Source organism: Castor canadensis, chromosome 12 (genome assembly GCF_047511655.1).
Source record: "Castor canadensis chromosome 12, mCasCan1.hap1v2, whole genome shotgun sequence".
NCBI classification, from domain to species: Eukaryota; Metazoa; Chordata; class Mammalia; order Rodentia; family Castoridae; genus Castor; species Castor canadensis.
In genome coordinates this window covers 112,520,291-112,589,899 of record NC_133397.1, presented here as the reverse complement: position 1 = coordinate 112,589,899, position 69,609 = coordinate 112,520,291, and the positions used below count along the sequence as shown (strand labels likewise).

The 69,609-nt window shown below is 42.1% G+C and overlaps 6 protein-coding genes across 11 annotated transcripts in view; 2 read left to right on the top strand and 4 right to left on the bottom strand.

Moving 5' to 3' along the window:
• Positions 1-5,274, bottom strand: part of Ovgp1 (oviductal glycoprotein 1) — a 17,115-nt gene extending 11,841 nt beyond the window's left edge. Inside the window, 3 exon segments of the mRNA XM_074049050.1 lie at positions 644-848; positions 1,254-1,283; positions 5,127-5,274. Coding sequence (XP_073905151.1) covers positions 644-848; positions 1,254-1,283; positions 5,127-5,274 — 383 coding nt within the window.
• A 3,665-nt stretch (positions 5,275-8,939) lies between these two features.
• Positions 8,940-17,957, bottom strand: Wdr77 (WD repeat domain 77). 2 transcript variants are annotated; one of them, XM_074050772.1, is made up of 11 exons: positions 17,355-17,957; positions 16,601-16,747; positions 16,169-16,354; positions 14,812-14,953; positions 14,470-14,519; positions 12,624-12,694; positions 12,443-12,497; positions 11,952-12,023; positions 11,320-11,428; positions 10,787-10,855; positions 8,940-10,061 (listed from the first exon to the last, which is right to left on the bottom strand). In XM_074050772.1, the coding sequence occupies exons 2-11, from the start codon at positions 16,713-16,715 to the stop codon at positions 9,902-9,904; spliced, it is 1,029 nt and encodes a 342-aa protein (XP_073906873.1). In that variant the 5' UTR covers positions 16,716-16,747; positions 17,355-17,957; the 3' UTR covers positions 8,940-9,901. The 2 variants fall into 2 exon arrangements, with proteins under 2 accessions (XP_073906873.1, XP_020013354.2); XM_020157765.2 differs by lacking the exon at positions 17,355-17,957 and adding an exon at positions 16,944-17,082.
• Positions 16,990-26,675, top strand: Atp5pb (ATP synthase peripheral stalk-membrane subunit b). Its single transcript, XM_020157767.2, has 7 exons — positions 16,990-17,124; positions 17,391-17,427; positions 20,798-20,943; positions 22,432-22,595; positions 22,987-23,112; positions 25,213-25,392; positions 26,286-26,675. The coding sequence occupies exons 1-7, from the start codon at positions 17,085-17,087 to the stop codon at positions 26,361-26,363; spliced, it is 771 nt and encodes a 256-aa protein (XP_020013356.1). The 5' UTR covers positions 16,990-17,084; the 3' UTR covers positions 26,364-26,675.
• Positions 26,676-35,912: 9,237 nt separating this feature from the next.
• C12H1orf162 (chromosome 12 C1orf162 homolog) lies at positions 35,913-48,560 on the top strand. 3 transcript variants are annotated; one of them, XR_012439942.1, is made up of 7 exons: positions 35,927-36,169; positions 39,363-39,410; positions 40,149-40,206; positions 40,662-40,747; positions 40,981-41,030; positions 41,260-41,878; positions 48,175-48,560. XR_012439942.1 is itself a non-coding variant. In XM_074050774.1 (6 exons), exons 2-6 carry the CDS (start codon positions 39,374-39,376, stop codon positions 48,202-48,204), a joined length of 261 nt encoding a protein of 86 aa, XP_073906875.1. In that variant the 5' UTR covers positions 35,913-36,169; positions 39,363-39,373; the 3' UTR covers positions 48,205-48,560. The 3 variants fall into 3 exon arrangements, 2 of the variants coding, with proteins under 2 accessions (XP_073906875.1, XP_020013355.1); XM_074050774.1 differs by lacking the exon at positions 41,260-41,878 and having other exon boundaries at positions 35,913-36,169; XM_020157766.2 differs by lacking the exon at positions 48,175-48,560 and having other exon boundaries at positions 41,260-41,882.
• LOC141414935 (pre-mRNA-splicing regulator WTAP-like) lies at positions 47,455-49,083 on the bottom strand. The gene has a single exon (XM_074050773.1). The coding sequence runs from the start codon at positions 48,942-48,944 to the stop codon at positions 48,477-48,479; it is 468 nt and encodes a 155-aa protein (XP_073906874.1). The 5' UTR covers positions 48,945-49,083; the 3' UTR covers positions 47,455-48,476.
• Positions 49,084-49,268: 185 nt separating this feature from the next.
• Positions 49,269-67,874, bottom strand: Adora3 (adenosine A3 receptor). Of its 3 annotated transcripts, XM_074050770.1 has the most exons (7): positions 66,984-67,874; positions 57,147-57,253; positions 54,350-54,697; positions 52,743-52,815; positions 51,612-51,712; positions 51,025-51,095; positions 49,269-49,686 (listed from the first exon to the last, which is right to left on the bottom strand). In XM_074050770.1, the coding sequence occupies exons 1-7, from the start codon at positions 67,319-67,321 to the stop codon at positions 49,672-49,674; spliced, it is 1,053 nt and encodes a 350-aa protein (XP_073906871.1). In that variant the 5' UTR covers positions 67,322-67,874; the 3' UTR covers positions 49,269-49,671. The 3 variants fall into 3 exon arrangements, 2 of the variants coding, with proteins under 2 accessions (XP_073906871.1, XP_073906872.1); XR_012439941.1 differs by lacking the exons at positions 49,269-49,686; positions 52,743-52,815 and having other exon boundaries at positions 51,028-51,095; XM_074050771.1 differs by lacking the exons at positions 49,269-49,686; positions 51,025-51,095; positions 51,612-51,712; ... (1 more) ...; positions 54,350-54,697; positions 57,147-57,253 and adding an exon at positions 64,183-65,234 and having other exon boundaries at positions 66,984-67,869.
• Between the last annotated feature and the right edge of the window lie 1,735 nt (positions 67,875-69,609).

The following is a 69,609-nucleotide window of genomic DNA, read 5'->3' as shown; positions in this document are numbered from 1 at the left end:
GTGCCACTGACTGATGCTTTAGGTCCTTGAAATACAACAGAGACCAATATGGACAAGCTCCCCAGTACCCAGGGAGCTTGACTTCAGTGGTATGGATAGCCATTAATGTAACCTTCCCTTGGAAGAACTCAGGAGTTCAGAACTGGGAATACTTAAGCTAGCACTTAACTGAGCATCAACTCTGTGTAGGCACTGACCTAGCCATTGGAGGTACAGAGACATAGGATACTCTATCCCTTCCTTTGAGGAGCTCCCTGCTTGGCTGCAAGTGACAAATGGCAATAAAAACACTAACATTTGTTGAGCACTTGTGATGTTGAGACCCTCTTTGAAGAACTTTAACAGCATAATACCTAAGATTTCCCAACTGGGACTCAAATGGTGAATTGGGGTCTGCCAGGCAAAGAGGGAGAGAGATGACATCAGGGAGAAGCAACACCAACTACCAAGGCAAGGAGCCCAGAATGAGTTCAAGGTGTTTTGTCAACATGGAGTTCTTAAGCTGGGGATTCTCAGGGGCCCCAGTAGAGCGGAAGCTAGGACTGGAAGAAGCAGAGAAAAAATTAAGAGTAACAGAAATAGGCTCAATTCTCTTCAGTCTGTAAAATCTGAAAATACAGCGTCACATTCAATATGAACACACCTCTCTTTGAGTTTGTTGAACTCTAGGTAGAGAATTTTTTCATCCTGGTAATCTTTAGCAACAATACAATTGTTGCTCATTGAAGCAAAGGCAAATATCAGGTGAGTGCAGAGAAAGGGGTCCAGGTCATGGGGCAAGATGGAGGCAGGACTTGGTCTAGTGTGTGCCCAGTTGATAAAATAACACACCAGTTTGTAGGCAGCACCTGATAAGGGAAAACATACATTAGTTGGCAGAGATCAAAGGAGAGGGGAACTTAGCTTTTGGAGAAGAGTGTGAACACAGTCCAAAACGCCATGGCACTGTAACAGTTTCCACCTCCCAAACCCCCCAAAGCTTCACTGAGGTCTAGTCACTTGCCCCTGCTGAGGTCCCAGGGGGAGAAAGAATGCCTTATGAATGGTGGTCAGAATGGATCCTCAAGTTTGGATCCTGGAACATAGTTGATGGTACAAACAGCCGGTGACCAAACATTCTCTGTTGAACTGCACTGGATCAATAATCCCTGCACCAGGAGCTGGGCCGGGCAGAGCTGTAAGGGACTCTCTGTGGAGGACTTCCTAGCCAGAGACTCTCCTTGGCTCTGGAGGGGAAAACACAATTTCCTTACCATTGTGGTGTTTCAGCAGAAGAACCAGTCCTGCAAGAAGCAAAGGAAGGAATCACACACAGATTCATATTCACATGCAGAGTGCTATGCCCCTGCCCACCCTCGTTAGCAAGTGCACCACCAATTCAGCACCATATCCAGCCATAGGTGCACATATGGAGATACACACCATCCACCAACCACACAGGTGGATGAATATATACATGCTTTGTATAGAGAGTTGATTAGAAATATGAACAAAAACTCTATGCCAATGGTTTTCAGTTCTGGCTTCTAATTAAAAAGGACAGACATCCTGGCTCTTCCCTCAGAAATTCTGATTTAATTAGCCCAAAATGGAACCAAGACATATCTAAGGTATAACCAGGCTGGAGAACTGCTGCTCTGATCCTTCCTCCCTGAGTGCCTCTCACGCTTCACTATGTCTCATCTCATCTCTACCAAATCCAGGCCTCCTGAGTCTCAGACTGCTCTGTTGAGCACTGGTATCTTCGGGACTGAGTAACAATGCTGGGAACTGTCATACTCACCAACCCATAGCAACAGCTTCCTCATCTTAGTGGTCTAACAGCTATAAGGCTGGAGCTTCAGCCTCTTTATAGGAGCTGGCCCATGGACAGCCCTGGACAGCCCAGAAACACATGTGAGCGCGCGCACACATGCACACACACACACACACACAAAATGCAGTGTCAGAACCCATGATTTATAAGAGTCACAGTGACCCTCAGAACCATCTGTCCTCCCTCTCCAGAATAGCCAGAGCTCTCAGAAACAACAAAGCCACAGCCCTGGGCTGACACTGGCAGAAAGTAAGTGTCCACCACAGACCATGATGAGAGCAGGGCAGTGTTCACAATACCTGCCTGCTATTTAGTCCTACTTCCTGGTATGCAGTTTTACATAGCTGAGTATGGGGGGAGACACAGTGTGATTAAGTCTATTGTTACCAGATTACTGGTTGGTTTGAAAGCCTAAGCTTTGGTCTTGGGCTTTGAGTCATGGCTTGAATGCAAGGTCTGAATCTCAGTGTCACCACTTAGATTTATAATCGTGGACTAGCCTCCTTGAACTTTAGTTTTCACATGTAAAATGGAAGTGACAGCTCATGCTTACCTCATATGGTTTTACAGGGATTAAAGAGACAAGTTATGAAAATGTTAGCTCAGTGCTTTGCATATAAGAGCTCAATTAATTATAGATGTTATTTGGGAGGTCAAGGTTTCCCAACAGAGCAGGGTTCTCAAACTCAAATACTGACATTTATCAGGCAGGTCATGTAAACAGATGAAGTAGAGATGATAAAATAGCACACTCTTTACATTATCAGAAGAATAACAATTCAGGTCCAGTGATGCACATAGGCTGAAATGAAGCCTCTGGTCAGGAGACAACAGAGATTGATATGATCAGAGATAGCACTCCTAGCAGTTGCTAGTGGTTGTCCTGCAGGGAAATAGATCCAGTACTGGTAGATGCTTTGATTTCACAGGACAAAACAACAACCTGAATTTTCATGAGTCAATATTTGAGCCAGTATACGAGCCAATGGTGAGAATGTGATATGATGAATACAGTTCTGAACATTTGAGAACAAATTTTTATAAACTACAACAACAGTATGAAGGATAAATAAAACATAAGCCAGATGATTTTATGATCCATCAGTTTTCTTTCTCTGCTACAGAAGTTCTCAGACCATATGCCCATCTTCTCAGAAACTGGCTCATCTAACCAACGTATGCCAACACAAGGTACTAACCAGGTGTCAATGTGTCACATGATGGGGAAATAACAATGACCAGTGGTCAGATTTGCAGAACATGTCTCCTTCCTTTCCAGTGTGAAGAAACCAAAAAGTGATTGTTTTAAATCAGTAGTTTGCTTCAATTTCATGGAAAAAGGTAATAAACGATATAGAGTACCTGGGGCAGGAATATTTCAGTACAGCTCTGGGAAATTCTGATGGACTACCCTATCCAACAGAGGTAGTGTCTCCATTTCTTATTGCATCTTTACCTTCCTTTGTGCACTCAATAAATATTCCCGGAGCATATGCCAGGCCTGTTCAGCACTCGTTTGTTTTTTAAAAAAATTTGTCTTTGAATTAGCATACATTAATGAGGGTGTTCATTGTGATAATTCCATACATGCATACAGTGTACATTGAACAAGTTCACCCTCCATTATATTCCCACTCCCCCTCTCCTCCTGTGTGCAGTTTCCATACGATATGCATCATACTTCTGTCCTCTTCACTCCTTAGTATCTTTTCCTTTTCCCCTCCCCCAAACAGTCCCCTAAATATAACATACATGTCTCATTATTATTACTAATCATTATTATTATTTTAGGTCTAGGTTCCACAAATCAGAACATGCAATATTCAGCCTTTTGAGCTTGACTTGTCTTACTCAACATGATGATCTCCAGTTCCATCCATTGTTTTGCAAATGACATAATTCCACATTTTTTATGGCTGAGAAATACATATATATTTAAATAGATATGGTATATATGTATATATACATATGTATATATACATATACATATATACCATATTTTCTTTATCCATTCATCCGTTGTTGGGCACTTAGACTGATCCCAGTTTGGCTATTGTAAAGAAAGCTGCAATAATCATGGTTATGCAGGTGTCTGTCTTGTATATTGATATACACTCCTTCAGGTATACACCAAAGAGTTGTATAGCAGGGTCATAAGGTAGGCCTGTTTTTAGTTTTTTGAGGAATCTCCATACTGGTTGCAGTAGTTTACATTTCCACCAACAGTGTATGAGGGTTCCTCACCAGAATTTGTTTTCTTAATGATAGCCAATCTGTCTGGGGTGAAATGGAATCCCAGTGTAGTTTTGATTTGCATTCCCTTCATGGCTAAAGATGTCAACCATTTATTAGCAATTTGTATTTCTTCTTCTGTGACTGCCTGTTCAATTTATTTGCCCATTTATTAGTTGGATTGTTCTTCCATTGTTTAGTTTTTGGAGCTCTTTTTATATTCTGGATATTAATCCTTTATCTGTTCAATAGCTGACAAAGATTTTCTCCCCTTCTGTGGCTTGTCTCTTGATTCTGTAACTATTTCTTTTGATGTGCAGAAACTTTTTAATTTGATGCAGTACCATTTGTCAATTCTTGCTGTTATTTCCTGAGCAATCGGAGTCCTATTCAGAAAATAATTTTCTATCCCTATATCTTCCAGAGTTTTCTCTGTTTTTTTCCTGTTGTGGTTTCAACATTTCAGGTCTTACATTAAGAACTGTAATCCATTTAGTTGATTTTTGTACAGGGCAAGAGATAGAGGTCTAGTTTTAGTCTTCTGCCTGTAGATAGCCACTTTTCCTGGCATCTAGGTAAATCTGCTCTCAAGGGACTTGTGGTCTAGTGAACAGTTGATTATATTCCCAGAGCTAACGTGAGTCTCTTTCTTGAAGAAGTAGCACAGTGGATGAAGTGAGGAAAACAGGTTCAGAGTTCATTCCTGCACCGTATCATTGCTGGGGCCACTTGAGTCCCACCTCATGCCCCCTGCATCCTCCATAACTTTAGCACTATTAACCTGAATCAGGAGATCATTAAACTTCCCGAGGGCTTGGCAATAACTTGAATCATTGGTTGGATGACTCCTGATATGCTTTCTAACTCTAACAGCCAGTTCCTGTGTGCCCTAATTCTTGTTCCTGGATCTGTGCTTTGACTTCTATTCCTGCTCTGTATGCCTGTGGTAACACAGTTGCTTCTTGGGGCCTCAGTATTTGCCAGACTCCCTCTTCCCTACTGCCTGAGGCCCTTTTAGCTCTATTTTAAAACTTTAATATGGAATACCTGCCTCTACCTACTTCTGAACCTCTCCCACCACACCCCATCTCCCAAGATTCCAGATGACTGATATATCCCATGAGGTTTGTGCCTTTCCACTCAACACTGCTGCCAGGGGCATTGGCTGGTAAAGGTGTACCCATCACAAAGGCCACATTTTTCCTGCCAATCTGCACCTCCGGCATCTGCCTGAGACAATCCTCTTGGCTCAACCATACTGCAGTGTTTATGGCAGCAATCAGACCTGACCTCTCCTTATCTGCAAAAGTGAGTGATGACGCTGAGACTGCCAAGACCTAACAATGGATGCCCAGGAATGACCTCTGCTTAATTCAGAGCTGACCTGCTGAAAAGCTGGCAATTATGACTCTGTATGTAGAACAGATGATGAATAGTCAAATGCTGAATGGGGGTTATGTTGAAAGTCAGTGTGCCGTATCACCCTGTTTGCTTACAATACTTTTCTTGAGTTCTTGCTGTCAAAAAGGAAAAAAAAAATACAATCAGTGCTTTTTATTTTTACACAACTACCTGGATACCTAAAAAAAATCCCTCATTAGGCTGTTCTCATGAAGTAGACATTTAGAAATATCTTTTATTGGTAACAGGAAATCTAAACAGCGTGACCCCTTATATTTTACAACTCATCTAGATAAAGGCAAGATCACAGATGTGAAGTGCTTTGCTTTGAACAAAGCATTTAACCAAGCCTTTTCATGATAGTCATGAGGATGAACTAGAGAAGTTTCTTTGCATAATACAAGAATTCAAAAAGTGTTGACCACAGATCAACTTGAAAGAGATTTTCTAGTCAATTACTGCATCTTTAAATGGAAGGTTTCCTAATGCTTGGTATAAAACTTTGGATGAAGAATTTTTAATATTCAATGTTTCCTAATGCTTGGTATAAAACTTTGGATGAAGAATTTTTAATATTTGATGTTTAGTAATATATACTAGAAATGTATATTATCAAATAAAGCCATACTTTCGTAGATCTTGAGTTCCTTGTTCTTTAATTCTGACACAAGCTTAAGAGCATTCTATTAAACTTTTATAACTCTAGACTTAAAAACTAAAGAAGATTGTTTGAGTTCTTTTAGTAAAAGATCCATATTGAATTATCTTTGTGGATCCAGAACCAATGGCTAAGTGGTTTGTCTTTGGAATGGATGAGCTAAGAAAATACACAGCCAAGGTAGTGAGCACATCCAGGCTTGGGTTTCTAAGACATCAGTGTTGGACAGTTTCTGTGACAGACAAGTTGTAGATTGCAAACCTAAAGCTAATTGAGCTTGTACATGGAAAATGAATTTTCCAATATAATCATTACTTAGCTGAGATCCTAGATAAGAAATACTATCAGAGTGGAAAACTTCAATTCAAAACTGAAATTCCTGATGCTTATAACACAATCCCTTCCCTTCAGAAGTGAAATGCTTGACTGGAATCTGGCACACAATCACCACTGGACAGGTGAATCCTATCTATTCTCACTGAAGGCGTTTCAACCAACAATATAGGCTGCGCTTCCACCAGAACATTACAAGATGTTGTTTGGGACTCAACTTTACTGAACTTTTCAATTTTGATCACCCAGTCAAGCTGCAGAACATCATTTACAAGACAAGGAGTGTTCCCACAATAACTGAAGGACCAAATTAAACATATGCCAGGAGACAAGACTGTAGTCAATTGATTGTCTCTACAACTTAAGATTTAAGCACTTCCTTTCAGATGCTTGCTCCTCCCTCAGCCCCTCTGGATCATACCAGTCCTGTGACCATGTAATGAAAATGAAGAAGGCCATAACTGCCCAAATTTTATGGAAAAATTAACAAGCAAATGTGTCCAAGGGTGATCTACTTTACCCTATTTTTCCAAAACAGTGTTATGTAGGTTATAGTTCTGGAGAGAAATTTTAACTAGCTTAAAGGGGAGACTACGGTCTGCTTACTTTTGCAAACAAATTTCCTGCGTTAAGTGGTTCTAGTGTCCTGTTTGGTGACTCAGATTGGCAATAAGCAGCTCACTACAAACAGTGACTGGAGATGCATTTTCTTAACTTCTTCCACATTGACTCTCTTAGATGCCCTAAAGCTCTGCAGCATGTTAAAAAACATTTCACGTCTGTCTTACTGAAATGCTATGTAAGTCTATTTTGGAACAGTCTTTTTTCTACTCACACTTAGTTTGTGGGCCCAAAGTAAAACCAAGCCACTACAAAATATGAATATGTGAAAAGCATTACTCATTTCGTCCAAATGCAACAATATCTTTTTTTAAAAATCAGAACCCTTTACTTTCTAGATATGGCAAGAGCATTTTGGAGCCCTCTCAAGTTGAATATGATTTTTAAAATTAAATACAGGGAGTGACGTGTTGGTGGCTCACGCCTACAATCCTAGCAACTTGGAGGATTGCTACAATCCTAGCAATCAGGAGGATCTCAGTTCGAAGCCAGCCCAGGCCAATAGTTTGAGAGACCCTATCTCAAAATATCCAGCACAAAAAAGGGCAAACAGAGTGGCTCAAGTGGTAAAGCACTGCCTAGCAAGCATGAGGTCCTGAGTTCAAACCCTAGTATTGTGCTCCCCCCCCAAAAAAAATTAAATACAGGGACTCTCCCCCATCTCCTGTCCTTTGTAACACACTGTCCAGAGGAAACAGGGCTAGAGGCCTGCAGTTTTTAGTTTGAGGGGGTGGGGTTGATGCTAAAGACTGCAGTTGTCCCATGAGAATCAGGAATCAGTCAATTCCTGATGCTACCTGAACACACACAAATTGTTCCTTGTGGTTGCAAGCACTACTCAAAGAGTGAGCCTCCTAGATCTGGGTGGGGCAGACATTAGCAGTGGAACACAGTGCAATGGACTCCTAAGAATAAGGAAGCTGGGAAATGGATTTACTCAAGTTCAGACATTTGAACCAGTGAAATTAAAAGCAAAATAAATGTTTTGATACTTTAAACAAGCACTGCTCCCTATTAAGTCTGTGTTCACTTTACAGGAATTATTTTCAAGCCAAAGACCTATACATGGTTTTATAGTCCTGATTATTTTGAAGTCGTTTCTCCTATGACTCTGATTAGGTTTACACATCTGTGGCAAACATTAATAGACATGAATTACTCCCATCAGACTGATCTGCAGCCAAAGTAACATTTTTTTTAAACAATAAAAGACAAACTATGCTTCCCTTTTTCAATGTCATTTTAACCACTTTAATACATCTTTTGGTTTTTTTCTCCACTATTTTTAAGCCCAAGAAAGGCTATGCAAAACAGTAGGTATTAATCTACCTATCCAGCTCAGGAGGTCCTCTTTAACACACAGTATCAACTTTAACCACTAAGAAACAGAACTTGAGATTCTACTTATTTCAGCCTACTCCTTCTCAGGAAGTTATAGTTAAGAACAATGGAAAGCAAAGGCAATACTGTCAAAAGAACGATGGAAGACTTCATTCCCACTCTGCCCTAACCCTGGGAGATCATATGACTACAAATTCCCATGTGTTTTACTCAAAGGTAATTTAGAGAACAGAAATCATTATTTTCAAGAGTAGATGATGAAAGCTTTACTTACACACATTTTGCCCATATTTCTTCAAATTGCCCCAGTTTCATGTGCTTTTACCTAAACTTGCAAAGCTCAGAAGTACTTAACTGATTGTATTTAGTTTCAGTACAATGAGTAATTGATCCAAAACTCCAACCAACCCGAATAAATGTTTACCTCATGTAGTTCCAACTGGCAACTCTGGGAACTGGGAAAGCACAGAGGAAAAAGTATGCTGCAAGAGCAACAACCCAACGGCCCACGTAAGTGAAGTGAGACCTAAGAAAGACTTCCAAGCAGACAGGCCAACAATGCCTAAACTTTATTTACTAACCAGTGTTCTGGTTCTCTCCCTGATGCTGGATTTCAAACCCTCAGGAGTCTACAAATACAGCATTCAAACTTCCATTATCCAGAGAAAGGGACCCAGAGGCAGCAGGTCAAGTCCCAGGCTACTTTTGGGTAACAAAGTGACAAAGATTTCATGGTAACAGTCTGCGTCAGTTTTCTAACTTCACTGAAATGTCTTTAAGCTCCCCTAAACTTTCCTCTATGGAATCAAGGACAAAAAAACAAAAACAAACCACTCATCTTTCATAAACACACCACCACAGAGGAGGGATTTATATGGGCATCAAACAAGCACCAGCTGAACTATTCATTCAGCTTGAAATTGGATTTCTGACTCCATTTAATGGCAAAGAGTTGTGCAAAACTGTGGTATGTTTTCCTCAAGGTAGCTGTGCTGGATTTTTGTGAACGGAAGCAGTTCCAAAGATAATGGTGAATTTAAGTTCACTAAAAAAAATAATAAAATAAGTTGCCCCTATCTTTATGAGTAGCATAAAAGCTGCTTCCAAGAACCCAGGGATGCCCACATCCCATATCCCACCCACGCATGGCCAATAGTCAGCTACATGGGAGGCATAAAATCCTTTTGTCAGATTTTTTTTTTTTTGGAAGGGACATTTTGTGTGGGTAAGACGGTGACCTTTATTTCTCCCACCACCAAAAACTATAGATCTATACACACTCTCAGGCACACATCCTTTCCACTTTGAAGAAAGTTTTTCTTCCCTGTATCTACAGGATTCCAGCATCCAGCGTCCACCAGGCTGAGAAACAGTGCCTGTGAACTGCAGAGATCTAGTGACAACATCTTATACAAGGCTCCTATGTTGTCTAACAACTGACCGACAGGGGTGAAAAAGGGGATTCTCATAGGGGATTGCTTCGTTTTCTGAAATCCAGTCTACTCGGCAACACTCTCAGGTCCAGGGGCTGGGAGAGGGTCTGTGGGCACAATATGGTGGATGACCTGATGGTCCCACCCCACTGTGGTGAGGAGGGAGTGATTGAGTGGAGACCAAGTAGCATCTCTCACAAAGTCTCTGTGGGCTCGGCTTCTAAACCTAGAACAAAGAGGAAAAAATAAAGTTTAGGCACAATAGACAGAAGATGAAAAATCACACCTGAAGAACAGAGAACCCAACACACCAGGGCACATCTTTTGATATGTTATACACATTTCACCATCTGTGTGGCCTTATCACCAGGACAGCAGTATAGCTATCCGCAGTGGATGTCACCAATCATCCAATCCACTCTTCTATTTCATAGATGAAGAAATGGTAGATACAATGAGGTAGTAACAAGGGCCAGGGTTTGGCAGCAAATCATGACAAAGAAAGGTGTACAACTCAGATCTTCTATCCAGCAGAGCCTTTAGGTTGCATTTCATATATGTGGTTCTCTATGTGAAGAGGGTAGACTGCCCCCTTGTGGGTAAGAGCTGGAACGTTAGGCTTAGAAATTTTACCCACCACTCATAGTCCTCCTCTAAGAACACTGCTGACTATAAATCAGTCCCAGGAACACCATGGCTCATCTACGGACTGCCTATTTGGAATGTTCAGATCCCTCAGATAACAGACAGAGAACTTTCAGGGATGTAGTTCAAGTGGTAAACCACTTGCCTACCAAGAGTGAGGCCATTGGTTAAATCCATAGTACTGCAAAATAAAAAAAGTTACATGGAAAATTTTTCCTCCAAAGAGGCAATGTACCTGAAGAGAAAAAGGACCTGCTTGCCCACTGCTCCCCCTCCTGATTCCTGATCACAGGACTTCAAACTTACACTTCAGAAAGACTGGAGTCCAGCACAGCAAGTGAGCAGTCTTCACTGAGGGAGGCCAGGAAGGGAACACTAGAAGAGGGCAGAGAGGAATGTGAAAGGTAAAGCCCACAGATTCCAAGAAAAAAAAAAAAAACGTTGTCTCCCCACTTTGGGTTAAGAGCTGGCTACCATTATAAATTCCAAGGGAAGATGAAGGAGCAAAGCCAGGTTCATAAACATCATCCTAGCAACTAACCACCCCATCAGGTCCCTCTTTATAGCTTCAACAACGCAGGGACACAGGCTCTCGCAACCACATAGTACTAGAAGACTATCACAGGATTCATTCATGTTGGGTGCCAAGCTGTTCATTCATTTCCAGACAGCCTATGCAACCCATATAAGGACGAGTCTTCAGAGACCATTGCTGCTTAGAAACCTCAGTTAGAGCACTGCTGGCTCTCAGGAACAATCTAACCAGCTAATGCTTTCCTAGAGACACATCCCCTTCACTGTTCCGAGCTTACCAGACCCCTGGTGACAAAAAACAGTACCTGTGTGGGGAGAACACAAGTCTAGTGACACACTGGGTGTGCACAGCTGATTTGAGGGCACAGTTTGCACTTTTGGTGTCCACAAGAGAGACAGTCCCATTCTCATCACCTTTAGAAGAGAGAGAGCATGTCACAGTGGTTAACAACATGGGCTTTGATGTTAGCCAGACCTGGATTTGAATCCTTGTCTCTTAAGCTTGGACCAGTTAACCACTCTGAGCATCAGTTTTCTCTTTTGCAGAATAGGGATAATAATCACTAGGTGGCTGTGAAAATTAAATTAATGAAGTAGCTATGATTTTAACCATAAACTATTACCATATGCACAGCATTATTACTGCCATAGCAAAACACCTACCCATAGAGCAACAGAATTCCCTGTAGCAAACCGCTTGTTTTGTGGCTGACTTCTAACTATGCCCAGAAAAGGGGAGCCAGAATAATCACAAATCAAATACACTGGAGAAAAAAAAAAAAATAGATTCTCCGAAGTTAAATTAAAACTAACACAATCACCAAGTGCCCAAGCGTGCTGCCAGGATTAAACAGGAAGAGCACAGCACGTGGGATTAGCTCTCTCTCTCATCCTCCCTCTTCCCAGAGTCACTATATAATCTGTCATGCTGTCTTACCAAAGACAAAGACTTCGCTTTGCTGAGGATGCCAAGCCAGGGAGGTAGGAAGGTAACCAGAGGCATTACAGCCTGCAAAGAAGAGAAGGGAGGTTTTGAACAAAACTCAGAACCTAGAAGAAGCAATTTCTCTAAATCCCAGGAGCACCTTCTTCCAGGTTCTCAAACTCTACCAAGGCAGTAGTGTCCTCATCCCTGACCTTACAACCTTTGTTTATCCAATCACTGGGGGCCACAAGTCTCAGTTACATTTCAAGTACATAAATAACAATCCTAGTTCCTCTGCCAAGCTGTTAACAGAGTAAATCATCCACTCAAGAACCAGCCCTTCCTCTTGGTATTCTTTGCATAGAATGGAGTTAGCATGAAGGGGAAAGGAATTATGTCACGGTGACTGGTCACCTGGCAATTCTGCTTTGACTCTGGCAAAAGAGACTCTCTTCTAGGTGGGTTCCAAGAACCAACCCCTCATCACTGACTATCAGACTCACCCATCTGTGATGCTGGCTTGGGGCAACGGGTATCCCAGAGTAAAATTCTATTGTCCTAGGAAGAAAAGGAAAAGGGCTTTACAATACAAAGAAACAGAAAGCCAGGTCTCCATACCAAAGATTTTTGGCCTACTAAGGGTTGGGATGGGGTTTGGGGGCAGGAGAAGAGCCTGTATCTCACCTCACTGCATGAAAGAAACACAGAGTCCTTGTGGGGAGAGGCAGCAACACAGGCAACCTGCCCTGCGTGAGCTGTAAAAAAAACATTACAGAGAAGAGACTGGGAATATTATAAGGCAAGTCTAGATAAAATCATGGGGGCAGGAGGGATATATTAGACAGTTAGTAAGAATAATGAAGGACTCTGTAGTTAGTTAAGATTTCCTGAATGAATGTACTACATAATTCCAGAAGAGCAGTTTTTGTACTAGAAATACACATACCTCTAAACAGTATCCAAAAACTTCCAAGGGAGTTTTAGGGGCTTAGAGTTTCAAGCAAATCAATTCCGCCAATGTTCTTATTCCTAAAATTTAACGGTCTCTACCTTTACAATCACCCTTTACCCACTTTATAAAAGGAACACATACCCCTCACCCAACCCAAATCTTCTAATGCCACAGGGCTCAAATATGTAAAAATCTAAGGGTATCACACCAAGGGCCAAAGAACAAAAGAAAGAGCATCTGGGTGATGCCAAGTGAAGGGGACTGACCTTATTTCAGTCACACCACAAACACAAGTGTAGCTCTGTGACTTTTCTGCATTTGTCTAATAATGAGAACTAAAACATATGATGACTACTATTAGACTCTTAACAAGTTTATCAAATTTCCAAATTAAGTCAGACTTTTTCTGAAGAAAGTGAAGTCTACCTTGGCCAAATGGATTAACAGTGCATATTGGCTTTTGTCATTAGGCAATTTTGTAGACATTTTTCATAAACAGGCTTGCTCGACAAACTTAAAATTTTGACAAATACACACTTAGAACAATGTATAATAAATGACATGCCAGTGATCAGCCTTTGCAACTACCTAAAATCTCTTATATACCAATTTTAAAATGGTGAGAGGGTGCAGCTTTTAAATTCTACATGCAAAAAAACTGTGAAGATCACTGTTATGCTTTAATTCAAGGCTGTACAAAACACCATCTCTCTCATGCACAGATGGCATAGCTCAAGTGGTAGAGCACCTGACTAGCAAGTGCGAGGCCCTAAGTTCAACCCCCAGTACCACCAAAACCCCATCTCTAAAGTCACTTCACTAGACCTTTCAGGGAAGTCTGAATGTGGCCCTGCCCTGAGGATTAAACCTCCTTCTTTTCTAGCCCTAGAATCTATCTTTCATGAATCAAAAATTCATCAAGAATAGCTACCAAAATAAAGTCAACTACTAGCACGATTGATGAAGGTAAGTAGATATAGAACATTAAAAAACAGTGATGGCATACCCCAGAAAAAATATTTTACGGAGACAAATATTCAAAAGTTCCATATTCAAAAGTCTCAGGGCATATATTCCTTGAGAATGTCAAGGCTCCATTATGCTTGGGTTAAACAAATGAAGTAGTCTAGAAATGGGAATGACAGTAAGAGCACTTGAATGATGTGACAAGAAAATAGGATTTTAATTTGCAGGCCACAACAAACCAACTAAGATTCAAGAGTAGAAGAATGCAGGTAAATGAGTATACCACCTCTTGGAGGTAAAGCCTGGAAGTGAATGAGATGTAAGAAATGTACAGGAAGGTGATGGACCAAATGGAGAAAGATTCAAAGGAACATGGTGACCAAATGAGAGTGTAAGCCCTATGTAGCCAAGAAGGTATAAGACAACAGAAACAGGGAAATTGAGAAAAAGGCAAGGGATAAATATTGGAGCCTGAGAATTGTTAGAGAAAAAAACACCTCCAAGCAGAACATGGAACTGTTGCTCCTAATAGCCAAGTAAGGTTCACAGAGCGCAGAGGGCAGAATAAAAGCAAGACAGCTAAGGCCAGACTGAAAAGCAAGAAATACTCACCTCGGTATGAACTCAGTACCATCTGCTGAGCAAGGTCCCAAATCTTGATACTAAGAAGCAAAAGAGACAGGATGCAGACACTTAATCTTGACCTACATTATCAATATAAAAATGTGTTCAAACAAGAACTTCCTGTAACCAACACATCCCATATCTTTGCCTCCTGGACTCCTGCTGTGGTCTATTTACAGTGGATTGCTAAATCTAAGGAAACCTTATGGATATATCATAATAGTCACTAGATTCTTACATGGAGTACAAAAATTACTTAATGAGACTAACAGGATAGTAAGGACACCCACAGGAAGCCTAGAGACAGGGCTGAGGAGAGCAGGGACCCACCAGAAGTCTTTGCTACCACTGACAGCTTGTGTGCCAGAGCTCAGGACACTGACCGTAGACACAATGTCATCATGCTCATACTTGCAGAACTTGCTGACAATAAGTGTCTCGTTGTCATCCAGCTCCCACAGTTCAACAGCACCTGTTGGGAATGAGGTGAGGGGGACCAGTGAAGGAAAACATAACCTTGAATTATACCAAGATAGTAATTCAATTGTAGGCCTCAAGCAGTCATTGTCACTAAACTAACAAAGTTATTCCCTTAAAACCAAAGTCCACTTCACTAAAGGATTTAGCTAACGTCCAGGCCATTTGGTTTTATGCTGTCTTATTGTTTTCTAATAACAGCCCAGACAAGTATATGGGGAAAGCTCCTAGAAAAAGTTAGAAAAAGATGAAACAGCCTGTAAAATCCATTACTCTTCCAGTGAGAAAACACTAGAAAATCATTTCCCAAGGGATAAGAATGAAATCTACACAATTGTCTAAGAATATAGTTCAGTCATGCTAACCTTTGCTTATTACTCAGACACTAATAAGTATGTGCTGAGCTGTTTGAATAAATGTTTGCAGTCTTAGCATTAAATTCAACAGTCAGAGGCTCGATTTTTTTTTTTTTTTTTTTTTTGTGGTACTGGGGGTTAAATTCAGGGCCTCATGCTTTACCAATTGAGCCACTCTGCCAGCCCTTTTTGCATTGGCTATTTCTTATACGGTCTCGCTTTGCTTAGGTCATTCTGGACCATGATGCTGTTTATGCTTCTCCAGCAAAACTGGGATCACAGGCTTGCACCACAGTGCCCAGCCACTGCTTGAGGTTGGTGGGGACAGGGAGTCTCACAAACTTTTTGCACGGGCTAGCCTCGAACCTCCTGATCTATGCCTCCTGAGTAGAGGCTCAATGTTCCAATGTTCTACCGTTTAACTTTCACACACTGCCTGTCAACTTCTAAATTCTGGGTTGTTGTTTCTTTTTAATGCCAAAGCCTACATTGCTTAGCCTGACATTCAAAACAATGCAGAATGGAGACATTTAAGAAAAAATGGAAAGACAGGTAGCACAGACTGGCTTCAACCAAGATTATCCTTGGTCTGGGCTGCGGGGGTCAGGGGAAAGATTACAAGCTATTTCTTCATTTTCTTATGGATTTTTTTTTTTCTGGGACTCCCACCTGGTAATTTAGAATCTTGGAAAAGATACTTCCTACCTACACTAGAGTTCGCGTTTGGGGCTAACACTATCTGCTTGCTCCTCCAATCACTGAGTATGGGATGCTTTAACATTGAGCCCAGCCTAACCTGTACCCAAAGCCTCCATTCAACTGGGAGAGTGGGGAGTGAGGGGAAAACGACTCACCTGAATCAGAAGCCACTAGGATACCTCGGTCTCCCACCCAAGTGAGGTCGGCCACTCCGGCCTCCGTCTGGACTCCGGCGGAGCAGAAGCCTTCGTTGGGGGCGGCACACGGGTCCTTGAAAAGCCAGAGGGAGCCAGCCCAGCAGCGACCACTCAGGCTGGAGGCTCCCAGCAGAAGCGCCCCATCTACGGGGGAAGGAGGCACAAGGCTGTCAGCGCAAGTAGATAGATGGACCGGCTGGTCTCCATGGTGACCGCACCGGACAGCACGCGGACCGGATCTGGACCTGAGCTCAGAAATGTGGGGCAGGGCTGGGGCAGCTCGGCGACGCGAGGCAGGCAAGGGTCAGGATGGCACGAGGGGTGGGGAGGGCTGAGAGGGTCGGCCCGGGCTGGGACGAGGGTGCTCCCAGGCCTGGGATCTTGGCTCACCAGACCGGTACCGCGCAGCCTCCAACTGCCGTTCCATACAGGCAGGCGCATTAGGGGGAAGGTTCCACTCGCGGGCCGCCGGAGGCACTAACGGGGGAGGGGTCTCCTTCCGCATCTCCACGGTTCCAAACCCAACCTAAACCCAAACTGAATGCCAGTCCGATTCAGCTCGGGTGGCAACCCCACGTGGTGCACCACTGGGCCTCCGCCCCTCTCCGAAGACTACAGTAACTCTACTTCTCGCGAGAACTGCTTCTACGCTTCCGTCCCGCTTTCTACCTACCCCCTCCCGCAACAGGTTATCAGGGCGCTTTGCCTCTTCTCGCGAGAGGATAAAAAATACCTCGCCCGAGGAAAACTGACAAGACAGTACGATGTTCTCGTCTCGCGAGACTTGCTAGTGGCCATCTTGCTTCTGCCCCTGATACAGTCTCCGGACGGGGTCACGGGGACGCTAGGCCCGCTGTCCAGACCCTTGTTGACCATGCTGTCCCGGGTGGTACTTTCTGCTGCCGCCACAGCGGGTGAGAGGTGTAGAAGCTTGTCTGGGCTATCAGGGTGAATGGAAAGAAGCAAGTATGGGGGGTCACAAGGAGGGGAAAAGTGGGTGAAGAAAAGCGCAGCGAGATTTGGGCCTGAGTGCCCATCGGTGCCGGTAGGAAGGGGAGCGCCAGGTGGGGGATGGGAGAGAGGGGTCCATGGCCATAGTGCTCGGTGCCCGCAGAGACAGAGGAAGGGACAAAGTAGATTTTACCTTGACTTTGCTGACCTGCGCCTTGTGTATCTGCAGCCCCCTGTCTGAAGAACGCAGCCCTCCTAGGACCAGGGTAAGTGAGCAGTGTCTTGCCCTTGTTTATCACCTTGCTTCATGTCCCTGTTTCTTCTTAGCTTTAGCTTTTCTTCCTAATTTCGGGCCGCTTAAAGTCTCATTACAACTCTTTTTCCTGTAAACTACCTGCAACGCCATCATATCCCCTAGTCATGAGGACTTAATAGGATAACTAAAGAGTTAACACCAAACTGGAAACTGGTTTTTCTTTTAAGCTCCACCCCTTCCCTGTGACCTTCAGGTAAGTGCAGTTCTGAATCAGTTACTAGAGTACATACCCAAGAGCAAAATTTGTTAATTAAAACAGTGAAGCTTGTTTTCACTATCTCCCAGGAAACTTGCTTTTTACTGCTGGATCATAAAAGTCAGAGAAATCATTCATTGATTCGGTGAATGTTTATCTTGCCACCCATATAACCAAAGATCACAGTACTAAGGCTGTGTGAGTGCCTGCCTCCTTGTAGCCCACAGCTCATCTGGGTAGAGGCAGTAGGGTAGTGAGACTTACCAGCTGTGAGACTCCACTTTCTTTGCCTGCAAAATAGAGATAATCATACATTATAGGTTCTGAAAATTAAGAGACTTAATTCCTGTGAAACTTTAAAAACTTGGCACATAGTATGTGCTTAGTAAATGTTAACAGCTGTTGCTTTTTAAATTGTGTTCTAAAACATGTTAGGTTTTGGTGTGTTTTTTTTGTTTCTGTTGAAATTTTTTTACTCCCAAACTTAATCATAGAGCTTGAAAAATGTGGTAACTACACTGTGGTTTGAACTGGTTTTAATTTACCTGTAATTGTCTTATGTATGCAATAAAGTGAAGGTATAATTGACTGCTCCCAACTTACTGGAGAAAAACATTAAAAAATAATTGTCCAAACTTAGCATAATCCAAAAGGCCCAGCATGAATTGATCCCATCCTACCTCTTGATTCCTTCTACTTTCATTTTCTTAATTATACTGGTCTTGCTGTTTCTCTGAAAACTGCCAAGCTCATTCTTGCCTTAGGATCTTTTTTCCCCTGGTCTTTGGTTCAAATGTCATCTGACCTACCATAAAACTTCCCTGTTCTCTTGCTCCTGCCCCTCCACATTTTTCTTCATAATACTTACAGCTGTCTAAAGTTTTGTATGGACATACATACTTCTTACACCCTCATGAAAATGTTGAAGATTAGGACTTTGTTCATTGCTGTGTTCCTAGGGCCTGGCGTGAGTAGAAAGTCAAACATTATGTTGATTAATTGAAAGAATGATAGCCCATGGGTGGGGAGGACTTTGTAAAGGATGTGCTGGAGATGTTCTGAAGACTAGTGGAACTTGGCAGTCATTAAGTGAAAGGCATACTAGGCAGAAGGAGCAGCAAAGGCAAGTGCTTGTTTTTGAGGGGTGTTAGTAGTTCCATATGGATGGAGGTAGGAAAATAAAGGAAGATGAAGTTATAAAATTTGACAGGTACTGGGTCAAGAATGCTGTATTAAGTAGGCAGAGCCTATTAAAGAGTTTTCAAGTGAAATTTGCAAGTCAAATACTGCCAAGTCAAATTGGCAGTAATATGAACAAGCTAGATTTTAGGGGTATTAGACAAGACACAGAAAGATCAGATTTCAGATTGTTTAAGAGAGGAGAAAGGGTTCAACTAAGACTTTCAGTTGGGGAGAGGATTTGTGTCAGCTTAAAGCAAGTCCTCGAATGCTGAGTTAAATCTGTAGTACTCAACCTCAATCAGCTTTTGCATGGGACATGTGGCAACTTCTGGAGACATTTTTTTGGGTGTCACCAGTGGGAGGTGGGAGAGGGAGATTTAGCGCTAAACGTTCAACAGTACATAAAACAGCTTGCACAGCAAAGAATTATCCAGTCCAAAATGTCCTAGGTTCAATCCCCAGCATGGAAGGAAAAAAAAAGATAGACATGAACCAAAATCAATGAAATAATATAAACTTTTTTTGGCAGTAATGGGGTTTGAACTCAGGGCTTTGCTTTTGCTGAGCAGGTGCTTTACCTCTTGAGCCTGAAATGCTAAAAACTCTTAAAGTGCAAGGGGATAGAGCCAGAGAGAGTAGGGGAGGTGGGAGATATGAAATGGGGCAGAATCATACTAAGAAGTTGAAGGAGTCTAAGTTTGACAGTGAATATGAATGAGCCAAAAGATTTTATCCAAAGCTTAATGAGACATCAATATGCTGTAACCAGGCTAGGCACCAGCAAGCAGTGCTGCTTAGGAAGCTGAGATCGGGAGGAACGGAGTTCAAGGTCTGCCTGAGAAACAAATTCAAGAGACCCCATCTCCAGAATAACCTAAGCAAAATGGACTGGAGGTGTGGCTCAGTAGTCGGCTGTCTGCTTTGCAAGTGTGACATGCTGAGTTTAAACCCCAGTCCCACCAAAAAAAAAATTTTTTATATATATATATATATATATTTTCTGTAACTGCTAAAAATACAGTCTTAGGCTGCTTTAATACAAGAGGAGTTTACAAATCTGTCAATGATAGTGTAATATTTTAAGCCTAGTACTGACATGGAGTAAATATTATTTACTGGTTATGAATTGGTCAGACTATATTTAAAATATCATGATCGGTTCTGTATACCTCATTTTTTAAAAAACAAAACCGGAGAGCTCTTTCTGGTCAGGAGTCAGGACTTTGAGAGAACTATGATGTTTAACCCAGATACATGAGTATTACATTACATAGACAAGAAAAATTAGAACCAATGGATTGGGGTTCCAAGGATGTATGTAGCAGCTCAATTCAAAGTGGACATAATGAGAACTACCCAACACTGAAAAGGCCTGTTACCCATAGTGGTTATCAGCCATCCCATCAAAGGAAATATTCAGAAAGTTCAAAGTTCTTGGTGTCAAGGAGCTTGTAACACAACAGGCATACAATAACTAACAGTTTGTACAGAACTTTACCATTTACCAAGCTCCATATGTATGCACTTTACATATGTTAGCTCAGTCCTCATAACAACCCTATAAAGTAATATACTTTATTTCCATTTTGCATAGGGAAATCTGAGATTACAAAAGTTTAAAGATCTTGCTCAAAGTCAAATGCTAGGATGAGGATTTCAACCCAGAGAGTCTGGCTGTAGAGTCAGACTCTACATGCATATGTCATTCCTAATAATAGGCATACATAGTACTAGATGAGTTATCTAGATAAAATTTATAGAAAGAATTCTGCTGTTGGGTAGAAAGTTATATAAGGCTTTAAGTGTCTGAAAGTCATTCTTCCCATTATTATAATAGAAAACTGCTTCAGTCCTCATCTCCAGTCATTGTTTCTGCTAATTGTTCATACATTGCGTTTTCTCTGAAAAACAGGTTTTAAATTTGTACAATTGCTACTTGTAGGGTATTGCAGGCAAAAAGGATCTTTCACACAGGGCAGCCAAGTCTTGCCCCTCTACCACCTCTTCCTGAATATGGAGGGAAAGTACGTCTTGGGCTGATCCCTGAGGAATTCTTTCAGTTCCTTTATCCTAAAACTGGCGTAACAGGTGAGAATTTGCCCAATCTTCAGTAGTGTATTTGGATGGTACCACTAAAATTAGGTCAGCTGTTCCTTAAAAGGTGATTCAGTATAAAAATTGGTTGCTCTAACTCTGGAATGAGTCTGTTTGGGGTTTTAACTTAATTTTATAACATTGTTTTCATTTCTTGACATAACAAATTTCTTGAATGCCTGCACAATGCCAGACAGTTCTAGGCATACAATGGCAGACTAAGTTAAGTGCCTGTCATTAGGGAACATAGATTTTATTGTAGGATTAAACAATTTCTAAAAGACAACTAACTATATACATATACTGTCAGGCAATAAAAAGAGCTGTGGATAAAATAAAGCAGTAGAAACTATTAAATTGCATGTGTGTATATATAGCTGGACAGATATACATAGTAACAAATTGGACCATCTTTATCAGTTGTCTCCCTTTTAAAAAGGCATAAACTTTCAAAGCCTTGCTTTTTTATAATGAATATGATTTCATGTTTGTTATTTAATCCTTACAACATTCCCCTGGAGACTTTTTATTACCGAGAATAACTAGAAAAACATTTTTCTGAGGTGATACTATCTTTCTAGTAACTAAGCTGGTCTTGAGCATAGGCCCCTGCTTAAGTTAGCATTCTTTCTGCTACACACACTGCCTTTCTTCCTGTACCCAAATACTGTTAGGACTATGGAACATTGGGAACTAAAGTTTGAACCCTATAATGATCTATAGCATTTCCTTAACTGAAAGAAAATTTGTGTACTCAGATCTCCATAGATGATAAAAATGTTACAAATGATTGACTTTTCTTGCAAATTCATACTTAAAATTTATATATTAAAGGCAATTTTTTGAAAACGAACTATTGAAACTTTGGGAAATCTGGATAAAATATATTTGAGACTATAACCCTTTTGCTCATAAAACATCTTAACATTCCTTGTTACTAGCGCTGCTCAGAAATACTATGAAATGCACTACAAAATAGAAGCACAAAAAAACACTCCTGGCATATCCCAACCTAACATCTTAGGAGGCATGGAAGAAAATGCTAAAGAAATGTTTGTGTCCAGAGTCCTAAATCATGGTTTATGTCCTTTCAGAACTCATGGCCTGGTTAAAGAAAAAGGTGACTGTAAATGAAGCATTATAATTAGATGCTATAGGAGTTAAGAATTCAGATATTTATTTCTTCCTTTTACATAAATGTTTGGTTTTTTTGTTTCTCTCCTATGTCAGATTGCTGTTCAGTAAAAATAGGCAGCAAGTGTAGAAATTTTTATCCTATCTAAATGCTTTCATTCAATAAATAGTATATTTTGCTAGACAGATTACTTCAGAAAGTAACCTGACATCTTTGTAAAATATTTGTTGAGCTTTTACATTGTTATTTAACTTTGTCTTCAAATAATGAAATTCAGAAATATCTTTGTATCTTTCCCTTTTTAAGCATAACATATCCATTCATAAAGTCACTTTTTCTTCTTTTAGGACCCTACATGCTGGGAACTGGGCTTATCTTGTATTTCCTATCTAAAGAAATATATGTGATTACCCCAGAGACTGTCTCAGCCATGTCAGTAATAGGGTTACTTGTCTATGTAATTAAAAAATATGGTGCCTCCGTTGCAGAATTTATTGACAAACTCAATGAGGTAAGGATCGTAAACTTTATTTCCCATTTTAGGCTGTAGCAGAAACACCGAAGCTATCTAGTGATATTTTTATATGATTGTTAGAGGAAGAACATAAAGAAATAAATCTAATCATACTGATTACAATTATAGGTATTAAATTTAGTTACTAATTTGAGATCATTTTCTTTTACATCTAGTCTTATTCAGTAAGGTATTTTCCTTAGTCTTATTCAGTAACATTGTGTAGCTCTTATAGGCAGTTCTTCTTAATAATTTGTGCATTCCTGTATATGTGCATCTTTCTTTGGGTATTTTCACAAATGAGATATAAAACTTTGAGGGAGCATAAAATGAATTTATTTTTATGACCTTGATGCTTTCACTCACCTTTGTTAAGTCATGATTACAGCAAAAAATTGCCCAACTAGAAGAGGTGAAGCAAGCTTCCATCAAACAAATCCAGGATGCAATTGAATTGGAGAAGTCACAGCAAGCACTGGTTCAGAAGCGCCACTATCTTTTTGATGTCCAGAGGGTAGGTTTCAGTAGCTCTCGAAGAGAATAAAGTTACTCATTTATATGCATTTTAAAAAAAAAAATACTCTGGTTTCTGTTCAGATCACATAAATCTTTCACCTTGTCTGGCATGCACAAGGCTCTGGGTTCAATCTTCAGCTCTGGAAAGGAAAAAAAAAATAGACATTTTATTAAGAAGATTTGGGTAGAGGTTGGCAATTATGGCTATTTAGACATTAAAGAACTGTCAAGTGAAAAAATACTTGGGATTGTTCTAAAATTGCAAACCGAATAAGTTGTAAAAGAGCACAGTTTGATCTGCACAAAATGAAAATAGTCATTAAGAAAAGCCAAAGTTGAAGAATAAATTATAGATTTCATACACACTTGCTATAAGAAAATCTTACTTACATATTTCCTATTAGAAAAACTAATACCTTAAATTCAAATTCTCAGCATAAGTACATTCTAAAATACTTAGTTTCTAAGATTAGGAACATGTTCAAGTATTTTGTTATTTGAACCTAATATTTAAAAGAAAGATTTGTAGCATTGAAATTTTATATTATAGAAGCACCTGTGAAATGAAAAGTGAGAAACTGAAATAGAGTAATATCTAAAACATTAGGATCTAGGCCAGCATTTCTCAGTGTGGTCTTAATACCCAGTGCATCAGAGCCAGTATAGGTTTTTAGACCCATTCTAAGACCTGTAGGTAGAACCACAGCCTCTCTTAGGGGTAAGGATCCATATTCTTTTAAACAAGATCCCTAAAGATTTCTAGAACATATAGGTTTTTTATAAGTCAAATGATACTCATAGATACTGAAGTTCTTCCTGTGTGGGTATTGTGGTCTAGGCAGGGTGTTGAAAATATAGCAGGAAATGAAAATTTCTGCCTTCAGGAATTTATTTTCTAGCCAGGCATTGGGGGAGAATTGGAAAGTAAATACTTGAGTGCACATGAGTGGCAATGAGTAATGAGTGCTAGAAACAACTATAAACTACTGTTAAAGCAAAAGACATTGCAGAGTGAATGATTTGCTACTTTATAGGGCAGTGAGGAAAGGCTTCTAAATGTGATATTTGAGCAGGGACCTGAAAGAAGTAATGGTGCAAGCTATGTGGATTTCTGGGGAAATAGTGTTCCAGGCAAAGGGTAAAGCAAGTGCCAGGGCATAACCTGGAAGTTTTCTTGGCATAATCAAGGAAAAGTCAGGAGGCTGATGTAACTGAAACAGGATGGGCAAAAGGAGAAAATAAAAGAAAGCAAGGGAATTAAAGGAAAAGGATAGCCAGGGACTATCACATGTAAAGTCATACAGGCTTTTTTGAGGACTTAGACCTGTACTATGGATGAGAAACTCAAAAACGATAGGATCCCACATCTCTGGCAGCCTTGTTGCAAATAGCCTTCAAATCAGTTTGAGATGCCTGCAGGTGAGCCAAGTACAGATTCTTAAAGAGCATGGGCTTTGTAGCCTGGCTTATTTATTAGTTCTGTAACCTTGAGCAAATTCATTAACTTCTGTCTCTGTAAAATGGATATACCTATAACTATCCGCATGGTGTGGTTATAAGATTTAATTGAACTCACACACACACACACACACACACACACAAGAATGTTTAGAATATAGCAGGTACTCAACACGTGAGCTGTCATTTAAGAAAGTATTCACACAGTGCAAAGACAAATATACAATATGTATATAGCACTATATATATATAGTAGAAAAGTTGGAAGCAACCTAATCTATTAATAGAGCTTAACTAAATGAGTAATGGAACACCAATATAGTGAAATCCAGTGTATCTTAAAATCGAGTAAGTTTTGCATATCAATTAAAGTGATGTTTATGTATACATACCTATATTGTGTTTATTAAATATTTTTCAGAGAGAATATAAGAAAAACATGAAATGGTAGTCATGGGAAAGTCAGGAGAGACTTATTTCTCACTGCCTATGCTTATAAATACATTTTTACTGCTGCTGCTGTAATTCTTTTTACTACATGTATGTTACTGTTTCATATTAAAGGAAATTCACATAAAAGAAGTGGACTGTTCTTCAGAAGTACGCAGAGAGCATTAATCATTTCTTAATTTTGTCCCAGAATAACATTGCTATGGCCTTGGAGGTTACTTACCGGGATCGGCTACATAAAGTTTATAAGGAGGTCAAGAGTCGCCTGGACTATCATATCTCGGTGCAGGATATGATGCGTCGAAAGGAGCAAGAGCACATGATAAACTGGGTAGAGAAGAATGTGGTACAGAGCATCTCCACACAGCAGGTACATGCTGGTTTGTAGCCTCTGGAGTTGTACTGGTATCACCAGTAAGCATCTGCTAATGATTTTTAAAAGAAGGAGTAACCAGGAAGGAGTCTAATTCCAAGCCTAGAAACAGAAGGGTTTAATTTTTTTAATGGTGGTAATCTAGAAGATGATACACAGATGCCATGATGGCTTTCCCTGTTCTTTAAAGTTAGGTTTACCAAAGGGTTTTATGATCTCCATTTCATTTCCCATTTCTAGCTGCTTAACTCATCTACCTGAACAGAATAGGAATATTTTATATTTGCTCAAATTGTATTTTTTTATTTATATTCTTTATTTACTTATGATTTTATTTCTTTCCCAGCTACATTGCATATATAGGCATTTCTGGTCATTTCCTGCATAACCTGTACAGAACTAGAACAACAGTGTCTATCAAAATTTGAAGGGTTGTTTTTAATAAACTGCCTTTACATAAAAGTAATATACACACCTTTAAGAAACTTAGAAAAATACCAAAAAGTATAAAAAAAGAGACATAATTATTTTTATTCTTAACATTTCTATATTTCTAATGATTGTTGGTTGGTCTTTTTCAAGGATCTGTTAGCTGTATAAGCCAACATTATGGGCAGATGATTATAGGAATGTCTGGCCTGAAATTCTTTGTAGGTTTCACTTGTAAAAAGCTGTGAGGCAGAGAATTTTAACTACCTGGATTTGCTTTGAAAATATATTGCATCTCCTTTATGTTACATAATTAATTTTACTTCTAAACTTTTCTAGTAGACTTACATACAAAGTCAGTAATCATCTTGAGGTTCTGGTCTGGTAGGAGGCATCTTTTAGAATTATATTTATATCCATTTGTGTGTTAGAAAGGTCTAACCAGATGTCTCTTATCACAGGAAAAGGAGACGATTGCCAAGTGCATTGCGGATCTAAAGCTGCTCGCAAAGAAGGCACAAGCACAGCCAGTTATGTAAATGTAGCTCTCCCGGTTGAGACCGCCACCAACATTTAGCAGACACTGGTCTATGACACAGAATCTTTCTATACTGCTGTCTGCTAAAATTACAGTTCACCTGTCTTGAAAAGTTCAAGTTTCATTTAGTGAGAACTAAGTCTGTTGGTCAGTCAGATGTTTGTCATCCTTACTCTGCATTTTAAGATGCTCAGTGATCACTTTTGAATCAGCAGTTTGCGTTTATTAAAGTTGGTTGCCTAACTAAAAGTTTCCAAGTTATAGTTTAAATTTGTAATTCTACCATCTTGCAATAAAGTGACAATTGAAACAAGGTTTTTTAAGTTTCAAAATTCTCTGAAATAACAGTTTAACATTTTTGTATGTGTAAAAATGAGTCATTGAACTAGTATCTTGTTTGTGAGACCATTCACTGATATTTCCAGCTAATTAATAGATTATGAGAAGCTTAAGGCTTGTTTGTACCACTCTTAAATAACTAAAGGAAATGCATACCAAGTCATGTCATTAACTGGAGAATTTTAGTAGTATACCTGTAGAAAATACTATAGACTCATTGTCATAAAATCATATAATAATCTAACATATAACTATCAAGAACACAGAAGAGGACTAGAGATGTAACTCAGTGGTAGAGAACTTGCCTAGCATGGCTGAGGCTCTGGATTTGGCCCCCAACACTAAAGAAGGAAAGGAACAAAGGAGGGAGGAAAAGAAAAGAAAGAATTGTACTTCCCCCCACTGTGAGGTTTATCCTATTATTGAAAATGAAACAAAAAAACAAGTTTTTGATGATGAGGATGTGGAGAAATTAGAACCTTTGTGCAGTGTCGGAAATGGTACAGCTACTATAAAAAACCATAGTAGTTCCTCAAAAAATTAGAAATGTAATTGCTGTATGATTCACAACTTCACTTCTGGGTATGTACTCAATTATAAAGGAAGCCAGGTGTGGCGTGTATCTGTGGACACAGCTTGTCAGGCCACTTAGGCAGAAGGATCAATTGAGCCCAATTCAAGGCCAGCCTGGTAACATAACAAGACTTGGTCTCCAAAAAAAAGATTTAAAAGCATCTTGAAGAGATTCTTATATACCATGTAAATAGCTGTATTATTTACAATAGCTAAAACATGGTGACAGCCTAACAAGTAAATGGAGAAGCAAAATGTGGCACAGTCATATAAAGGAATTTTATTCTGCCATAAAAAGGAAGTTTTAACATTTATTACATTATGGATGAACCTTGAGGATGTTATGCAAAATGAAATACACCAGTCATAAAAAGATGAGTACTGTGTGATTCCACTCGGGTGAGACTCTTCTAGTCACAATCACAGAAAAAGAATGTTGGTTGTCAGGGAATGGGGAGTTATTGCTTAAATGGATATAAAATTTCAGTTATACAAGATGAATTATGGAGGTGGGTAGTAGTGATGGTTGTACATTATGAGTGTATTTAAATTATAACTAAAAATGGCTAAGATGAAAATTTACATGCATTTTATTGCAATAACAATTTAAGGGAAAAAAATCCAGATAAATCAGAAAATTCTTCACGTCAGAAGTTTGTCTACATTTAATTCTCCCATACACAAGATGTACTTGTACTTTTGTGAACAATTTAATGGGAAATAGTTGGAGAATGGATCATTTAATTTATGTAGCAGTCATTTGAGTCAATATTAATGGCTAATGCATCAATCTAATAGAAATCACTTTGATATCTTTGTTACTTGTCAGAAGAGATGTTCGAAACTGTTCATGTAACAAAAATTATAAAACACCTAGTTTGTGCTAAGCAATGTACTATCCTGGTCATACAGAGATAAAAGACCCTACCTCAAAGAAAAAAATCTAGGAAGACCAGAATATATGATAGCAGGGTGCTTTGAGAGTATGGCAAACACCATTTTAGATAGTCTTACCAGCTTGTCATTTCCCCTGTATGTAACTGTCACATCCGGGTTCAGAGAAGCAGAACCACTAGAATACAGGTTTATATTTAATGGATTTGACTGTTGTGTGAGCTTCTTATGTAGTCTCTGTAAGGCTGATAACTTTCTGATGCTAAAGCTTGAAGTCCACCAGGCAGGCAATTAAGGGAAGATGGATGTAAAATGGGAGACAGTAATGAACAAGTAGAGATCACAGCACATACTGAAACCTATTAGTTTTGTTATCTGTGATCTTGATGGTTGCCCTTCATCACAAACACACGGTCCAAAGGTTAGAGAAACGAATTATCCAGGGAAAGGTTTGGAAGTTGCCCAACTGCAACACAATAACGTGTGAGCAACAAAAATGTCCACCAGGCAAATCATGCTCAAGAATTGTGTGGTTTATGCTAACCAGAACATTCAGGGAGAGAATTCTAGAAAAATTTAGTTCATCTTAACCAAATTGACATGTAATAAACAATAGTTTATCAGTAAACTATTCAATTAATCAGTGAATGATACTTAAAATTTTTGGACCACAGAGTCAATGAAAACATCCAGGAAAACATGGAGAAAGCAGAAAGGTGACAGATGAGAAAAGAAATGGTGTCTGAGGTGATGTTTGGAAAACGTGTCTGCAGGATTCAAGTCAAGGAAGATGAGGCAGTGTTTGTTATTATAGAGAAGATGTGGAAGGAGAATGTGGTATTTTTAAAACTCAAAGAAGAGTGGAATAAAAACAGGTGTTATATTAGGATCCTTAAATGCCACGCTTAGAATTTTTGTTCTGAGGACAGAGGTCAGCCACCAAATGGTGGCTTTCATTTCAGAAAAAAACCTCTACCAAATGCAGAGGACAGTTTGAAGAGGGGAACAGCTAGTTAGGCTGTTGATCATTCTAGCTACATGATAGGGAGGACCTTAACCACAGACCTTGGCAGTACCAAAGGAAAGTGGGTAATTGATAACCCAAAGGCAACATTAGGACCTGCCTGGGAGAAAAAAGAAAAGGGGAAGCAACAAGTTGAGTCTGGTTTCTTGCTTGAGTGAGTAAAGAAGGGAGGATGTATGACTTGGAATATGGGAGGAACCAGGTTTCAGAAAAGAGAATAAGGCTAAACGGAGAATGATGCTAAACGGAAATAGCATCACTGAGGAATGGTAGAGAAAAAGGGTTCTGCAAAAAGGAAGTGGTCAGTCATTGAAGAAAGTAGAATGGAGAACTTCAGGTAGGAAGAGTCAACAGTAAATTTCTTAGGGAGATTAAGAGAAGGACTGAAAGTGCTAATCTAAGTTCACAGTTCACAGGTCCTTATTGGTTTTAGGTTAATTTTGTTTAAATGATAGGGACAGAAGATAGAAGACAGTGGAGTGAAAGGACCGAATTGACTTTTGTATAATTCTCACCCCAGTAACTAGAAGGAGCCAAAGATTGGTTCAGAGAAATCTGAAGATGAGAGAGGCTTGAATGAAGAAGAAGAGGATGAAAAAGCGCTGGTGGCTTGTGCCTGTAATCCTAGCTATTTGGGAGGCTGAGATCGGGAGGATCGCTGTTTGAGGCCAGCCCGGGGAAACAGTTCACAAAATCCCATCTCCAAAATAACCAGAGCAAAAATGGTCTGGAGGTGTGGTTCAAGTGGTAGAGCACCTGAGTTCAAATTCCGGTCCCACATAAAAAATAAAAAAGGTAGTGAGAAGAATGATAGATGTAGTAAAATCTCTAAGTTGGAGAACTATATCCAGATGACACATGGAGGAATTAACATTCAACAGGGAAAAACTTCTTCCACTGAAAGGAGAAAGGTAAGGATGAAGCTTGAAAGAATGATGTTTTCATTGGCAGAGCAGGAAGCTCATTTGACAGTAAACTGCATACCATGGGTTGGGCACTGCTAGGAACTAGGGTAAGACAGTGGCATTCACAGAGTTTATAGTCCAGTGATGACGACAGGAGGCAATACAAGCGTTCCTGATGTTAAAACGGGTGACGGGCACATAAGTGAAGTCAATCTAGTTCAGGAATTCAAGAATGGCCTGGAGCAAATTATATATGAAGTGGTACCTGAAGGATAGGTGACCATCAAACAGAAGGAACAGCTTATGCAAAGACCCTGAGGTCCCTACCACAACCACACCCCAAGATGCTTTAGTAAAAGAGATGTGATACCTGACTCCCAAATCCAGTGTGCCCTCTCCAGTCCTCATCTTACTTGAACTCTCATTTTGCAGCATTTGGCACTGCTAGCCACAGCATTTCTTCCTTCCTTCTCTCCCCTGGCTTCCAATAGCATTTGGTCATGCTATTTCTGCTGTCACTATTTCTTGTTTCCTTGGCCAACTCCACTGTCTCCTTCCCTCCTAAATATTGGTGTTCCTCAGAATTCTAGGAATCGAATTCTTATTCTCCATGTACCTGAGTGGTCTTATCCGTGCCCACAGTTTCTATCACGTGTGTGTTGATGACTTCATCTGTATCTCAAACAGAATGAGGAAGGACAGGGTAGGTTGAGTGAGCCAAGAAACTATCCCCAAATCTCTAACTTAACCTGGAAGTTTGTTTTTGCTCATAGAGAGTCTTCTGCAGGTCTAGGTGACTGTCCTCCCTATGATGACTTGGTGATCCAACTGTAGCGCTGTGTCAACCTCACATTCTCATCTCCAAATCTCCACAGTCGCCTTGTGGAGGGAGGAGTCAGAGGCTCTTGCATCAGCAATTAAATCCTTCAACTGAAAGGGACATACATCACTTTCATTCTCAGTCCATTGGCCAGAACTTGTCACATGGCATTAGTACCCAATCACCTGGGAAAGAAGTGGTTATCAGTGAGAAACTGTATTGTTTTTGTTGTTGTTTTGGAGTGCTCAGAATGAACCCCAGAACCTTACATATGCTAGGCAAGCATGGTATCATTGAGCTACATCCTGGCCCCAAAACTAGTACTGTCTACCATCCAAATAGAGATCTGAGCACTCAACTACCCTCCCAACCTCTCACTACCTAAGTGTTCCACAGGCACCCCAACTCAAAAAACTAATAATTTATGCTCAACCCTGCACCCCTTCTTCTATATCCTTAATATTAGTCAATGGATATAATGCAGAAAACTTTCTTCCCTTCCTCTCATACCTAATAACTGACTAGATTCATAGCCCATCTGGCTACCTCTTTTTCCCCCATGGCCATAGCCTCTGTTCAAACCTTGTTTCTCACCTGGAGATCTAAAGGATCTGAGTCCTCCCGCATGGTCTGGTACCTCACTAGTCCCTTTACACTGTTCCTTTGTTTTGTTTTAGTGGTACTGGGCTTTGAACTCAGGGCCTCATGCTTGCTAGGCAGGTGCTCTACCACTTAAGTCACTCGGCCAGCCCAATCTTACCCTGTTTTTAAACCCAAATGTGACCATAGTACCCCTCTCAGTAGTCTCTCTGTTCCCTATAACAGAAAGTTGTTTATGGTCCACCATTTATCTGGTTTCATCCTTCCTCTCCTCTTCTGGTCCCCAGCCCCACCCTACGCTCATTTCCCATAGCACCAGCTGTAGTGAAATACTTGAATCTCCCTAACCATGGCCAACATGGAAAAGTGTGCCTTTGCTCATGCTCTCTCTGCCTGGAGTATGTTTCTTTGCTCCATCTGCCTGGGAAATGTGACTTATCTTTCAAAACCTCAGCTCAAACATTGTCTCCTCTATGAAGCTGTTTTTGACACACACCCTCCCTCATCTTAAGGTAGCCAGACCCTTTCTCTTTTCAGCCTCACTCGATGCTGTACAGATGTGTAACACAATATCAACATTTCATTACGCTGATGTTTGTGCCTGGAAACTCTGGAACATGTAGAGGAATCTGTCTGTCTCTGCAAAATGCCTCAAGTCAAGGACTATGTCTTGCTTATCATTGTTCCTCCAGAACTTAGCAGAGTGTTTGGGTCATGGTAGCTGCTCAATGAATGCCTGATTATCAATTAACCTGCACCCTAACTTTATTACTATTTTTCTGGTGATATTGGGGTTTGAACTCAGGGCTTTGCACTTGCCAGGCAGCTACTCTACTGCTAGAGCCACACCTGCAGTCCAGTTTTCTCTGGTTATTTTTGGAGATGGGGTTTCTCAAACTGTTTGCCCAGGTTGGCCTTGAGCCACAATCCTCCCCATCTCAGCCTCACAAGTGTCTAGGATTCCAGGCATGAGCCATTGGTGCCTGGTTGCTCCCTAAGTTTTTAACTATCTCTGTTGCCTTCTCTGGCTCCTCTTCCTCATCCTTGCCCTTTGGTGATATCTTTGATCATAGTCTGTTGTGGTTTGGGTATGAAGTGTCCCCCCAAAAAGGGTTGTGTGTTGAACTCTTGGTCCCCAGCTGATGGCACCGTTTTGGGAGGTGGTGGAAAGTTTAGGAGGTGGGGCCTAACTGAGGAAGTAGATCATTGGGAGTGTGTCTTTGAAGGTTTTATACCTAGTTCCAGGTTCCTTCCTCTCGCTCAGCTTCCTGACCACCATGAGGTGAACAGCCATGATGTTACACCTCACTACAGTGTCTGGAACATGGAGTCAAGTGATCAAGGACTGAACCCTCTGATAATCACAAGCAAAATAAAGCCTTCCTCCACTTTTCTCAGGTCATAGCGATGTAAAGCTAACAGATAGTCTTTGACTTTTCATCCTCCTTTCTGCTGCCATTCCCCCAAATCTCTCTCAAATGCCTCCCCATTGCTTTATCCATTTGCTGCTGCTGTGGTCATCCATCTTACTTTTATCCCTCAACTGGATCTCTGTAGGGATCTCTCAGTTCTCCTGATCAAATCTGTTCTGTTCCAATCTGTCCTCCCTACCCGTTTCAGTGATTGTTCCAGCATGCAAATCTGATGGTATCAAACTTGTTGCACACCTTTAGAATTAGTACACCTATTTCTCCTACAATAGCAACAAAAGTTCTGAGGGCAGGGCTGGTGGAGTGGCTCAAGTGGTACAGTGCCTGCCTAGTAAGCGTGAGGCCCTGAACTCAAACCCCAGTGCCACCAAAAAGAAAAAAAGAAAAGTCCCAAGGAAAGTTAGTCAGAGTTTAGCTACTCACTACTTAGGGGACAGAGATCAGGAGGATCCCCCAAAAAAACAAAGTTCTGAGGGCATAGTCCCTTCCTGCACCTTCAGCTTTACCACAATCCATATCCCTTCACTCCACCTAAGTGTCACCTCATATACAGCCTTGATCTCTTAGCTATTGTCACTCTTTTTTCTTTGTCCTTGAACTCCCTACTCTCCTTTCTGGCAGAGGGTTTTCGGATGATCTGTTCCTTCTGAACTTTCCCCCCCACTTGGTCTAGAGAAGTCCATCCTGCATTTTAGGATTTTGCGTAGCTGTTTTCTTCCAGGAACTCTTCCCTGCGTCCCTGTATTGTAGGTGTATGAGACCCAGGCTCTTGCTCCTTCGCAGCGTGTATACTCACTGCAATTTTCTACTTCTCTGTGAACAGCATCTTCTACAGTACAGATGCTCCACAGAGACACGCAAAAAAGCCATTTATGCCCACCATCGCTTCCTCAACGCTTAGAGTAGTACAAGACACATAGACATCTTCGGATGTTCAACAGATATCTTTGGAGTGAATAAAATGAACTCTCCAAGACACTGAAATTCAAAAGCTTGATGTAATCATTGATTCATCCTGCTAGTTTATTTCCCATATTCAGGTCCCATTACAGATGTGAGCCACCAGCACCCAGCTGTCCTCCAATCTTCTCACACCTGGGCTTTCCTCCATTCCTCTTGGCCATACCCGTACTAAATGATACTCAGAATATTGCAATAGCCCCCTAGCTTATTCCCTTGCCTCTTTCCTATCCACAACTTATCATATATATCATGGTATAACCTTTCTTAAAGACCATGTTATCATATTATATCCCAGTCAAAAAACCCTTAGTGCCGGGTGCAGAGGCTCACATCTGTAATGTCAGCTACTTGGGAGGCAGAAATCCAGAGGATCACAATTTGAGGCCAGCCCAGGCAAAAATTAGTGAGGCCCCCATCTCAACCAACAAGCAAGTGTAGTGGCGCTGTCCCAGCTATGTAGGAGCATCTTGGTCTGCAGCTGGCCACAGGCAAAAACACGAGACCGTATCTAAAACATAGCTAAAACAAAAAAGGACTGGGGGTGTGGCTCAAATGGCAAAACACCTGACTAGCAAGCTCAAAGCCCAGAGTTCAATCAAACCTCTGTGCCACCAAAATAAAAAAATGTGAAACAAAAAAACTTTAGTGGCTCCTTATTTTATCAACTTGAAATACAGTCATGCACCAACTAATGATGGTTTGCTCAACAGTAGACGACATCTATGACAGTGCTCCCAGCAGATTATAATGGAGCTGAACAATTCCTCTCCCCCTGTGACATCTGGCTATTGTGATGCCATAGCACAAATCGTCACTCATGTTTGTGGTGCTGCAGATGCCATATGGGTGTGATAACAAAGACTTGCTATGCTACACTCTCACTTTTTTTTTTTTTTTGGTGCTATTAGAGTTTGAACTCAGTGCCTACACCTTGAGCCACTCTACCAGCTCCTTTTTGTGATCAGTTTTTTCAAGATAGGGTCTCAAGAACGATTTGCCTCCATTGGCTTCAAACTGTGGTCCTCCTGATTTCTGTCTCCTGAGTAGCCAGGATTACAGGTGTGAGCTGTTGGCACCTGGCTTGTACTTTTACACCTTTGACCACTATTTTAGAGTGTACTCCTTATACTCATTTTAAAAAAACCCTTTATTATAAACCAGTGTCCCTTGTTGCTGGCAGTCTCGTGTATCTTGTTTTTATTGAGTCTCATGATTGCATGGAGGCCACGTCAAATGATTGACCTATGCCACTCTAAGATGTTCACACAACAATGAAATCCCTACTGATGTATTTCTCATACATCGTTCAGCAGTGCATGACTGTATGCATCTGGCTTGGACTTAAAGACCTCCACCTCATCCTGATAATCCATCTGTGTAACCATCACCTCTCACCCTCTACAAATGCCCCCACTCGGATCCCAGAGAGATGTCACTTGAATCCCAGCAACCAATTCTCTGTAGTGTCTATCTAATGAGTATATTTAATCGGATCATTTTACAAATCAATGTTTGTAAATAAATGAGTCTACTTACCTCTCTGGAGAAATCTCTTTTTGTCGTTGTTGTTCTTTTTGGTTGAACTCAGGGCTTCCCGCTGGCAAAGCAGGCTCTCTACCCCTTCGGCCACATCTCCAGTCTATTTCACTCTGGTTATTTTGGAGATGGGGGTCTTGCGAATTATTTGCCTGGGCTGGCTTGCAACCACAATCCTCCTGATCTCAACCTCCCCGAGTAGCAAGGATTGCAGGTGTAAATTACTGGCACCCACTTGAAGGGATATCGATACATGTGCACAGCTAATAGTTTAATCTTACACTGTTTGCTTTTCATTTCCTTTGTAAGATTCATCTCTCTGGTTAGATTAGATGCAGTTATAAGATCCTTGGCCACAGTGACAATGTCACACTGTATGACATATATATAAGTATGTATTATACTAATTTACTAATGTGATCTCCACAATATCTGCAGGGTGACTAAATAAACACTGAATTAGAAACGAACTTGTCCTCTTACATTTGGACATTCATGTGTCAAAAGGTACAAAAGCAGCTCTCACTGCTTCTGGGAAATTTTTTTTTAAATGTAGCAAGGACCTCAAAGAGGAAGTCTGCCAGGAGCTTAAACCTTTGGTGGCAGTGACAGTGACGGTGATCTTTATTTCATCATTTCTGAAAAATAGGACTAGTAACGGAAGCCAGTAAAAAGTTCAGTTTTAGACCACAGCATCTTATGATCGGATTTTTTTCTTGAAAGGTAAATGCATTTATCAGATACTTTTAATCTTGGTGAAATAATTGCTCACCAAAAGGCAATGTCGTGTCATTGTTAGTGGTTTCTGTTATTTTTCTTCTTTGACTTGGTGGGGAGAAGGGTTGTATTTGAATGGCTGTTGTTTATGGATTTAGTGGCAATGAGTAAGACTCTCTAGAGCCAGATAAAAAAGTGTATATATAGCACTGTTTCTATGTTAACTCTGTGCTTCTGTCAAACAATTGAGTTATTGTTTTCAGAGGAAAATATATTTCCTGCTTTTCTTGGCCTTCGTATGAAAGTGGCTATTTCCCTGTGGCATTGTGTGATAGTGAGGCAGCCTAACTGTGTTAGGTGGTAACATTTCTTTAGGATGGTTGTACATTCAGTCATCAGTGAAGGTCATCAGCATACACAGGCCATGAGTGGTTCTGAATGTGCCCAACAGAAAGGTCTAATGTAAGTTCATGCTTTCTTTAGTGCAAATTCATACCTCAATATTTTTTAAGTGTTATATTTTATAGAACATATTTATATAAATGTAATGTAATAAAAATTATGCACTATACTGCTACTTTTTGATGCTTTCCAAGGAGCACCACTGACAAAAATTCAAAGAGGAACAAAGTTCTAGAAAAATTTTAACCCCTGCTGATTCTGCTGTGGACTATCGCTTCCTATTCTCACAGCTCAGACTTCTCTTTTTTTTGGGGGGTGGGGTGGTGGTGGCAGTACTGTGATTGGAACTCAGGGCCTCACACTTGCTAGCCAGGCGCTCTCTACCACTTGAACCATTCCGCCCCTTTTTGTGTTGGGTATTTTCCAGATAGGGTCTTGTAAACTATTTCCCTGGGCTGGTTTCAAACTGTGATCCTCCTGATCTCTGCCTACTGAGTAGCTAGGATTATAGGTGCCCATTTTTGTTTGTTTGTTTGTTGTTATTTTATTGAGATCAGCCCAAGCTGGTATGGAACTCAAGATCCTCCTGCCTCAACCTCCTGAATGCTTGCAGGTGTGTTCCACCATGCCTAGCTGGCACTTTTCTTATTATCCTACGTTGCAGGATCTAAAAATACTTCATGATGGCACTTCATGATGTCACTATTATTGCTGTTGTGACTGATTCATGGGGATAAGGAATCCTTCTCCTCCCAGCCTTCCCCCAGGGCCAAGGACTTGGAAATTAACTTTTGAGAGCTGAATGAATAAAACACATAAACAATTAATAGCATTTGTTGTCTAAGTCAATTACCTTGAAATTGAGCAGAAATAGTAGAACCAAAATTTTTTTATCAGAGATTTGTCTAAATATAGGGTAAAACTGTGTCCACCCCAAAATAATCAGGGATGTATACAAAGTTTTATGTGCTGTTATTTACTTAAATAAGTTGGAAACTATTTATATCAAGAAGTGTGGAGCTGATTAAGCAGGTTGTATGTTATATATATTCACAGTAGTTCCCCCACCCGTGGTTTCACTTGCCACAGTTTCAGTTACTCATGGTCAACGGGGGCCTAAGAATATTAAATGGAAAGTTCTAGAAATAAACATTTTAAGTTTCAAATAGCTTTTATTGCAATATGTTGTTATAATTATTCTATTTTATTTTAGTTATTGTTCTTAAACTCTTACTACACACAATTTACAAGGTAAACTTTATCATAGGTATGCATGTGTATATGAAAAAAACAGCATATTCTGTATAGGGTTTGGTAGTACAGTCTCAGGCACCTGGAGAACATGTTGGAACATACCTCTCCCCCAGACTAGGAGGGGGGTACTGTAACAGAACGGCCTATCACCACTAAAAATGTTTACCCAGTTTTTAGAGGGATGGGACAATGCATCTGACAAAATACTGAGGGAAAAAGGAAAGATAAAACTTTTGTGGTACTGAGGATTGAACTCAGGGCCTCACACTTGCTAGACAAGCATCCTATCACTTTTTGCTTTTAGTTTGTTCTTCAGAGAGGTTCTCATGTGACCTTTGCCCAGATTGGCTTTGAATTGCAATCCTCCTGTCTCTACCGCCCAAGTAGCTGAAGTGTGTAGCACCATGTTCAACCCAGAATATAACTTCTTATATGAAGAACTTAATAAAAAATACTTCATGCTTTAATAAAACACATGGTATACCACTAAAAAGATATAAAATTTTAAAAAGATATAAAATTATGAACAATGGATAGTAGGAATTTAGGTGATATTACTTTTCTGTCTTTAGACTTTCTGAAAAAAGTTAAAGAGGAAAAATAAAGAAGCCTTAACATATCAAACAGAACCATAGCGTCGACAAGGACTTTGCATACTTGAAAAGATAACATGTGAACAGACTAGGAATGCCTGATGGAACCTAGAGGAAGGAACTCCAAGAGCAAGTTTCTCAGTTTATCAGCATTGCCAGTGAAAGGTGAGGTAGAGTCAGGAGCTGGTGTCTCACGTCTATAATCCTAGCTACTCAAGAGGCTGAGATCAGGAGGATGGTGGTTTGAGGTGAGTCCCAGCAAATAGTTTGTGAGACCCCATCCTAAATAACCAGGACAAAATGGAGTGGAGGTGTGGCTCAAGTGGGAGAGTGCTTTGAAGCATGAAGCCCTGAGTTCAAATCCCAGTCCCACCAAACAAAGAAGATGAGGTAGATGCCTCAGAAGTCAATACTAAAATCACCCATCTATTTTCTCCCATATTTACTTCAATTCAATGCTTACCAAGCAGAATGATGTTTTTTGTTTTGTTTTGGTTTTTGGTTGTTGTTGTTTTTGTGGGCTCAGGGCCTTGCTCTTGCTAGGCAGGTACTCTTACTGCTTGAGTCACCCCACTAGCCCCAGAATTATGGTTTTAATTGACATTCTTATATGTCCTGATGGATAGAATGCACTGGTTACATCAACCTGTTCTTTACACCATTCCCGTTTATATGTCACTCTGCTGTAAGTTGGTTGGTGGGAAATCAGATCCAGAGCAGTCAGTCAGTCAATTCCTAGTACCCTGATAAAATCAAATTACTGGATTTGCAAAGCTGAGGACTGGTGACCGAGCTGCACCACCCTAGATAAAGTCTGTGACCTGTGATGGCATTGAACACCCAGGATTGCCTCTCTTTCATTGTCGCTGCTCATTACTATCAGTCTTAAGTTGGCCCCTCAGCTGCCTCTCTTTGCCAAGCTTTTTAAGAGGTACCTGTTTTATTCTCAGGGGAAGACAGCATGGGAGGAAGTCACTCCGCATCTACAACCAAAATTGGTGAGTTCAGGATAGACACTGTCACCTACCACAGTGCTAAGTTAAAGTGTGCAGGCAGAGCAGGGCCTGGGGCTGAAGGGCTGAAGTGGGCTGCACTGCCCAGTGCACTTCTGAATTGGACGAATCAGATTTTCCTGTAATGCAGAATCAAATGCCCCAAGAAATGGAAAGGGGAAGCAGAAAGAACTACCTGGCCCTCCAAATCTGATCAGACCAGCTGGGTGATGTATGAGAATCCAGCTCACTTCCTTTCTTGCTCCCCTCTGGTGTGGTCCACACCACACTGGGAAACCCACAGTGGCTGCATTGGGCCAGGCACTGCTAAAAGCTGCCCTGCAAACAACCAGGAAAAGGTAGCCATTCCAAGGTCAAAGTGCTCAGGACTCTGGGAAGCACTGATGATGACTTTCACTGCTGCTTCTCCCTCCCAAGCAGGAGAGTCTGGCTTCAATCAGGGGTGACATATCTCACCCCAAGGGCTTCCTACTAAAATCTTTGGGAGGGGGACACATGAGATGTGTTCTTATCTAAGAGACACACAGGACTGCAGAACACTGAAGTCTTAATGTCATTTGTTTGCATAGCTAGCTGTTTTGGGGTCCAGTTTAATTCTCATTTTAAAAGACCCTCTGTGGAGCTAGAGTCCAGTCACCAACCTGGAGGTACCTAGGACTCCATGCTGCAAAGACGGCAGGAGAAGGAGCAGGTTACACTGACCCATCCTGTGTTCTCTTGCAGACACCCCCACGGTAGCCCCAACAACCAGCTCGCTATCCTGCCTCTCCAATTATCCCACGTAAGGGACCCCTCCATCCATCCTTTCATCCTGGGCCACATGGCATTGGGTTTTATGTTGACAGCTGTGGCTTGGAGCTAGGGATGGAAGTCAGGGGGAAAGGGACCAGAAAGATTGGGAGAATTAATGACGTAGTTCTAACTCAGTATCCCCCAATACTTCAGAAGATCTGTAAATCCCTCAGCTGGCACAGTGTGCTGGAAGATGGGCACAGGGTAAACATGGATGTTTTGGGGGCAGGGAAGGGAGTGAGCTATGGCTCTCACTGAGGCTTTGAATGCACTGTAATTCAAAAGCAAAATATTGACTAGTGCGTGAGGGGTGAAAGTCCACCAACCAGTGTGAGAGCTGTTCCAAGGGCTTACCCACAGATGGAGAAAGTGACACTTGGCTTTTAGGCTAAGCTTCAAAAGGCCCAGCTGTTCATCTGTTCCTTTTCTTTGCCTAAACAATAGTTTAATCTTGGCCTTCTTTGCTGGGGTTCTACTGACACTGTTGCTGATGGCGTTTGTCTTCCTCATCATAAAGAGCTGCAGAAGATGTAAGTGTTTTCTGAGCAAAGGGACCACCTTCCCTCTGTGGTGGAGGACAGAAGGTCAGGAGTGAGTGTTAGCCACTCTCTCTGCAGAACAGAACTCTGTGTCTGTGTCTTCCCTGCTCTCTCCGCCCCCAACACCTCCCGCCCACTGCTCCATCAAAAGCTGAAGGGAGAGGTTCCCCACGCCCCCAGCCCCACTGGTGACTTGTCCCTCTTCTTCCTGGCCCTTGTTGCAGGTCACCCCAGTCCTCAAGTCCTGGATCCTCACTCAGATTCTCCTGCCAAGGTAAGATGGTCATGTTTCCAGAGCACTAGAGGCCACTGCCATTGCCAGTTCCCCATCTTCTGCATTATTGACTAGAATAGTGGTGTTCTGAACTCTGGGCAAGGCAATTCTTTGAAGAGTTCTACTGATCTCTTTGGCTCCCCTCTTACCAAAGCTTTCAGATTACTTTTACAGAGACAGCTTTTTCTCCAAATTCAGTCCACTCAATCCTCCTTTTTCTCCTCTGAAGCTTTCATCCATACCAAAGGAGTCACTTACCTATGCCAGCATGACTTTCAGACCATCAGAAGAAAAGAGCAGCCACCTGACTGAAAACTGCTCTGCAGACTCGGACCCCGTTGTCTACGCGCACGTTAAAGTGACAAAATCACATCTGCCTGTTCAATGAGGCTTGAGTCTACTTCTTCTCATCACAACTCCAGCTACATATTACTTTCCCTTTTTATTTTTTTACAAATTTGGGACCATGGCCAGTGTGAAGCTGCTCAAGACACCATCTGGCAATGTTATCAGCAGTCTTAAATACCAATGGCCCCTCATTTTCCTAGCAAGAGAAAAGATTGCTGCTCCCTCATCATACTTGACAGCCAATGGCTCTTCGAAGGGCTCCTTTTATACCCTTCTAAAGTATGGGGGTCAGAGCTTAGTACACAGAGCGTATCCCCACCGCCCTTGACCAACCAGAGAGGAGTCAACCAAATGAACAATCTATCAAGACTTTCAACCCTCTACAAATGTCACCTCCTTTTTCATCAGTTATTAGCCTGTCCCTGTCACCTTCTCCAGACATCAGGACCAGATTTCTTCACAAAGCACAAAGTTCATATTGTATAAAGCACTATTCAAATGTGAGTTTCTATCTCCTTCCTGTGGTATGAGAAATATGTAAGATGATCTTATATGAGAACAAAGAAAAAGGCTAATCTAGTGTTGATTTCCCCAAATTCCAACGGATAGTCGTATAGACAATCCCATTAAAAATATCAGTATGATTATTTTTCACTAGGCAAACTTACTGTAAAATTTCTACTTAGATAACAAATAGGAAATCAAATCCAGAGAAGTTCATAAAAATAAATAATAAATGAATGTAACATGGGAAGGCTATCCCTAACAGCTAACTAGGTACTTTTGTAAAAAGTACCTGTTTTACAAAATAAGACTAATTAAAGCAATATGCTAATAATGTCTGAATAAACGAATCTATGGAATAGAATAAAACGACCAAAATACACAAGGAAATTCAGGGTGTGTTACAGAGGGCATATCAAATCATTTGTGGGGAGGAGATTTAGTCACTAAATGGGGCTGAGATTTAAAAAAAAAAAAGTAGCCACATAGTCATTTCACTTCTCATATCAAAATAAATTGTGTTTGAATCTGAAATGTCCCCAGAAGGCTCATGCATTGGGGGCTTGGCTGCCAGATGACAATCTTATTGGGAAGTGATTGGGTCCCAAGGACTCCTGACTAATCAATGGATCAATCCCTTGATGGATTCATAATGTAAGACATTATTGGGAGGTGGTGGAAAGAAAGTAGGAGATGGGGCCTAGCTGGAGGAAGTAGGTGCTATGGCCTCCTTGTACCCAGTCCTTTCCCTCTGGCTGCCATAAGGTGGCCTGCTCGTCTCCATATCACCTTCTTCACCATGAGGCTCTGCCTTGCCGCAGGCCCAAAGCACTGAAACCAACTAACCTGGTCTGAAACCCTTGAAATCATGAATCAAAGCAAGGCTCTCCCCCTTTTAGGTAGTTTCTTGCAGGTATTTATCATAGCGATGAAAAGTATGACTAACACAGAAATTAAACTGTAGCTGGCAGAATAGTTCAAGTGGTAGAGCACTTGTCTTGCAAGCGTGAGGCCCTGAGTTCAAAGCCCAGTACCACCAGAAAAAGAAAAAAGTACAGAAATTAAACTTCAAAATTAAAGTACTAGAGAAGTATGGGAGAATTTAAAAAAAATAATTTCAGAGTAGAGCCTACCTTTGAATGTATGACACGAAGCCCAGAAATCAGAAAATATTAACTTATAAAATGCCATTAAAAAGTCAAAAGACAAATGGCAAGCTTGTAAGACATTTACAAAACATCTCATAAACATAAAGCTAACTTTCTTAATATATTAAAAAAAATGAATAGAGGGAAAAGCCAACAACTCAATAGACAAAAAGGACAATGGATAGATTGGGCAATTTGTAGAAAATAAATGGTTCTTCTATGAAAAGATACTCAACTCCACTCCTAATAAGAGAAATGGTAATTTGATCAACAATTAGATAGTATTTTTACATAATAAGATGGGCCAAATTCAAAGAGTTTGCTAACAACCTGCGTGGGCTTGATTGTGAGGACCCAAGACACATGTGACAGTGCACACTGACGGGACAGTAGCTTGGTTCAACTACTATGGCCAGCAATTGAATGATAGCTACAACACTTGAAATTTTATTTTCAAGAATTTCTAAGCAATTTTACCATTTCTGAGACTTTATCCTCCTTCAGTGTATAGAAGTTACCTACGTAACTCTAAGGGCCATGCTAATCAAATTGGCTGAAACTTAAGACTTTCCCCCTACCACTTGAGCCATACCTCCAGTCCTATTCTCATTTTTAGATACCGAAATGGAGGCACAGAGAGGTTAAATGTCTTGCCTAAGTTCACACTGCTAGTAGCAGCGGCACTGGGACACGAGTCCAGGCAGTTGGTGCCGGAGGTCTCACATGTATCCATTATGCCCAACTGTCAGTTAACAGTGAAAGACTGAGAAAACCTTGATGCCCATTGAGAGGGGACTAGTTTGTGGAGTACGTTATAAAGTCATTATAAAGAATGAAAAAGCCAGGCACAGTGGTAGCTCAAGCCTGTAATCCTAGCTTGAGAGGTGGAAATTGGGAGGATCATGGTTCAAGGCCAGCCCAGGCAAAATGTTCATGAGACCGAATCTCAACAACTATCTGGCCATAGTGGTGCATGCCTATCATTCCCAGCTATGCAGGGAAGCAGTCCAGGCCACCTTGGGCATAAAGTGAGACTCTGTCTCAAAAATAACCAAGCAAAAAGAGCTGTGGTGAAGCACCTGCCTAGCAAAGCACAAGAGCACAGGCCCCTGAATTCAATTCCCAGTACCGTACACACATACACACACACACACACACACAATAGAAGCTCTGTATATTCTAATAAAGGAAGACCTCAGGCGAGGGTGGTAGTACATGCCTATAATCGCAGTACTTGGGAGGCTGAAAAAGGAGGACTGTACATTTGAAACTAGCCTGGGCTACAAAAACAAGACCCTGTCTCAGAACAAGCAAACACAAAAGACCTTTTGCTGAACAGAATTCTTAATATGCCCTACTCATATAGATAATGTGTGTGTGTTTGTATATATTTTGGATTCTCCTGAAGAGAACACTGGTTTTTGTGACTGCCCCTGGGGAGGGGAACTTGGTACCTGGGGACTGAAGGTCAGTGGTAAAATGGAGGTATGCTTCCTTTTTTCCTTTAAAGCCTTTTTTGTAACTTTTTGGGTGGTGGAGAGGTACTGGGAATTGAACTCAGGACACTGAGCTTGCTAGGCAAGCTCTCTACCACTTGAGCCATGCCCCCTTCCTTTTAGTGTGTTATTCAAATAGAATCTCTCTCATGATTTTGACTGGTCACCCTCAGACGCTGATCCTTCTACCCATGCCCCGTAAGTAACTGGGATTACAGTTATGTGCCCCTTTTTGTAAATTTTATAGTTCTTCATGACAATCACATTGAGGATCTTCAGGGGGCCCCATATCTAATTTCTCCATTTCCACCAGAATCCTGAAGCACTTGAGAAATAAGAGGGCACAGCAGATAGAAAGCAAAATATCTGTATTGTGAATATAGTCAACACTGGAGAACATCACTGTGGCTACAAAGAAGTAGGTTTCAGGATACTCACAGCCTATCAGTGACAGCCTGCTCCTAAGGAGGTGCACAAGAGACCATGTGCCCTCAAGAGCTGCACCCAAAATACTAAAAAAGGGGAAGAACAGAGAAGGTACACCCAGTTCCTACACCCAGTCTCATATCAGATAGATCCCTCCCCATGGGGAACCACTGAGGGTGTGATCCTAAAATGCAGCTCTGCATGCTGGGAAAGAGGTGGAAGCAAAAGAGAAGCACCTACCATAAATATCTTTTTTAAATTAGGGTTAGGAATATAGCTCAGTAGTAGAGCACTTGCCTGGTCTATTTCGTGAGGTCCTAGGCTTGATACCTACCACTGGAAAAAAAATATCGTGAGTAATATTTTTAAAAATCAAGATAAGGAAGTTCAAGGAGATGAAATAACTTACCCAATGTCACGCAGCTAGTAAGCTGCAGAACTAAAATTTAAATCAAGTCCTCTGGCTTCAGATTCCTCACATTTTGCCTCCACACCCAGCTGCCCCATGGCACTTAACAGTGACAAAAAGACTAGAAAGACAAAGTCAGGTAACATTATGGAGAGAATGTGTGCTTAGAGCCGCGACTTCTGGCAGTTGAATTTGAGGAAGAAGCCACTGGAAAAAAAAGAGTAGGTTCTCTATGGGAGGAAGACCAGTTTAAGGAAATAATCCAATGAAGAAGCCCCAGCACAGAGCAGCCAGCCCCACGAGGGCAGCAGAGTCAGGAATACTGTGATTCCTCGAGGAGGCCTCTTTGTTTCCCAAACTTTGGCCTGACATCATATAATTCTGTCAACCCTGAAGCAAGAAGCCACATCAGTTTTCCAGTTCACAGTCAGTGTTTTAGAAACATAGCTGCAGAAGCAGGAGTACGGGCTGTCCTAGGTTGTCCACTTGTACATGGAATATCAAGTTCACTGCTTTTCCCTCCGGGTTCTTTAAGCTTCCCACTTTGAACGGTACTTCCCTAAGCAAAAAGTCTTGTGTCCTGTTCTCCCTGCCATGAGAACTGGTGTGAATTACTGGAGAATTAAACAGTAACTAAATAACTGACTATGGATTCAAAAGGTCTTTGCTAGGGAAGGGAAGAAGAGGCTGTTATATCCTGTGTCATAGGGCTGGTGGAATAGCTCAAGGAGTAAAAGTACCTGCCTAGCAAGCATGAGGCCCTGAGTTCAAAATCCCAGAACCACCAAAAAAGAGAGAGAAAAAAAATCCTGGATTGTAGAGTAGGAACAAACCTGTAGGCTACTCTGGGAAAATAGTTCTGCCGACAGTATGAGTGTAAATCTTTGAAGACATCTGAAGATGCCTGCATCTGTCATGGAACAGCTTGTCTGCCATCCCACCTTGTATAACAAGATGTCCTGGGTATAAACTGGATCGCTGTCTGTAGAACCAGTGGGCAGTGAGTGGCCCTTTTGTGTGAATTCAATAAATGGCTATAGGGGGAGATTGGGGCTGGTTTGGGATGCAGGGAAAAAAGGAGCACTTTTGATGTTGTCTGAGACTCATAAGGCAGGGAGGAAGACCATGTTGGAAACATGCATGTGTGGTATCTACTCCCCTCACTCTTTCCCAACAGGCTGCTGAGCAGCCTTGGGTTCTCTACCTATAGAGGGAGGAGTCAGCAGAGATCCTGAAGGAACTGTGCTCCTGAAAGGCTGTGAGACCCTGGATCTAATCAGGCAGGGCACATGCAGAATAGGATCAACAACTAATCTCCCTGTCCCCACCCTGCTCAGACCAGGAGACCACAGAGTAACTTGAGGACTGAGGCTGGCTAGCATCCCCAGTAGAAGGGACCATGGAACACTGAAGAAAAAGTTCTGATGTGGACAGTGGACACAGTAGCAGGGAAGCCCTGGGAGCTCCAGAAACAGCAGGAAGGACCCAATATGGGGAAAGGAGAAACAAATGTGTAGATGAGAGTGTTGGTAATAGGCTTATTTCCACCGCTCTCATCTCATTGGCAATCCAGGCACCAATAACAGTATAGCCTTACTTGCACCCATGGCTGCTGATGCCTTGGTTTTCATTTGTGTTTCCTGATTTGAATGAATATTACCACTTATCACCCCTTAATTGGAAGTACCATCCATGCACTGTGGTGGCAGTTTCCCATCAAGAATATGATTAATGGGCCACAGTCTTTTCATCAAGATAATCCTGAGAACCACTGAATTAGTTTATCTCCCTTCTTCTGGGTACGATACCATTTAATACAACTTTTTATTTATTTATTTATTTATTTATTTATTTATTTATTTATTGCAGTATGAGACTTAAACTCAGAGCCTTCACCTTGAGCCACTCCACCAGCCCCTTTTTGTGATAGGGTTTTTCAAGATAGGGTCTCATAAACTATTTGCCCAAGTTGGCTTCGAACCGTGATCCTCCTGATCTCTGCCTCCTGTGGGCCAGTTGTCATGGTGATTGTATTGTAGCACCATCACTTTATTACAGGTGTGAGCCACCGGTGCCCGACCTTGAATACCACTTTATTTTTTTTTTTTTTACTTGAAGGCACATTTAATTTAATATCAAGAGTGTAATACAAAGGGCTCAAATACAATGAAGGAACACATTCCCCCACTAACACCAACAATGCTGCTTTAACATGTACCTGTTGGGTGGGATGACTTTCATAAAAGTTCACTACTGAAAAAAATAATGCAGTGAGTCTCATCACAGTGAAATGAATGTTTATAATGCTTCCAACAGTTTAAACCTGAAATTTGATACCACACCTTTATGTTTGTACATTCCTCAGTTAAGAATATCTACAGTTTTCAAAACCATTCAAAGAACAAACCATTGATTTAAACCACCTTGATTGAAGGCTCCATCCAATAATACAGAGCCCTAAGCTAACTGGTTAAATAGATGCACTACTTGTACTGACATCTACTATTTGTCTGATGACTATTAAGTTGGTTCTTATCAAGTAAATTCTTTAAAGGCAAATTCACCTTTTGACCCAGTAGTTCATTAACAATCATGAAGTCCACAGTCTTATTGGCAAAACTGGTATACAGTGTCTCTAAGTCACTATGCTCAAGGTTAAGAGCGATGCAATTCCATGTTTACATTTTACTGGAATTTTACATGTTCAATTCATGATTTAAAAATCTCTAGGTTTTCAATCCTCCAAACTGTCTGAAGACACAATGTGCCACAGACTTAAGACTTCTGTTTCTCCCTCTATTTTCTTCAAACAGAAACATTTCTCAAGTGTCTACATGTTCTAGAAGGGGAATTTTTCGGAGGTGGCCTCTTCTTCGGAATAGTCCGACGGCATCAGGCCTTTGAAGCAAGGGGAAGGGGAAGAGAAAAAAAGCTGAAACACAAGGTTCATCTGGTAAGTTTTACATTAACCATTACAAGCTGGACAGTGTAAGAATGTGGCTTTTTTGGCTCAAAAAGTCTGAGTCTTGGTGTGGAAACGAGTACTTGGCTGTCCCACCACAGCTTTCTCGTAGTGGGACTGTCAGGGAAGTCTTGACTGGGGAGTATGATTTGTTTACCTATCAGGCGTAAACTTCCAGGCACTCAGTTCATTTTGGGCTTGTTCCAGTTTGTCTTTAGTCTGTTCCAGTTCACCTTTCATTTTTAGGAAAAACAAGTTGATCGCTGGATCTACCATTGTTGATCTCAGTTGGGCAACACTCGGCTGCTGGACTTGCTTGAGGTACTGGATTTGAGTCGTACACTCTTGCATCTCTTGTTCCTTGGTTGCTAGTCGCATTACAAGGATATTCTCCCTGCGTGCAGACTCTTGCTGCTGTAGCTTTAGTTTTTCTTCCGACTCCCTTAAGCCAGTTACATCATTTGAGTTAAGATCTGTGTACTTTCCCTCCAAAGCCTGGACATATGCTTCATATTGTTTCCATCTTAGAATTAACTCGTCTCGTGCCATCACTTTGAAGTCTGTTTCACTCAGACAAACCTTTTTGGGAAGAGGTTCTTCGTTGGTCATCTTGAGTCTCATGAAAACGGTTTGAAACCGTCTATCGCTCTCCCAGAGATCCACGAGACTGGAAGTTCACGAAGCTGTCAAAATCAACACCTTCCCTCACAATGCATGCACCGGTTAAAAATGGAAGTCCGCCAGAGAACGCAGTAACAAGCCCCTGCGTGACGTGAGGTCGGGTAAACGAACCCTGCGTTTCCCCCTGCAGAACTCGTCTGCACCGCCGGCTCCCGGGCCAGCCAGGGAGGCCGGAGCTTGAATACCACTTTAAAAGTAAGTTGGAATATTATACTTTTTAAAGAATTTGCCCAGAAATACTTTCCCACTGATACTCTGAGAGAAGTGAGTCATATCCTGGAGTTCATTCAACACTGGTCAGGAATTTACTGGTTAACAAATAAAATACAAGTGATTTCTGGCCCCCCTGACCCAGATTCCGCATCTCCTCTTCCCTTCTGGGTAACTGAATGCATGAGAACTAAGTTCTGCAGATGTTATTTGATGGTGGCCTTGCCCAGTGTGACTGCCACTGCTGTTACCTGGCTGCAAATGACGGCCGGCAAGGTGAGAGGGTCTTTCCGAAAGCCTGAGAGACGAGAATCAATCCTTGAGACTATGGGCCAGTTGTCATGGTGGCTCTATTGTAGAACCATCACTTTATTTATGAACTAAATAAAAGACATCTTCAGTCACATGTGTTGAGTTTGGGCTGTTTCCTTCCAAGTCAGGACACATAAGAGGGGCTTCAAAGTGTTGCATCCTTTGTTAGAGAATAGAAAAGAAAATTTGATTTGGGGTCTATTGCCTACCCAAGTGTTTCTGCAGTGAAAGCCGCAGTCTCTCACAGGAGTTTCATGGGGAATAAATGCCAAAGTTTGTTTTCAGGGCTGGAATTGGATGCCATCATTGCAAAGCTCACCAGCGGGTCACTAGGAATGCCTGGCACGCTGGGCTTCCGTTCACCTGTCACCAAATTCTGATAATATGAATGCAAGCAGACTTCTTCAGAACCCAAGAACCTAAGCAAGAAGGGACCTTGGTTCAGGGGGCCGTCTTGTACCCTGAGTGTGAGGAAATAGGCCACACTAAAGCAGGTTGTACAATTCTTTGCTAAAAAGAAGAGTGCTAATTATACCATCTCATCTTTTGTAGCACGGTGTCTCTCCTTTGCTTTTTCTAGTTGATAATTTTACATTTGTGTGTATGTAGGCTTCATAGGCTCCATGAAGCCAGTGTGATTCATCTTGCTTGTCTTTGCATTTTCAGCATCTGGTGTGGTCCTTACTTGTTGAGTGAATGAATGAATGAGTGAATGAATGAATGAAAAATCCTGGGGAACCCTGGCATGGAGTCTTCAATTTATAGAGAGGAAAACAGGATCAGAAAAGGGAAAAGTTGCCCAAATCATGCCTTAAAGCAGTGACAATGTGTTTTGCAAAAATATAAACCGTAATTGTGTCCCAGAGGAGTGGTCTCTGACAAACCTGCGAAGGGTGTTGCTTTTCCCACATCCCCCACCTCCACAGTTCCCAAAGCTCCTCAGAGGCAGGAACACTATAGGAGCAGCCTCTTTGCTCTCCTGGGGCCTGCTTTGGTCATGGGGCCAAAACATCCTGGGGAGAGGGTGAGATCCGGAAGCCCTAGCTTTGCTTTTCAACATGGATCCTTGTGTTTCACTATAGGTCTTTCTGGGGACGCAGTTGGGTTTCTCTCTGAATTTTTGTTTTGTTTTATTTCCACACCTAGAGGCAACTGGAATCTATTTTGTAATTATGTCTACCAACTCTTCGTTGGCTAAGGTGTTTCTTTGGTTTTCTGGACATGAAAAGTGAAAAAACTTGTGTATTTTGTGGCCAAACAGTGACAATTGCATCATATGTTCTTTCTGTCCTGTGATTACTTCAGAACTTGGCAACATCAAGACATGGTAGCCTAGAGACTCTCCCAGACTGTAGGACCAGCCCTTGTGTCTCTCAGGCTGCCTCAAAGTGAAAGGTAGATAAGCAACAGACTTTTCTATTTAGGAAGTGGGAGGCCTAAAGAGCAGGCTCTAGGGGCACAGGATTTGGGACACAGGAGAATCAAAGAGGGAACTTACCAAGAGTGTAAGGACCACAGGCGAAGCTTGGCTGGTTTGGGGGCTTCTGTTTAGGCCTTTACCCGTAGCACCTCAAGGGAAAACAGACACAAAGCTAAAACGCCAATCCCTTATTGAGGGGCAAAACCAGGGCTGAGGTCCCTGGACTGTCCTTTCCCACCCAGACCCTTTTCAGGGAGATCTCTCAATGCCTGCTTTACCCTGGGGTCCTAGAAGCTCTTTCCTTTGATGGAAGCCTTGGCCAAAGTCCCTTCAGGTCAAAGTTTCAATCAAGGCCTAAGGCTGCCTCCCAAAGTTGTGTGTTGTGGAGGCAGGTGGCCCTCCAGGCATAGAACTTGCAATGTGGTTGGCTCTGTACTTCCCTCCTTCCTGTCTGCACAGGACTCCACGTAGGAAAGCTACAGTGTTCCCTCTGTCACTTCGTGATACCTTTGTCACCATGAAGTGGTTATCTTCCCCAGCCCATGGACTGTCAGCCTTGGTCTCCAAGTGACAAGGCAGCAAGAAGAGGGTCACATTCACTCTTCTTGACCTCCTTCATTTTCTCTAACTCTTTCTTGCCCACTCTACACCCTGTGGCTTCTTACCCCTGCTATTCCTTTGACTTCTCCTTCTTCTGGACAAATGACTGATTATAGAGATGATCCCCAAACCAGTGATCAGAATGCAGATGATAAGAATGGACGTCCTAGAAAGAATTACAGCAGATTTCAGGTCCCTTGCAAGGAAACACCTTTTGGTTCTTGGCCTCTGATATCTTTTTCTGAGACCAGCACACCACCAATCCCAACCCAGCTGCAGAAGCTCCTGGAAACTGTATTTAGAATGACCCTATCATCTGGACCACACTGCTTGGACCCAATGGGCATCTGACCAAGCTGGGTCAACACTCCCCTTCTTAAGATATTCAACTGGGGGACCGGGAGTGGAAAAATACAGCCTCTCACCACTCTCTTGAATGTGGGAGAGAGAAAACAAGGAACTATAAATAGATACTTCTATAAAGGACAGTACAGAAACAGAAGGAAGCTATCACATGCAAGAGCAGCAGATGACAGGGCCAGGCACAGTGGCTCAAACCTGTAACCCTAGCTACTTTGGAGGTGGAGATTGGAAGGATCACAGCTCAAGGCCCTCACAGGCAAAAAAAATTCATAAGACCTAATCTCAACCAACGACTGGGCGCAGTGGTGCACACCTGTCATCCACAGCTATGTGGGGAAGTACAAATAGGAGGGTCATGGTCCAGGCCAGCCCAGGCAAAAAGCAAGACCCTATCTCAAAAATAAGCAATGCAAGACTCAAGTGGTAGAGTGCCTGCCTAGCAAGCTCAAGGCCCTGAGTTCAATCCTCAGTATTTAAAAAGAGAGAGAGAGAGAGAGAGAGAGAGAGAGAGAGAGAGAGAGCAGTAGAGTAGATATGGAGATAAAGCCCTGAGGACACTCCTGACAATTTCTGGGTGGCCATATTCCTGCCTCTGAATTTCAGACACTGCTCCCTCCTCATGGTAAGTGTTCCCTTTTATTTAAAGTAGCTACAGGCTATTTTTGCTGCTTTCAAACCAGAATCATTAAGACCATAGCTTCGGTGGAGGAGGAGCAATACACAGCCGAAAGTAGTAGGTACAAATCAACCACCAGTATTGTGTCATGGTCCATCCCAACCCTGCCCCACTGCTGCCCTTCTAAGCAAATTTATCTCCCAAGGTTATGACTCACCTGGAGCGATCTGTCTTTTGGGCAACTTTGGAAGCCCTGCAGCTACTGTTCTTTTTGCCTGATGGGTCTGAATCTGAAACAATTTGTTGAGATCAAGGCCCATTCAAGGCCTTTTTGCCTATTAGCTACCTGCATTTCTGCCTGTTATTCTTCTCACTCTGCAGAGAGTGAGTGTACCATCGACTTCTGGTAAGGCAGAGGCACCAAGCCCTATACGGAGAACGAGGCTGAGGAGACAAGTAGGAGCTGAAATTCAGCCCAGAAACCCACTGGCCAAGCCATGTGCCCTGCCACTGGGCTTCATGTATCTGGAGGAAGGAGAGCCTTCTCCAGATTTGCACAAAGGCTCCTAGCCCCTAGTTAAGAGTCCCAGGCTAAGGGTCACTCCTATAGAAAGGAATTCCTGACACACCACATGGCCACTTGCATGCTGACAGAATAAATCGATATGTGACATTGTTGCCACATCATGCTTCTGACAGCCACCAGAACCCAGTGGGAGAAGTCCCACCCTTATCACCTCCATTGCCTCCTTTGATAAGACCTGGGAGGGCATCTATATTTATTATTTAAAGGTTAAAGCATGAGCCTAAAACTCAAGACATGCTATTAAAAGCAGATGCCCACAAAGCAGAAATATTGCAATGAGAGTGATGTGACACGCTCCGTCAGAAGCTTGCTGAATCAGTTACCTGTTGGCCAGGTGTGAGGACTTGACTCTATCCATTACAGGGAGTGGGGGAAGTGAGTGGGCGTGGGGGCTTCCCATGACACCCCTCCCCATCGTGTCCTGGTCTGTTTTCCTACTGGCATTGTGATCCAGATTATAAGAGGAAAAGACATCACTTCTACACATGGAAACCACAAAGAAGCCATAAGAGAAAAAAAGACCAGCCGGGGCCTTCCATAAGCTGTTTGCCCAACAGACAGCGGCTTTCTGGTACAAAAGAAGGTTTCCAACATTCAGCAGAATGATCATGAGATCCCATGAGTTAGTTCTGCCCTAAAGTCACAATTGACTGGCTGGGACAAATTTCACCCTGTGAACTCCAGGCCCACCTGAGCCTTCCCAGTGGTCCCCTAGGGTAGACTGTGCTCCTTACAAGTAAAAGGAGGTATTGGCAAGATAGACCACAATATTTAACCCATGTAAATTGTTAAATTATTTAAGTTGACAGCTTCCAGGTATCTGGCTCTCTTTTTGCAGCCTTGGTTACTTCTCCAAGATTCTAGACCTGCAAGGCTAAGATTTCATCAATCAGTCTCAAAGCCTTTCCTGACCATCAACACAAAAATCTTACATTTTTGAGACCCCTTCCAGCCTTTTCCAAGGTCTGTGAACAGACTGCTACAAGGAAAGGGAAGTTCCAAGAGTGCCCCAGGGCCTAGACCCCATTCTTTTCCCTAAACATCCAGTTAACCACCAGAATCATCAATGACCATCAATGACCATCCTCCTACCTCAGAGGGAGGGAGAGACCAGGTTACCTCAAAGAACCTATGAAGAATCTGAGTTGGTGTTCTCTGGCTTCAGTGAATTTTACCCACACCAATAAGGACCCACTACCATGGGTTAACCCCCAAAAGACTCCTGACAAGTTCTTTACCTTCACCAGACCAAAAGTCATTGGTTATGCCTTCCGCATTGTCATTCACAATCAGCTCTGTGAAATCCATGTAATCCCTGGCAAAGTTCCTCTGGATGCCACACCAATACCAGCCCATATCCTCCTTAGTCAGGCAGGACACAGTGACAATGAGTTGATTCCCTGTGTCCTTCAGAGCCACACGGTTGGTATTGTTAGGTGTGATGGCGATGATGGTACAGTAATCCCGGAAATAGCCTCGGCACCAATATTTGGTGTGGTTCTTGTAGTGGGCATCATAGTTACAGACTGCAGAAGCTGTGTCCAGCACGAAGCTTGCCTTGACCTTTTCATCCATGACCATGGCATCTGTGATGTGAACACATACAGACACACAAAGGCAGACACACACACACACACACACAGAGTTATTTTTTCAAATACAGTACAGCTCATAACCTTCTGAACTAATGAAAAAATTAGAGGCTGGTTTTTGCCTGTTTGGATTTGGCAACTGTTATGGACTGAACTGTGTCCTTCTAAAATCCACATGTTGAAGTCCTAACCCCCACACCTCAGAATGTGACTGCATTTGACCATAAGGCCTCTAAAGAGGCAATTAAGTTCAAATTGGAGTAGTCTTTAATCCAATATGGCTCATGTCATTTTAAAGAAAAAAGAGATTAAGAGACAGAGAATATGAACAGAAAGATGACTATGTGAGGACATAACAAGAAGGTGGCTATCTGTGAGTGGCCTCAGAATGAAACCAAAGTTGCTCGATCTTGGACAATACCTTATATGAAGGAAATAGTAAGCTTTAAGGTCCTAAAAGTAGAACCAGAGTCCCTCTGGTTTCAGCCCTCAGCAGCCAGCAAAAGCCTTCTAGCATTCACTTTCTTTTTGAGGCTGCCAAAGTGGGGTGGGGGAGCTAGGGACAGAGGATCTAGTAATGGTAGACACTTTGATCTTGGACTTTGTGGTGGCTTTATCTTCACTGTCAACTTGATTGGGTTGAGAGATGCCTAGGAGATTAGCAAAGCCCAACTTTTCTGCATGTGTCTCTGAGAGTGTTTCCAGAGAGGATCAAGTAAGAGAGAAGGACCCCTGAATGTGAGCAGCACCATTATATAGGCTGGGGGCCCCTGTGGAGTAAAAGGGGGGAAAAGAGAAAGCCTGCAAGCACAAACCCTCCCTCTCTCTGCTTACTGGCTGCCATGAGGTAAATATCTGCTTCACTACACCCTTCCACCATGATGCCTATCTCACATGGCCCAGAAACAATGAAGCCAGTCAACCATGGATTGTGAGCCAAAATACATCCTTTCTCCATTATGGTTTTTTTTTCATTTTTCTTTTATTATTCATATGTGCATACAAGGCTTGGTTCATTTCTCCCCCCTGCCCCCACCCCCTCCCTTACCACCCACTCCACCCCCTCCCGCTCCCCTCCCTCAATACCCAGAAGAAACTATTCTGCCCTTATCTCTAATTTTGTTGTAGAGAGAGTATAAGCAATAATAGGAAGGAACAAGGGGTTTTGCTGGTTGAGATAAGGATAGCTATACAGGGCATTGACTCACATTGATTTCCTGTGCGTGGGTGTTACCTTCTAGGTTAATTCTTTTTGATCTAACCTTTTCTCTAGTTCCTGTTCCCCTTTGCCTATTGGCCTCAGTTGCTTTAAGGTATCTGCTTTAGTTTCACTGCATTAAGGGCAACAAATGCTAGCTCTTTCTCCATTATGTTGTTTATATCAGGTATTTTGTCTCAGAGATGAAAAGTTGATTAATACAGATTTCTAGCTTCCCTAACTGTAAGGAAATAAATTTACACTGTATAAGCTACCTGGTCTCTGGCATTTTGTTATGGCAGACCTAAAAAAATAATATAGCAACCCTGGAGAGGTCATTTCCCCTGACCTAAGGATTTGTGAAATATGGAGGTAGGGGCCTCGGTAAAGAGCTTAGGCTCACCATCAGTAGATCCTCTGTCCCTAGCTTCCCACCCCATTTTGGTAGCCTCAAAAAGAAAATGGTTAGGAGGCTTCTGCTGGCTGCAGATGGCTGAAAAGAGAGAGACTTGGGGTCTGCCTTTAGGAGCTAAGAACATACTATTTCTTTCACACAAGTCCAGCATAGGCACCTCTATCACGCCAGGGTATTGCATAATGAGGAAAGTCATGCCATAGCATCACCTTGACCTTGATTGGGAAAATGTCTGGCCTAGGAGAAGAGATGAGGCAGACGATCCCATTCCTCTCAGCCTTCCAGCTGTATCCCAACCCCCCCTCCAGATGCTGCTTCACATAGGGTTTACAGGGGTGACCACCACTCTACAAAACAGGCTCACATCCAAGATAGAATTTTGCTCTCATCACAATCCCACAAAAGAGATCATGTGATCCGCACTTCATAGGCATGGATTCTGACCCAGAGACAGGCGTCAACTGAGGAGACAGAGCCAGATAAGGCCACCTTCGGTATCAGGCCTGGCCGAAAAGGGAAGGTAATGTCTTCCTGTATCAGCACAAACATATGCGAGGGGAAAAAGGAGAGGCAAAGGGGCGTTTGGGGAAAATGAAAGAGAAAATGCAGAGCCCTATTTTTAGCCAGGTGCTTCAAGATCCCCACAGCCCTCTTGTCAGAGGTGAGAAAAAGAATTAACAAGACCTATTTCCACCTCTTATTTTTCCCATCCACACTGCTTAGGTGATTCGAGTGAATAAGGAGGGACTCCAATTAGAAGAGAAGAAAACGCAAGCTCTCTGGGAGAGCCATAGCTTGGAGGGCACAGACAGTCCTTCCCCACACCTTACCCGAAAAGAGAGTCAAGGAGAGCAGAATGAAGAGCTCCATGACTGGAAGGAAGTGAACCTTCAACTGGAAGGATATGAAGAACCCCGGAATCTCAGGAATTCTGGATCTGTTTAAGAGAAACAGAGACGTTTAAACTTAAAATGGTTTTAATTTGGACGGATCAGTGTAGAGAGGAACAACCAGTTATCCTGAGCAGTAGTGTCGTGTGTAGCTCTCCAGATTGGGCACTGCACAAGGGTACCTCAGGGATGTCATTCACAGACATAAGCCTATTTAAGGGACAACTGAGAAAATCTGGGCTTCCTGGCAGAGCCAAAATAGGAGTGGGTATACCCCTCCTGGATAAATCCACTCTGGCCGCAAGGCTTTGTACACACTCAGAAAAGGACACCCCTGGCACATGTTCAGGTGTGCAACTGTGCCTTTTCTCATCAGCGATCTGGGTATTGTCAGAGGACACGCCCCTTTAACCATTCTCAGAGGCCCAACTCCTACTTAGATGGGAAGAATTGTCTACGGCCATACCACCACCCCAAATGCTCCCAATCTCATCTGATTTCAGAAGCGAAGCAGAGTTGGGCCTGGTTAGTACCTGAATGAGAGCTGCCTGAGAATACCAGGTACTGCAGGCTTTTAAAAAGAAAAAAAATAGGTGGGAGGAATCCCAGCAAAGATATTCTTAATTAACCTGACGCCAGTTGGAATGAGCAACTGTGCCTGGGGAGTGGGGGTAGAGGCATGGTATGCCAGCCGATCACAGCACATGGCATAGAAGCTGGAATGCATGAGTTAAACGGGTGCCAGCAGGTAGGGCTGCAATTTCAGACCTCTGGAAGGCTTTCCTGGGTGGAGCTGCTATAAATCAAGGAGGCCCGTCCACACAACAGCAGCAGCTTCTCCTGGCTCCTAATGGACTCATATGCTCTGATCGCTAGCTTTGAAAGTCTGAATTCTCAGCCGGGCGCCGGTGGCTCACGTCTATAATCCTAACTACTCAGGAGGCAGAAATCGGGAGGATCGCGGTTCAAAGCCAGCCCAGGCAAGTAGTTCAGGAGAACTTAGCTTGAAAATACCCAACACAAAAAAGGGCTGGCAGAGGGGCTCAAGTGGTAGAGCGCCTGCCTACCAAGTGTGAGGTCCTGAGTTCAAACCCCAGTACCACCAAAGAAAACAGAAGAAGAAGAAAAAAAGTTTGAATTCTCAAACTACCTTAAATTCTTGAATTTAGTCTGAGTGCTACTTATTGCATCCCAGAGCTGTCACTTCCTATATCCAGGGCCAGCTGGGGATGTTTTTCTAGATTGTGCAATAATGTCTTTTCTTGAGAAAGGGGAGCCATGTGCTTGCTTCAGCAGCACATACACTAAAATTAGAACTATACAGAGAAAAGGAAGCTGACCTCTAAGTCACAAGAATTCAGTATACAGGCCAGCAGCAAGCTTGCATTGTCACATTTAATATCATCAAAAACCTCTATTTTGGCTGGCAGAGTGGCTCAAGTGGTAGAGCTCCTGCCTAGCAAGCGTGAGGCCCTGAGTTCAAACTCCAGTGCCACCAAAACAAATAAAATAAAACCTCTATTTCAACAAACGTGAAAAAAAGAAAAGGAAAAGAAAGAACCTAAAGATTAAAAGAGACTTGGAATCATATTAACAAATTGTAATATATGGAACTTATCTGGATCCTGATTGAAGCAAACAATTTAGACCATTTGGACAGTAACTAGACAGTGGATAGTATTAAGAAATAATTGTTAATTTTATGTTAGATGTGATAATGGTATTGTCACAGCCAGCCTTCAAGATAGCTCTTGGTGTCCATGTCTGCATGTAGTTCCCTTGGAAGCTGAGTCAGGGCTGCGCTGTGTGATCAAAAAAACATGGCAGAAGCCTCTGGCTTCAGAGGTCATAAAAGGTGTATAACTTCCACCCTAGTTTGTTGGACTGCTCCCTCTTGGGGAAGTCAGCCACCATGCTGCAAGGACTCTCAAGCAGACTATGGGGAGACCCACATGGATATCAATTTGTTTGGAAGTGGATCCAAACAAGATGCTCCCTGAGCTTCCATCCCATGGAAACCGCAAAAGATACTAAAGGTTTATTGTCGTACACCTCTGAATTTGGAAATGATTTGTTACATGGTGCTAGTATTAATACAATTATTGTGCTTATGGGTTTTTTTTCTTGTGGTACTAGGACTTGAACTCAGGGCCTATACCTTGAGTCACTCCATCAGCCCTTTTTTGTGATGAGTTTTTTCGAGACAGAGTGTCACAAACTATTTGCCTAAGCTGGGTTTGAACTGCAATCCTCCTGATAGCTGCGTCCTGAGTAGCTAGGATTATAGAGTGAGCCACCAGTGCCCAGTTCTGTGCTTATGTTTTTTAAAAGCAGTGCTAGAGCTAGGTGTGGTGGTTCATGCCTATAATCCCAGTACTGAGGATGCAGAGAAAGGAGGATAGAGTCCAAGGCCAGCCTGGGCTACGTAGTGAGACCATGTTTCAAAAAAACAAGAAAGAAAAAAACAAGCCAGGTGCTTGTGGCTCAAAAATAACCAGAGCAAAAAGGATTGGAGGTGTAGCTCAAGTGGTAGGGTGCCTACCTGGCAAGCATGAAGCCCTGCCCAATCTGGCCTACACCACAACCCTTCTATTTTAACCTTCTCCACCATTGCTGGGATGACAGGCACGCACCACCACACCCAGTTTTCTATTGAGATGGGATTTTGAGAATTTTCTTTGCTCAGGCTGGCCAGGAACCACTGTCCTCCATATCTCAGCTTGGAATGACAGGTGTATACCACTGCACACAGCTATTGGTTGAGATGAGGGTCACACAAACTTTTTTGCCCAGGCTGGCCTCGAAATGCAATCCTCCTGGCCAACCTGAATCTCCTAAAATAGCTAGGATTCTAGGCAAGAGCTTTCAGTGCCCAGCTGCTAAAAAATCTTTTATGAATGCAAACAAAAATGAAGTAATTCAATTTCCAGAATTTTAAAGTAATTGGGTAGGGCAAAAGGGTATAGTCATAAATGAAACAAGATTGACCACAAATTGGCCATTATTAAAGCAGGATAATAGATACATGAGGGCTTCTTTTTCTAGACACTCCACTGCTTATATTTCACATATAATAAAAAGCAGAAAAGCAGAGCTATGCATGGTAGTGCAGGCCTGTAATTCTGGTATTTGGAAGGTGGAAGAACGAGGGTCATGAGTTCCAAACCAGCCTGAGTGTCATAAAAAGTAAACAAACAAAAAGCAAAAAACGAAAGTTAGAAACAAGTTTGACGTGAGAATTCTTAGTCTCATCTTACAAATGAGGAAAATTGAGGCTCAAAAGCACAAGGAAGGTGGCAAGTTCACACAGCTAGTAAAACCACGGTGATCCCAGGCTAAATATGGGAGGGGGGCTGGGGAGACAAGGATGAGAATAACAAGACCCTCTTCTATTTGGGTTATCCTCGCTTCCCCCATTGTAATAATGCACTTTACATATGCCCTGTCATCTGGGTGGCTCTTATCCTTCCCTGTTCCTACTCAGCCATAATATCAAAGGGCAGAGTTTCTCTAGAAGGTGTGCGTGGAGTTGAAAGAAACTGCACGTGCATACGGACAATGGTCAGATTGCATATCAAAATAATATTGACTCATGATCAGGGGCAACCTGTACAGGAAACCAGCTGCTAATCTACAATAAACAGTAAACCAGACTGCGATAAGTCGGACTTGTGAGAAGTCAGATTGTTATCCCTAGCAACAATTAAGCAAGCCAAACAGTAATTCCTGTAAGGACACTCTCCATATGGCCAGGTGTGCATCTTTAACCAATTGCATCAAATGCCCCCTGCTTGAATTAGTCTGCCAACAACCTCCCCATGCCAGCGCTCTCCAATCAGCACATACCTGAAGCCTTCTCTTTTTTCCTCTGTTAAAAAAAAAAAAATGCCCACAGGGCTCTAGCTCCTTGGCTTCCTACACAGTCAAATTAAACCCCAACACAGTGTAAACAGTAAACCAACATTTAAGTGTAATCAACCAGAAACCACCAGACTAACCTCTAATTAGGGACTCACCATTTTAAACAATCAAATTTATTTTCTCTGTTTTGCTTCCATCAATGTCTTAGAAAAGTCCCCTACCCAAATCCTCACACTTTCTCAGTGTAATCTTGAACCACTTGTGGTCTGGTGAAGCTCAATTCATGAATTCTTGACAGGTCCAATAAAGTCGCTAAAATTTTAGTGTGCCTAAACGTTTTGTTTCTTGAGACGGGTTCTGTTCTGTTGCCCAGTCTGGTCTTAAATACCCTCCAGCCTTATCCTACAGAGTAGCCGTGATTACAGGTGTGCACCACCAGCTTCCCCATTCATCTGCCTGCTTGTGAGCCTCTGCCAAATGCCACTGCTGGTGGCCGACCCACTTGCTAGAGCAAGTGCAGAATAAACAGCCTTTGCCTGTTCTCAGTAGAATGCTCTTTGCTTATTTTCACACTTGACTTAATAATACTTTTTTTGAAAAAGGTGATAAATCCAGTTACTCAACATCCACCTTTGTTCCAGTCTCTGCATGTGGAGGAGGAAGCAGTCCTCAGGTTCCTCTGGGCCGTCTTTTCATCTGATTCCTTTAAAGTAAAAGTCAGTTTCCCTTTCCCGCTTGGCTGAAAAGATGGTCACCAAAAGAGGGATTTGTGGGGAGATTCCTGTGACACTAATCTCTAAACCTGAAACCAGGGTGGATCTCCTTACTTCTAGCCAAATTCCTCACCAGTGATTTCTGGTTCACTTTTTTTGAGCTTACTCTAAAAAAACAAAAGAGAGAGAGAGAGAGAGAAACTTCTCTCGGTCTCTTGGTGTTCTGGTGGAACACCTTATCTCAGGAGAGTCCCACTTAAGAAAAACAAAACAAAAAAATGCAACTCCCTAAAACCATCAGTGACAACCAGACAAGAAAGAGAAAGAGGAGGAGGAGGGGAGGAAAAAAAGTAATTATTTCTTGAAACCCAAGCTACAAGCTTGTCTAGTGACACCTTCAGATTTAGGGCAGACTTGAGGGAAGTGGTCACTTTAAATAAAATTTTTAAAAGGGGGTGGGGGTAGGGGTTGAGTGTTGCTATAGCAACTGGTTAGAGATTACAAATTACAAGGCCTGGTGTGAAGATTACCAGGCTCTGCAGCACTTCCTCCACTCTCCAACTGGGCAGAGCTCATGAAGCTTTAGAACAAATCCAGGGCCTCTCCCTGGAGATGGGTCGACTAAACCCAAAAATCAAGAAAAAAAACAAAAAAAAAACTTTGAACTCTTCCTGGGAGGAAAATAAGGACCTTTTGTTTATATAAAACATTAACAAGGCAAATTTGGTCATCAGGTTCTGGCCTAAGACTAGGTTTAGGATACATTTTCAGGATGGTCTAAAAATCTATTTCATTTTCAGAGGCATTTGTTCTCTGTTTAATTGGAATCTCCATCTTGCTGCTCTCATCAAGTTAATAGATTCATTCTGGGAATGACAATCTACATACAGCTGCAAATTTGGATAGGCCAGACCAGAGGTGCCACCTTGAATGTCTGGAGCCACATTCAATGCTCGAATGATGTGACTGACACTGTACCCTGCCCAGGATCCTGATTTATGGTCAGCAGTTAGCAGCTATGGCAAGCTAGGGAATCAGCCTGGGTGCCCAACACATGAGTGCATAAAGAAAATGTGGTATATATACTCACTATGGGGTATTATTCAGCCATAAAGGAAGAATGAAATTAAATTGTTCTAAGGAAAATGAATGAAATTGAAGATCGTGTTAAGAGAAATCAACCAAGCTCAGAAAGTCAAACATCTCATGTTTTTGCACATATATGGAATCAAGACCCCCCAAAATGATAATAATATATATTGACATGACTGTAAAAGTGGAACTGTTTAGTTTGAACACTGGTTGCTCACACCTGTAATCTTACCTACTTGGGAGGCTGAGATTGGTAGGATCATCAGTCAAGGCCAGCCCTGGCAAATAGTTCCCCAGACCCCATCTCCAAAATAACCAGAACAAAATGGACTGGAGGTGTGGCTCAAGTGGCAGAGCATCTGCTTTGCAAGCATGAAGCCCTGAGTTCGAGTTTCACCAAAAAAGTGGGACTGTAGCAGGAGAACCAAAGAAAGGGGGGGAGGGAGAAAGGAAAGGATAATGGGGGATGAATATGATCAAAGTACATTTTTTATATATATATATATATATATATATATATACATATATATGAAAATAATATAAGGGAAACCCACTAAAAACTGTTAAGAACAGGGGAAGTGAGAAGGGTAAGAAAGAGTAATATAGACAGAGTGAATTTGATCAAAGTACATTGTATGTAAGTATGTAAATATTACAATGAAACCCTTTTGTACAATCAATTTATAATAACTTTTTAAAAATTTAAATTACAGCTAAGGCAAAAACTTTGAATCCATCGGTCTGTTAAATGTACAGATGAACTTGACAGTTTGGACTTGAAGTCCATATCCCTCCTTGCCTGAGAACAGGTGGCAGGAAGTTTGGATATTCCCACCACACAAGGCTGAGCCTAAATCTAGAACTTGTTAATCATGTAAACTATGGACAAGTGACTTAACTTCTCTCTGCATCAGTTTTTGATTTCGTGAAGCAGAGATTAAAAAGTAATTGTAGTCCCTACCTCACAGATTGTCGGGATCAAAGGGGACAGAGTGTCCAAAATGCTTAGTGCATAGAAAGTGCTCAACAAGTAACAGCTATCCAGTGTCTGCTTTTGCCTCTCATCCACCATTCCTATTACAACGAAGCATCGTAATGATCAGGGGAAATGAGCAGGACTCCTTCTCTCACAGTACATGAATACAAATAAAAAGCTGACAGCTGTTCTGATCGGCGGCCTAGGAATAAGGAACAGGGTGTTGTAAGAACATAAGCCACCACCTGGCTCTGGAGAACAGGAAGACTGAATGCCACCGGCAGCCGCCTGGGTCTTTGAGCCCCACATATCCCAGCAAAGAGCTACACAGCAGTTAGCTGTCATGTTTTATTTATTCAAACACATCTGCAGGTGAATTCTGCAGTTTAAGTCCCCCTTGAAGAGTTTGCTCCTCTGTTCCCACCATCTCCTAGGAGTCTTCTGAAAGCAGATTCTCTGCTGAAAAGGAGTCACCACCATAAACACTCCCAGCCCAATTTGAGCCTTTTGACAATATGAGAAACACTTAGCTTCCATGATTTCTTCCTCTGTTTGGAAGGAGGAACACAGTCAACAGTATCACTAATACATTGTCCCCAAGTCATGCCCCCAGAAAATTGAATTAGAAAAGAAAAACAAGAAAATAAATTTGGTGGCGGAGTACAATTGTTAGCAGCCAGTCAAGTGCTCCTCACCTCAGTGGAAGGAGGCAAGGGTCACAGACAGGGCCCAGACTACTGGTGCTGAATGTGAAGGTCAAGATCATCATTCATGGTTAACTACTCAGGAACCTGCTCAATGTTTGGGTCCAAGCAATCAGCAGGCCGGCAGATGCTACAGGCTTTGAGGATCAAAATGTAGGTTTTCTGGAACTTCTTTATTTTGCAAGCGTAGATAATAGGGTTCATCATGGAGTTAGCATGGGACAGAAGGATGCCCAAGCATATCAAAATGTCTGGTACTTTAACATTAGAGTAGAGGATGCAGTTGATGATGGACAGGGGTAGCCAGCACAAAGCAAACAGGAAGAGAACCAGAAATAGGGACTTCGCTGTCTTGAACTCCCGTCCATAAGATATCCCTGTCTCTTTGGAGCTAGACAAGTTCTGACTGAGTTTGTTGCGGATGATATAGAAGATGTTCAGGTAGATGGCACACATGACAAGCAGGGGGATGAAGATCCAGGTCAAGAAGCTGAAGAAGACCATGTAGTCCATACTCATGACAGAAGGGAAAGAGCATGACAGGATGGTACCATTTGGGGGGTTCCTTGAAGTCAGTCTCTTATTCCAGCCAAACATGGGGGCCAATCCCACCAGGAAGGACACCAGCCAGCAAAGGCCCAGGGCCAGCCATATTCTTCTTTGAGTGGTGACCCTCCTATATCTGTTTGAATGGAAAAGAGCCAGTGAGTTCACAGCAGGAAATGCTAAATGGGGGGAAATAGAGCTGGTAAAAGACAGGGGAGGGAGAAAGACAAAGGATACACTCTCTTCATTCCCTAACCATTTGGTAAAAGAGGAGAACATAGTCAGTCCACAGTGACTGGATTCTAAATTCTACTGGTTGTGAAGACAGATGAGCAGAAAAATGATTCAAGAAAAATCCAGAAACTTCTCTGGGAACATTTCTAAAGACCAATCTAGAATGGATTGGGAATATACATGTCTCACTTGTGACTCCATTTCCAGCCCAAAAATTCTTCAAAAATTCCTGGGAGACAAGATTTAACTAAGTCTCCTGGGGTCACCTATCCAGGGAGAAGTAATCTTAAAGCATGCTTGCCTGTTATACCCTGTATTGCTGTATTTGGCTATTGTGCAACTGCTCATAGATTACACTGCACCTCTCCTGCACAGCCCCTCTACTGAGGCCTGCCTTCTGTATCAAATGGGCAGCCACACTTGGTATTTGGATTAGTGAACCAATGAAGTTGTAAAGGTTGCATTGACGTGCTTCAGATCCCCTGAAAGACTGGCCCAACGACAGCCACCATTTTCTCCTAAACATCAGCTGACCACAGCTTTCACAGACTACAAAGAAAGGAAACTAACCTTGTTAAATACCATCTATTCAGAAGACTTAATTCCAATTAAATCTCTCAGCCAACTGGAGATATTCTATGAGAATCTCTAGTTTATAGATGGCAATAAATAATTGTGCAAATAACAGTCATTTATTGAGAATAAACGGGGTAGCAGGAATTTTTCTAAGAACTTCACATGTGCTAACTCATTGAATTTTATAAGGTGCAATCAGTAGCTTTATTTTATAGGTGAAAAAAAAAACAAATTCAAACAAGTTCAAGAACACATACAAGCTAGAAGTGGTGGAGCTCTAATTGAAAACAGATTAATCTGCTTCAGAACATCTCAACCGCTATGATACAGACGAGAAACTGAAGCAGAGAAAGTTAAATCCCTTGCCCAAGGTCGGAGGTTAGAGATTTGCTTACTTCTAAAGCTTGTTGGTAGCTGACCCACCATACTCTTTCCCCAAGAGAAGAGACAAGAAACATGAGACCCATGTAACTATGACACTTGGGGAATTTGATTTCTCCATTTGGTAGTCTATTCTCTTCACGTGGTCACATAGAAGATTGATACTAGTTTGTACAAAAACTTTCTCAGGTGTCATACGAAGAAGGAAAAAGAAAATGTACATTGGGAGAATCCCTTTCTCAGCATTGGGACAGGAAAACAGTATAAAGCAAAGATAAGATAATAACCTACATTTGCAAAGCAACACAAACATCTGTTTACCTTTTCTTAGTCTTCCTACTTCTCCTAAAATAGTATCTTATCTAGTAGGTTTCTATCATTTCTAAAACTCAAGAGCATTTTTTTTTTTTTACTAAAGATGCATTAAACATTCATCATTTTCAGCTGCCATAGAGGACTGAGCATATACACGTGGTCAGTGGAGAAGGGGTCAGAGCACTCCTGTTTCTTGCTCCTGAGTCTTGGTTCATCATGACTAAACCTTCACAGACCATGTTATAAAAAGACATTTATTGTCCTCTTTCAGGGAGCAATGTTGATTCATTTCCACTGAAAAGGTCTGAGATCTGAACTTAGCCTCTTTTCCCAAGCACCTCTGTCACTGCTGTACCCCACCCTTCTTCAAGCAGGTTACCTGACAGTGAGCTTGACCCTCAGGTATCGGTCTACAGCAATGGCCAGCAAGGACATGATGGAGGCGTGGGTGAAGATCAGCAGGATGCAGGACATGAATAGGCAGCTGTAGAAGTGGGTTTTGATGTTCAGGCTGATGACAATAGCCAAAGGTATGACCAGCACCCCAACTGCAATGTCAGCCAGCGCTAGCGACACAATGAAATAGAAGGTAGTGGTCCGCAGACTGGGGTTCAGCTTGACCACCCAGACGACCAGCATGTTCCCCACAATGGCACAGAGCCCGATGAAAGCCTCCAAGGTGATGTAGGTGATTTTCAACCACATGTTGGGTATCATGACGTCCCAGAGGAGCCTCCCAGGTGACAGGTGAGCCAGTAGGACTGGTTTGGGCCAGTGAACCTAGCTCTTGCCAGACATCTTTCCCCAGAAGTCCACATGAAGCAACAGTCAGAAACTCACAACCTGCTCATTCCTTCTCTTCTCTGGTGGGGGTGATCTCTTCTGGAAACTCTTCTCCTTAGAAATGTCTATGACAGAGTGATCACCTACAGCTTCTTTGTGGGTCACATCTCTCTAGACTCCCAGGAACTTGGAGGACACAGATCCACATAAGCTGAATCTGGAAGTGTTGCTGCTTTTAGTTCCCCAGACAGACACAGTCAAGGCCCTCTGCCTTCCTCTGCCCCCAGCTGGCTTTTCAAGCTCCATCAAGATAAGTGGCCGTCTTCAGGATGTTTCAGGAAGTGAGATAGGCCAAGAGGAAGTTTTTGCGCAGGGATGGGAACCCTGAGCAAAAAAGATGGAAAGAGCAGAGAGTGGCACGCGAGAAAGCGCAAGATGAACTTAGGTATCAGGATCCATCCGTTCGGGGACCAGACGAGAGGGTAGACTTGAGTAGAACAGGAGCTAGGAGCACTGACTACACAACATTGCTGCTTTTTGCTTGCTTAACACAAAGCAGAGGAAAAGAGTTATTCTTTGGTAGCTTTAGCCAGAACTTTCTCTTTCTTAGTGCAATAATAGTAAGCACTAGAGAGTATTCTCTCTTTGCTGAGACAGCTGGTACCCAGCCTTCACATCAAATATTCCCTGGTCAGGAGAGCAAAAATTCAGTGCCTCCAGTAAGCATCCCATCTGCCAAGCCTCCATCTTTCCTTCTAAGCCCATGCCACCACCAAAGTCTCATGTGCCCTCACACTAGCAACTGGCCAATGTCAAACCTATTTGAGGAACAGAATGACAACAGTAATTTGAGGAACAGTAATTAAGAATTACTTTGAGGAACAGTAATTAAGAAAGGAGAACAAAGGTCATGTGTGCAGATAACATGCTTCGTATCCTGTCACTCTTGCTTCCCAGTCTCAAGCCCCAGACCCATCCCACAGGAACAGGCATCTGTCTGGGAATCAGGCCCCTTTCTCTAAGCTGCTCACCTGGTCACCACCTTCTAGAACCAACACTTGAATGCAGTTGTTACTGGGTTCAAGTGCTTCTCAATGCCTCCCAAGGAGATAACTCTAACCAGACATGACAGAAAGACAGCAAGGAGGAACACCTGGGCCTAAGCCACAAAGTAGACTGACGGGTTTATCATTTTTACCGTAAACACCTACCTATGTACAGCCAAACCCCAAATTCATTAATGACAACGGTGCTGTGTTTTCTAACCAATACTTTTCAAGCTGGCATCTGAGAGATGCCTGAGCATGAGGGTCCTACTGTCTCAGGCTCATCCGTCCCACATGTGTCACTTCTCTCTAAGCCAACTCCTCAGGAAGTAAGGGGCAGTCCTCTCCAACTGCATTTCCATGGCGCCAACATTCTCCAGTGTTAACTGTGCTCTCGTGCCTGTTCTACGCAATTTTTTTTAAAAGCCTCGCATGCCTTTGTGCCTCTCTCTCTTACACGTTTCTGTTGCAACTGCTTTCTTTATCTCTGCTTCACAGGAGGAAGTTACTAAGAGTAATTTCTAGCAGACTGCATGAGAAAAAAAAAGCCTTTCTTACCAGAAAGCAATCTGAATCTTGGTTAGTTACTGTAGAAAATCCCTCATTCTTTCCCCAGCCACTCCAGCCTACCTAATAACCTTATGCGAGAGAAAGACCCGCTTGGACAGGATGAGTCATGTTTCTTGAATGTTATGGAGATTGTACAGGTAAGGGGCACTTCTCGGAGGGGTTTGGCATCCCCAGACTTGCCTGGAAGCCCAATCTCTGGGGCTGAGTATGGATAGAGTGGGCCTGGTGGCAGGGCAGGAGCACAGGCTTCTTTTTGAGGAGTGTTGGTCAGATGGAGCCCGTGTGTAGTTGTGACCCAAAAGCTGGGAGTGGGGAAAAAGCTTAGGGAGAGGGGAGGAAAAGAAGTAGAGTGGTGTGTCATTAGGGATGTGCCTGACAGGTGGATCTAAAACCTAACCATATTGTGTATTTAGATTCTGTCCCCTTTCATCCTTTAGAGTCTAGATGAACTCTTTGGTAACCATCCCATCTCAGATGGGTTAGAGAAACCAAGTGTTGGGGGTGGGAGTGGGGGTTTGAGACCACATAATCTGTGAGGTAATTACCACTGGAGATTGGAGGGACAGGGGATTGTGGCCACAAACCTAGTCACCTCTTCCTACCTGG

Bases quoted from the DNA above. Each gene is read 5' to 3' on its own strand.
- Wdr77 (XM_074050772.1), bottom strand. From the start codon at position 16,715: ATGCGGAAGGAGACCCCTCCCCCGTTAGTGCCTCCGGCGGCCCGCGAG. The intron at 14,954-16,168 runs GTGAGTCGTTTT...CATTCCCAACAG, and splicing joins CCTAGTGGCTTCTGATTCAG to GTGCTGTTGAACTGTGGGAG. The intron at 10,062-10,786 runs GTAAGTTTGAAG...TCTTTGTTCTAG, and splicing joins GACTCCAGTCTTTCTGAAGT to GTTTAGAAGCCGAGCCCACA.
- Atp5pb (XM_020157767.2), top strand. From the start codon at position 17,085: ATGCTGTCCCGGGTGGTACTTTCTGCTGCCGCCACAGCGG. The intron at 20,944-22,431 runs GTGAGAATTTGC...TTCTTCTTTTAG, and splicing joins TCCTAAAACTGGCGTAACAG to GACCCTACATGCTGGGAACT. The intron at 23,113-25,212 runs GTAGGTTTCAGT...ATTTTGTCCCAG, and splicing joins ATCTTTTTGATGTCCAGAGG to AATAACATTGCTATGGCCTT.
- C12H1orf162 (XM_020157766.2), top strand. From the start codon at position 39,374: ATGGGAGGAAGTCACTCCGCATCTACAACCAAAATTG. The intron at 40,207-40,661 runs GTAAGGGACCCC...CCTAAACAATAG, and splicing joins TGCCTCTCCAATTATCCCAC to TTTAATCTTGGCCTTCTTTG. The intron at 41,031-41,259 runs GTAAGATGGTCA...TCTCCTCTGAAG, and splicing joins ACTCAGATTCTCCTGCCAAG to CTTTCATCCATACCAAAGGA.
- LOC141414935 (XM_074050773.1), bottom strand. From the start codon at position 48,944: ATGAGACTCAAGATGACCAACGAAGAACCTCTTCCCAAAAAGGTTTGT.
- Adora3 (XM_074050770.1), bottom strand. From the start codon at position 67,321: ATGATACCCAACATGTGGTTGAAAATCACCTACATCACCTTGGAGGCT. The intron at 54,698-57,146 runs GTAAGGTGTGGG...TTCACATCACAG, and splicing joins CTCCTTGACTCTCTTTTCGG to ATGCCATGGTCATGGATGAA. The intron at 52,816-54,349 runs GTAAAGAACTTG...AAATTGTTTCAG, and splicing joins TGACTTTTGGTCTGGTGAAG to ATTCAGACCCATCAGGCAAA.